This window comes from Astyanax mexicanus, chromosome 3 (assembly GCF_023375975.1).
Source record: "Astyanax mexicanus isolate ESR-SI-001 chromosome 3, AstMex3_surface, whole genome shotgun sequence".
In the NCBI taxonomy this organism is placed as follows: Eukaryota; Metazoa; Chordata; class Actinopteri; order Characiformes; family Acestrorhamphidae; genus Astyanax; species Astyanax mexicanus.
Genome location: NC_064410.1, coordinates 21,553,280 through 21,625,368, shown reverse-complemented (window position 1 = coordinate 21,625,368; position 72,089 = coordinate 21,553,280). Strand labels below are relative to the sequence as shown.

The 72,089-nt window shown below is 37.2% G+C and overlaps 4 protein-coding genes across 5 annotated transcripts; all 4 read right to left on the bottom strand.

Annotated features, from left to right (window-relative positions):
- Nucleotides 1-23,522: 23,522 nt before the first annotated feature.
- Nucleotides 23,523-33,939, bottom strand: stx12 (syntaxin 12). The gene is made up of 10 exons (XM_007253043.4): nucleotides 33,821-33,939; nucleotides 31,576-31,764; nucleotides 29,739-29,808; nucleotides 29,496-29,595; nucleotides 29,048-29,185; nucleotides 28,911-28,954; nucleotides 28,702-28,807; nucleotides 28,250-28,322; nucleotides 27,847-27,929; nucleotides 23,523-25,449 (listed from the first exon to the last, which is right to left on the bottom strand). The coding sequence occupies exons 2-10, from the start codon at nucleotides 31,670-31,672 to the stop codon at nucleotides 25,357-25,359; spliced, it is 804 nt and encodes a 267-aa protein (XP_007253105.2). The 5' UTR covers nucleotides 31,673-31,764; nucleotides 33,821-33,939; the 3' UTR covers nucleotides 23,523-25,356.
- A 923-nt stretch (nucleotides 33,940-34,862) lies between these two features.
- Nucleotides 34,863-43,387, bottom strand: trnau1apa (tRNA selenocysteine 1 associated protein 1a). Of its 2 annotated transcripts, none has more exons than XM_022682966.2 (9): nucleotides 43,154-43,387; nucleotides 39,366-39,463; nucleotides 38,940-39,039; nucleotides 37,814-37,866; nucleotides 37,273-37,404; nucleotides 36,980-37,099; nucleotides 35,838-36,006; nucleotides 35,665-35,698; nucleotides 34,863-35,281 (listed from the first exon to the last, which is right to left on the bottom strand). In XM_022682966.2, the coding sequence occupies exons 2-9, from the start codon at nucleotides 39,449-39,451 to the stop codon at nucleotides 35,097-35,099; spliced, it is 879 nt and encodes a 292-aa protein (XP_022538687.2). In that variant the 5' UTR covers nucleotides 39,452-39,463; nucleotides 43,154-43,387; the 3' UTR covers nucleotides 34,863-35,096. The 2 variants fall into 2 exon arrangements, with proteins under 2 accessions (XP_022538687.2, XP_007253168.3); XM_007253106.3 differs by lacking the exon at nucleotides 43,154-43,387 and adding an exon at nucleotides 42,585-42,944.
- A 3,766-nt stretch (nucleotides 43,388-47,153) lies between these two features.
- Nucleotides 47,154-54,024, bottom strand: sh3bgrl3 (SH3 domain binding glutamate-rich protein like 3). The gene is made up of 3 exons (XM_007253044.4): nucleotides 53,881-54,024; nucleotides 50,746-50,913; nucleotides 47,154-49,629 (listed from the first exon to the last, which is right to left on the bottom strand). Exons 1-3 carry the CDS (start codon nucleotides 53,923-53,925, stop codon nucleotides 49,564-49,566), a joined length of 279 nt encoding a protein of 92 aa, XP_007253106.2. The 5' UTR covers nucleotides 53,926-54,024; the 3' UTR covers nucleotides 47,154-49,563.
- A 6,658-nt stretch (nucleotides 54,025-60,682) lies between these two features.
- paqr7a (progestin and adipoQ receptor family member VII, a) lies at nucleotides 60,683-69,301 on the bottom strand. The gene is made up of 2 exons (XM_007253045.4): nucleotides 69,136-69,301; nucleotides 60,683-64,194 (listed from the first exon to the last, which is right to left on the bottom strand). The coding sequence occupies exon 2, from the start codon at nucleotides 64,158-64,160 to the stop codon at nucleotides 63,078-63,080; it is 1,083 nt and encodes a 360-aa protein (XP_007253107.2). The 5' UTR covers nucleotides 64,161-64,194; nucleotides 69,136-69,301; the 3' UTR covers nucleotides 60,683-63,077.
- Nucleotides 69,302-72,089: the final 2,788 nt, after the last annotated feature.

Below are 72,089 nucleotides of genomic sequence, written 5' to 3'. Positions count from 1 at the left end.
TAGAATTTGTTTACATCTCAAGTATTGTGGTAATGTATTATAATGTAATGTAATGTATTATTTAGAAGGGGTAGAAGAGATGGTTGAGCTGGAGAGAGAGAGAAAATGTGGAGAGGGCTGAAATTAACTGAACTGATCAGGAGTGGACTGAACGATAGAAAGAAGTATTAATGAAAGATTATTAATTGTGTAGGCCCCTTAGGACTATTATTTACTTATGGAATATATCTGATCCATGTCCTTTTTGTAAATTTGTGCACCCTTCAATTTCAATTTTAAATCTATTAAATAAAAAAATATATATATATATATAAAATAAAAAATATATATATTTATACTTTATACTTAAAAAAATGTTTCCCCTCGTTTGGGCTGTTGGGGCGGCGGAAAAAATCCCTTATTTTTAAGTCCAAAACTTGACAGGTATGCTTGTATATAATGAAGTGAGTCTGACTGGGCTATAAATAGTCCCTGCTGTTAGAGAGTTTTGCTATACACAGGTTCACAGGATTTGTTAAAGCCTCTGGTACATTCCTCACACACTTGGCCAGCCTGCATCAAAGATTCTCGTTGCTTCTTCTTTCTTTCTCTTTCCTGCTTCATTCTCTTCTCCGGTCTCACTCTGGAGAGATCAAATGAGGCGCTCTGTGTCCCATACCTGTGGTTTAGTGGTGTTCTGGTGAATCGTCCAGTAATGTTATGAATTCGGTATAGTTTAGACAGCTGACTCTCCACCACACTGAATAACTTTCTATTTTCTCTCCATTCTCAATAATATTTCTGTTCTCCCTGCTGGCACAGAAACAGAATAAAGCAGCCGAGTGAATGAGGCAATTAATAAGTACATTTTAAAGAAAATAAAACTCTGATTTTAGAAATATTTTAGTTGGCACTGCAGCTCATAATACCTTACATAAGGCCTTACATAAGAAAAATGTTTAAATTTAAATATATAGCACAGAAAAACGAATTTCTGTGTTAAGATGTAGTGGAGCAAATGTGTCTTGAACAGACAATGAAGTCACACATCCTCTGTTTGTGTTGTGGTCTGTGGTCTCTCCAAAAGAAAAGACAGTGACCAACCACATGGCATTGTGCATGCAAGATGGTAGAGTGCAGTTCAATACGTTCAAGTGAAAGCAAACATACAAAATAATTTCTCTACCAACAAAAACTGCAATTTTTTTTATCTACAAATATGCTGAAACAATACACAGTTAGGAAGTATATAGCAGGATAGCTGTGATGCTACAAGGGACACCAACCAAGATCTGCAGTTGAGTTGAGTTGGAGGAGGTTAGTCACAGTACTAACAGTCGATTTTGACCAGATTGTATTTGCAACGCTAACAGAAACAGAAGCGGACAGACGCAGCTGTGATCGGTCTACTGGGCCTCGCATTCCTGCCTATACATTCCAGCCTTCGCAGTTTAAACTGCACTGAGTGATGCAGAGCCACTGATATGCGCACACAGTAGTATAAGCGCGCTTTGCTGCGTAGCGCACTCTCGCTGGATGCGCATAGGCTACTGCATAGGTTTGACACACAAGTATAAATTGGGATTTAAAAGGGATAGAGGCATGATGCTAATAGCTGGGTTTAAAGGCTTTGGAGCATGTTACGGGGTGGTTTGTGTCTTTGTTACATTGTGTACATTTGGTCCAGTTAGTTTTGGTTTCATACAGTAGTTTAGTGAGTGGACTAAAGAACTTTTCTACATCCTGTTGTCATCAGCTACGTGGGCTGCATCTCTCTATACTTCATATTAATTGGTTTGCAGAATGTAAGTAATAAGTTTGGCGAGTTTCTACTTTTTTCACTGATTCTTTTTTCGTCTAGTTTATTTAAAGACTGTCTTAGCTTCCTGTTAGTGGTCTAAACCATCTAGAAGGGCATCTAAGTGCTTTTACATTGCAGACAAACTTGACCATGATTCAGTAGATTTGGTCAAAGACCACCTCTTTTGGTCGGACCAAACTCTGGTCCTTTGGTCCAGACTGTGGTTCGCAGCCCATTTACACCTACTTTGGTTCGAACCAAACTAAAAAGTACAGGAGTTAGAGCCACGATACTAACAGCCGGCCTTGGCATAGTTGGAGCTGCAATGCTAACAGACACAGAAGCTAGGCTAGGCAGGTTTGGAGCAAACAAAAGGAAGGATCTACTGATGGAAATGGCATAGTGTTCCTATAATGGTGTCTCAGTGAAACAACAAAACAGAAGATTTTAAATGTCTGACAAGAAAATTACAGAAAAAATGCAGTCTTGCCATGATTTAATCCTAATTCTAATACCTGTACAAATATAGTCAGTTTTCAGATATTTAACTTGTTTCCTGCTATCACCATATGTATGTGTGTGTCTATACATACAAACATCCACAGATGTCAAAAATGTCATTGTACATGTAACCAAACATTCCTCAAAGCATCTGGAATTCACACCATAGTTCCTGACTGCAGTGGCCCATATCACGGTTTTACCGCCTATTCCAGGCACCCTGCTTCCAAAACATGATGTCTGTTCTATAAATAGCCTTGAGTTGTACCAAGCTTAGTGACCCATAGCCAGGAATGTACAGACACGTAAAAGCCAGTAAGCATACATTCTCCCAAATGTAAAATGATGATGACTATAGCAGGCCATATGAGCAGTTACTTTGGCTGCACACTTTAATCATAGGAAAAGTAGCATCTATCTATCTGTCTTTCCATCTCTACCGACCTCCCAATCTTCCTGCATGAACTTCTGTGCAGTTACAATAACAGAATTTAATATGAGAGGTGTTCTCTTGAGAATAAGTTATGCAACGTGATCCTTCCCTGAGTGATTAACGATGGGTGTTCACACACGCACTTTTAAATCAGCCACATATGCTTATTGCAAAACTTAATTTGATATCATAAATAAATGTTATGCAGCTACTCTTCCCCATTTGGACTGAATACAGTTTTACTGCCGTTTTCAGGCTTTTGTCTATGTGGGAGGTGATGGGAAGGCCTGTAACACTACGATTTCAGATGATACAGTCAGTGATTTATGGAGCAGGAGCTTCATGGTCCTGTCCAAGGAAGGCGCCCCACCAGTTTTTCAGGGTGGTCTGTGATCTAATACCAAACATATTCTCAGAGCCTAGAAATGTGACGTTAGTATCATAACTATCCTATTGTGGTTCACATATTTGGTTTTATTGCCTCATTGTTGTAGTAAGCATTCATGAATACATTAATTCTGATCTTCCTAAAACCTGCATAATTTGTGAAGGTAATAATTTCATCTACAATGTACATGAAGGTGGATCTGCAGGAGTAAGACTGGTGACAGCACAAGCAAAAATATAAACAAAGGCTGAAAGAGGAGGTTCTAGTTCAAGAAGACATTGAACACTGGATGTACCAATCGATGGCCACCCTGTAGGACATTCTGAACATCACAGATGGGGACATGAAAATTTTGTTCTAGTGATGTCAAGTCATGATTACGTTCTTTGAAAAGATGATCAGAGGCTTCTTCAGTGCCAGACTTTTTTGCACTCATTGTCCCACCCATTCTGATGCTAGTCAGCTGTATATTTCCCATTACTAGTGATGCCACAACACAAGGAGGATGAAGACTAGCACATGCCTCCTCCAACACATATGAAGTCAGCCACCGCCTCTTTTTGAACTGATACATTGTCGAACTCGGAGAAAAGCGCAGCGACTCGGTTCCAATACATCAGCTCACAGACGCCTTTTGCTGTTTGACATCACCCTAAGAGTGATGAGCGAAAATAGCATGGCCAAATGTACTCTCTCAGGGCTCTGGCAGCTGATGGAAAGCCTTATGACTGGGATTCTAACCTGCGATCCCCCGATCATAGTGGCCTTCTCCGACACATGTAAAGTCAGCCACCACATCTTTTCGAACATTGCTGAGTAGCATCTCAGCGCACTCGGAGGAAAGTGCAGTGACTCGGTTCCAATACATCAGCTCACAGACGCCTTGTGCTGATTGACATCACCCTAGGAGTGATGAGAGGAAAGAGCACCATCTACCCACCCAGAAAGAGCATGGCCAAATGTGCTCTCTCAGGGCTCTGGCAGCTGATGGCAAGCTGCATGACCGGGATTCGAACCAGCAATCTCCCAATCATAGTGGCAGTGCTTAGCCCACTGGACCACTCCGTGCCCTCAGTGCCAGTTCAACTACAAATGCTCTGTCATCACTCAGTTTAACACTGGAGTCCCCCAGGGCTGTATCCTGAGCCCCCTGTACCCCCACTGTACAGACTTATGACTTAGTGGCCATTTCCAGCCTTACCACCCTTGTTAAGTTTGCTGGTAAATTAAATATATGCAGAATTGATGTCAGTATGACCTCCATGATTTAATCAGGACAAGAGACATGATAGTGGAGGCCAGAAAGAAGCAGGTGATGAGCTACCACCTCCCCCGTGTTGCTGTGGAACCTTTACCTGCACCATTGAGACCATCCTCACAGGGTACATCACAGTCTGGTTTATAAACACCACCAAGGCTGGCTCTACAGAGGATGGTATGATCATCTAAGAGAATATTTCTGCCAAGCTCCTTGACCTGCAATCCTTTACAGAAATGGTGCCAAACCAAAGCCAATGTTTGGCACATATTTTCCTTGATATGCTTTTGGTCCATATTCTAACATGTTAAATCAAACCAATCGTACATGACAAAATTTTGCAACTCATTTCAAAGTACCCTAAAGTTTGGGACATAGCAATATATGTTGCATGCAGTGGTTGCATGATGTCTGTGATTCATAGACATTACTAGATGAGCCAAGTTCTTTTTCCTGGTTTACCAAGCCTCTAATGCAGGGGCCTTGTTTCAGGGGCCTTGATCCCTTATGTGTTTCCTCTTCAGCATATGGAACGCATGTTCACTTGAAATTAAATCAGGTGGCTGGCACAAACTTTCCATTCATTATTCAATTTTCACTTTGGAAAACACCTGCGTTGCCTTAGCAGTATGTTTGAGATGACTATCTTGCTGTAGCATAAGGTGCCACCCAGTGAGTTTGGAAGTATTTACTGGAAATTGTGCAGATAAGATGTTCCCGTAAACCTCAGAATTCATTGTGCTACTGCCTTTAGCAGTTACTTCATCGGTGATGACAAGTGTGCAAGAACCTGTGGCAGCCATACATACCCAAACCATGACCTCCAACCTCCATGATTAACAGGTGAGGTAATATGCTTTGGATTGTGGGTAGGCCACACTTGGCTCTTGACATCACTCTGATACTCAGACTATTTTTCAGATTTCTGCAATGTTTTTTTAACACAACTTTCAATATTACTTCTAAAGTTTTCTGCAGATACATATAATTGATAATCATTAATTATTAATTAATATTAATTACTTTTTCTAAAGATTAGTAAGGATTGTCCTACCAACTTCCTTGTCCTACCAGTCCCTTTATGATTTATGAGCTCACCAGTGTATTTTTTCTTCTTAATGATATTTGACTACAAAGCTTAAAAAGAGTAGCGAAATGTGGCTCTACTAAGTATTGATAGGAATGCTGAATACTTTTGCACGTCACATTTTTCAAAATTTTATTTGATTAAAAAAAAAAAAAGTATTATTTTCATTACACTTCACACTTATGTGCTACTCTGTGTTGGTCTATGACTTATAAGGAGAACTCCGGTGTAAAATGGACTTTTGGTGTAGTAAAATATGATAAAAATTACTTACCTTTGATTCATAGCAAACCTCCGTTTTCCCACAGCTTTCTGTGATCCAGAAATTTTAACAGTTTGTCCAAACACCCTTCAGACTGGGTGACACATAAATCGTTTTTCCACCGTTATCCAGGCTCAAAGTAGCTCCACACCTCCTTGTTAGAATCCGGAGAGCCCTGACATTAAAAACGAGGCATTGATAACTTAAAAAGTGCACAAAAAGTTTATTAAAAATGTTGTTTACATCCCGGAACGCGAGCTTCAGCGCCGCCTTGGACTCTACATAGCTGCTATGCTATGCGAGCTCTATATAGGCTCTACATAAATAAAAAAAAAAAAAATTATCGGGGAAAACTATGCCCCGTGTCACCCAGTCTGAAGTGGGTTTGGACAAACTTTTAAAATTTCTGAATCTCTGAACGCTCTTCAGGTTGTAAGTACTTTTGCTAGCCACTGTATGCACTGCCCTGCTGCTCACAGTCCTGCTCAGGGTGAAGACGTTAATTTGTTCACAGCAGGATAATGTTGCATAATGGTTCATGTGACTGTTTAGTGTGCATGAACTTTACACAGTGGACTTCCATTTCCTCCACATTAATACTGAGCATGTGTCCTACACTAACTCCCACACCCATAACCTATGACTTACTGTACAGTAAGTGTACTCTAACAGATCTGAAGAAACAAGGGTTTAGTGATTAGGGCCGGAGGAGACATGGCCAGGCGTGCCACTCAGCATGCAACAGGATGAGTGCCAAATTTGAATCTGCACTACCTCGTCTCCACTCTCTTCCTCACCTAGCACCTCTCTGGACCACCACTGTGCCTGCTCAGCCATAAAAGCAGAAATGAAAAGTTATATGCGCCCGTGAAGATAAACATGTAAAAGGCAGTGAATACCAGAGGATCAGATGCCGTTGCTGGCTGACCTTCTTCTCTGTGTGAAATGACCCATTCATGAAGCTAGAATAACAGACGCAGGCAGGTGGAGCTTTTTAGGTAGTCAGGGCCATTTTTACTGGAAATAGCGCTCTTTCATATTTTTTTCTTTTTGTCTGGATATTATTACAGGACGTTATTTGTCACTGAAGTATTAAAAGGGAAAAGCATGACTTGTCCTACTGAATGCTTTTCCATCTTAAACAAATAAAAGAGATTGGTATAACTTTCCCTAGAATATTTTTTAATGTAGAAAATGTATAATTATAGCAACCTTTACATCAACGCAGAGCTGCCACCATTCATATACTATTTCTGCTAACACCTATAGACCTTTAGTAGCTATTTTGTAGTCAATAAATATGAGCAGGTCTGCGTGGAAAAGGTAAAATGAAATGGTCCACTTCCAATACCACTGCCCTGTGTATTGCTTCATCCGTGCTACAAGCAAACTAACCCCTTCTGTGCATTAAAATAGTGTCACATGAACATATTTTACATAAACCACACCAGCTAAATAAACTGTAGTCCAGATACTTTGATAACACATTTTGCAAATCTGTGTGGGATTTGTCAAAGTTTGCCAGTCTTAAAATTGAATACACAGCAGTGTAGCTTGAGTGTAGCAATATTTGTGTTATATCTATATAACCTTGTACTTCAAGTAGAAAACATGGATGCTTGATTCAATTTCCTTCTTTTCTGTAGAAATGAAGCCAAAGGGCAAAATTGCCCTTTATGTTGTCAAATTTGCTAACAGAACCTGTGCAGTAGATACTAGAGGCAGAGCCATAGTCTCGCCCTCTCATTTGGTAGCATCTCAGACTGCTTTAATTGAGCTTACAGAGCAGTCTAAAGGATCAGAAACGAAGCCAAAGTTTTCCCTGGATACCCAGTTTCTCCAGTAAGTGTAATGATTCAACGGTAAAAATGCAGTTCAGTTCAGTTTGTGCTTTCAGCCTCCATAAAACATGCATTTCTGGACAAGCTGAGAGAAACAGAACCGATATTTGAAACCGAAAGAATTATGTGGGCTGCTGCAGTAGCATAATATTGCAGTAGCATAATACACAAATACAGTATGTCTCACCAAAGTTACATAGTGCCGTTTCTGGCATACTTTTAAAATAACAACAGTAACTGTGCTGAAACTCCTATTACAGGTGAGTGGAGCATTTAAAACAGTATATGTACTTGTTTCAGACCACAAAATACAATTTGAACAAGTACAATTATTATAGACTGCAGCATGTCTAGCAACACTAATGTTTGCTAACTAGCTAACAGCTTAATTTGTCATGTTTGCCATTGTATGCTAACATCAGCATACTGCAAAATACAGACACTGTGTTATTGCAGCTAATAGTTCTACAAACCATGATCAACATTCGCTTGACACCTTAACTACAGCTCAGCTACTCCATGTAATGAACAGAAAGGACCTGCAGATGATCTGTTTCAGTCAATCACTTTATTACTAAGTGTAAATGTGCTCTCACACTGAATGTGGTAGGCGCGTACGCGGACCCCAACTGGATTCAACTGTTTTTCCAACAGCAGAGCAGTGAAACAAGAGACGTGAACTCGCGTGACCTGGGAAAAACTGTAACCAACCAACAAAACACATGGACGAGCGACTAATATTAATGATTAGTAAAAATCCTTAGTTGTACAACACTTCCTTACACTCATATAGAGATAACAGGAGGAAGAAAAGAATCAGCTGTAGCTGACTCAAAAAGCACCAGTAGTATTTCCCTGCTTCATTATTTACTTCTCTCCTTGTCTTCTCATCATGATGCCTTAACTGAGTTAAACACAGTGCTGTAGCAAACTATATTTCAGTTAGTCTGTTTTAGTGGTTATCATTTTTTTAGCACATGTTAATGCATTTAGTTTATATTTATAGAACATAAAAAGAAGGTAAAAAGTATAAAGCGCCTTAAAAGTTTGAAACCCCTAATAAGTCAAAGCTTATTCAATGCTTGCTGTAGCATTGAGCATTGGATGGCTCTCCCTCTCCCCGTCAGTCAGCACGACACTGGCCAGCGTGGACATTTATTAGCTGATGTAAGAAAACTGGCATGGAGTGTTCTTCTCAAAACGTGTTGAGCTGTCCAAAATACAAAAAATAAAAAATGCAGTTGGCTCATTTATTAGGGCTTGCAGGAAGTATGTGCTAGCCTTCACTTGGGGGAACAATTCGGAAAAAGTCCAAAAAGACGCAAGAATTTTGCTGCTATGCAGAGTAAAACAGGTGGTTACACTTTATACTAGCATTCTTTTCATTTTAAAGTTACGTAAGTTACATCATTTCCCTAAAATGGGTATCCTGTGTATTGAATTTTGTTGACTGTGTCTAATTCTGTGGCTAAAATTGCTGATACCATAAATGCTCTAAATTTAGCAGCTTTGCAAGGCTTTTACAAGAATGGGATCCAGAGAACGGCACAGCTGCTAGGCCCATTTCAACATGCACACACAGCTGTACGAGTTCATTGCACATCAAGAATGCTTGCACTGGAACACCAAGACCAGGCCGCCGCAGGAAAATAAGATTTAATGGGTTGTCCGCAAATGATGCAGCTACATGGTCCACAGCAATGTGGATATGTAATAGACCAACATATTACATAATATGAGACGATTAATCTTCACTGCTTAAGGAGGCTGCTTAAAGTGTCTGGTTTCCTGTTGATTAAATATATTGTTAGTATATGACCTGCTGCATATGGATACCCAACTTACAGCCTTGCCACCCAGAGCATAATGCTGTGCAGCTGCATATATTATCAGTGTTGACAAGGGAGGACTGCCAAGGCATCAGAGTCAACAGGCCCTGAGTACTGCTGCCCTACTGCTAGAGTTTAGATTGACTGCCTGCGCCAGAGCCCAAACCGATACCCAACCTGTACTTGGGCTGGGTCGGATTGGGTCAAGATTTTCCACCACTTTCCTCGGGCCCTGTCGAGTCAGGTGCAAGAAAATTCCCCAGTTTACAAGGTCAATTACCCAACCCACTCATTAGGACTCCCTCCACCACTAGTGATGCCCCAACACCAGGAGAGTGAAAACTAGCACATGCCTCCTCTGATACATGTGAAGTCAGCCACCACCTTCTGGTGTAACATCGCAGAGCAGCCAGTGCACTCGTAGGAAAGAACATACGAGCATGTTACGATACATCAGCTCACAGACGCCTTGTGCTGATCAACATCACCCTAGGAGTGTTGAGGAGAAAGAGCACCATCTACCCCCCCAGAGAGAGTAAGGCCAATTGTGCTCTCTCAGGACTCTGGCAGCCAATGGCAAGCTACATAAATGGGATTCAAACTAGCGATCTCCCAATCATAGTGGCAGCACTTAGCCCGGTGGACCAACGGGAGCCTCTTAATTTGATTTGATTTCAAATGGCCAAATTTACAAATTGTAGTTTAACCCTAGATGAGGCCAAGCCAATTACTTTGCACATGCTCAGTACACCCACTACATAATTTGAAAAACATGGATGCGGTTGTTCAGTTCACTTCTTTTTTGTAGAAAAAATTGCCCTCTATGTTTTTACTACTAAGCCTACTCATTTGGTAGCATCTCAGACTGCCTTCAATGAGTCCAGTTACAGTCTAGACTAAAGGATCAGAAACAAAGCTAATGTTTTCCCCATATACCCAGTGTTATGTTTCAAAAGTAAAAATGCAATTCAGTTCATGCTTTCAGCCTCCATTAAACATGCTAAGAAGGCCCTGACATTAAACAAGCTAAGAGAAACAGAACCGATATTTGAAATATTGTTTGACATATTCTGGCTTCTATCACCCTGTTCAAATTTTAATATCCACTCCTGACATTTAAACTCTATATGTTTATGTTTCTGACGTTTTGGAGAGACAACATTAATTGTGAAAAGTGCTAAATCTAAATTAATTGGAATAGACTTTGCACACCTAACATGGAAGCAAGTCATATGTTGGCTTATAGACGAGAAACAATAACATTTTACACACATTGTTTACAAGGCACACACTGCACATTTCCCTATTGGACATCATGTGCTCTATTTAATTGTTAATAAAATTTACTGTCACAGATGGCAAGGAGGCTGGATGTAAATGCAAGCTCTTTATTTTATAGAACTTAAAACAAACAAACCAACAAACAAGAACATGGGTAGTCATAAAATTGTAAACTAAAAATAAAACAAGTAACATTAAGTGCACCTTATTCTCCCTCCGCACCCATGTTAAAAGGAAAGTGAGGCTAAGTCAGAAGTTCCAAAGCCGTGAAAGAGCCGGCAGAATATGCACTAGTTTAAATGGTAGCAACTGTGTGGACAACCAACCTTACACACCTCCATGATTAAGTGCAAGATTCCCCCAGCGGATTTCTAAAAGGCTACAGCAAATGGTTTGAGGGTTAACGTGCATGATGGTAGGAAGGTAGCTAGGTAATTGCCTTGTTTGCTGTATTGAATATTCACATGTTAGCCAGCTTGCTAGCTAGTTAGTTACTAAGTGACTGTAGAAAAATACTGTGTAGTAATACAAAAATATCTACAGTCTTACAGGCTTCACTGTCCAGACAAATAACATGGGCACAGCATCCTACTTTAACTTTCGCCAACCAGTGTCTTAAAGAAACACTCTTTTGTTAAGTGTTACTTTACTGTAACTGTTACTTTTGTTAATCTGTAATTTCAAATCGGACATAAAATTAATGTTAACACAACCATTAAATGCCAAATACAGACCAGTTAAGGATACAAGTCACGGTAGGATATTAACTAGCTAACTAGCTAAGCAGGCTACTATAAAGAGCAGAGGTGGAAAAAGTACAGAAAAAATTTAATTAAGTAAAAGTACCTTTACTTTGCTTAAATTCTACTCAAGTAAAAGTAAAAGTACCCATCTAAAAATCTACTCGAGTAAAAGTAAAAAAGTACTTAATTTAAAATGTACTTTGAGTAAAAGTTACACAATTACTTTTAATTGTTTGATGTAAAAAAGTACAACAAATCATACATTAAATTGTTTTTAATGAACTATTATTTCACATAATAATTTGGACCTTTCAGGCAGTATCCGTGCGCCGGCGCATCCGCGCCAGTTATTATTTTTTTTAATTCAGACAATTGTTTTTTTCCCAGCATTTTATTTTTTACTCATCAATGGAGAGTTTTCCAATGTAGCAAAGTAAATTACTTGTGTCAATATGTACTTGAGTAAAAGTAAAATTACCTATTTTAAAAACTACTTTAAAAATTACAAATTACTCATAAAATCTACTCAATTACAGTAACTTGAGTAAGTGTAATTCATTACTTTCCACCTCTGATAAAGAGCTGTGGCTTGACTAACATTAAATAACCAGTTTCGTGTAAATTAAGTCATAGCTGGAGAACCGGGTTTAGCTAGCTTGCTAACGATTATCTTGGTAGATTTGCTGGATGGGTAATATTCATATGGCTAGCACAGTAACATACATCTTAAATTGAAATGGTGATCTTTACTGATTTTGTGAATCCATTCCAGGATATTTGGGGAAACACATAGTGTTTCAAGGAAGTAAAGCAGCTGGCATAAATCAAGGTGAAAACACATTTTCTTTAATTTTATCAAATTGAAAACCTCTGGAATATAATCAAGAGGAAGATGGATGATCACAAGCCATCAAACCAAGCTAAACTGCTTGAATGTTTGCACCAGGAGTGGCATAAAGTTATCCAAAAGCAGTGTGTAAGGATAATTAAAAACCAGGGTTATTCCACCGAATATAAATTTCTGAAATCTTAAAACTTTATAACTATGAACTTGTTTTCTTTGCATTATTTGAGGTCTGAAAGTTCTGTATCTTTTTTGTTATTTCAGACATTTCTCATTTTCTACAAATAAATGCTCTAAATGACAATATTTTTACTTGAAATTTGGGAGAAATGTTGTCCGTACTGATTCAGAAACTGAAGTGGTCTCTTAGTTTTTTTTTTTCCAGAGCTGTAGTTGAGTATCTCAGGAGTGAGTGGCATGAGTGACTGTCTCCTATTTAATTGCATAAATAAAGGCAAATAAAAGTACGTAACTATAAAAAAAAAATCACAAGAACCTAAATCCAGATTCCAACCACGGATATGACATTGCTGCTTAACAAGTACATAAAACTGTCCCCTGGAGTTTGAAGAATGGGATCACACCCAGATCGGATTACGTTCTGTGTGAATTATTGGGTTTTTTTGGCACATAAAAGCAGGAGAACAGCTTAAGGGCGGGACACAAAAAAGGAAATTTAAAAACTATTTATTAACTGCATCATATATCCAGTGAGAGAATGTGCTTTAGATGAAAGATTTTTTGAGTTTGGGTGTGGGAGTATACTTACGTGCAATGTGTGTTTACTTAACAAAACTGTACAAAGCTTTAAAGGGCAGCACAGAGGAGAACACAATGACAGCTATATAGGACGGTGAGTATAGTCACACTGATAACAAAGGAAAGCAAAAACATCCTATATGGATCCAGGAGAAGAGCCTGAGGGGATGCATGGGCTTTGTGCACCCGACAAAGACAAACTGAAGTAATAAAAAAAAGATAGAGAGGAAAAAACAAAAAGGCTAAAGAGCTTAAGGAATGTTCTTCACTGCAGCCGCATTTCTCGCTCACGGTGGGAAGAGCCAGTCAAACCACAGGAATGCGAAGCACTACAGCAGACATGGTTTTCCATCTGTGTCTGAGTATGTGTATGTGTCTAAGACGGAGAGTGAGAGAGAGAATATGTGATTTTTTTTTTATTATTGAGCTAAATATAGTTGAGTTTCGACGATACAGTTCCATATCACTGTGTTTTGTTACAATAATGATAATAACCTGAAATAGTAGAGTGTGTAATAGTGCAAAAACAGCCTGACAGACTGATGTTATGCCCATGCAACCGGTTTTCAATGGATTTGTTACAGTTACAGCAAAGTAAAAAAAAAAAAATCATGAGAATTCTCTAATAACAATCACAATAAAGTTGTTAATAATATGATGTTATTTAACTTGTATGTATGAATTATCCATGTGAAACCTGCATATAATGGATGGAGGTTTTCTGCACATTATTTATTTTGACTATTGCACTACTTGGAGTCCTTTTTTACATCTCTGGACAAAATTAAGAGACTACTTCAGTTTCTGAATCAGTTTCTCTGATTTTGCTATTTATAGGTATATGTTTGAGTAAAATGAAGATTGTGTTTTATTCTATTAACTACGGACAACATTTCTCCCAAATTCCAAATAAAAATAATTTCAAAATCTTCATTTAGAGCATTTATTAGCAGAAAATGAGAAATGGCTGAAAATAACCTAAAAGATGCAGAGCTTTCAGACCTCAAATGATGCAAAGAAAACAAGTTCATATTCATAAAGTTTTATAAGTTACGAAATCAATATTTGGTGGAATATTCCTGGTTTTAATCACAGTCTTCATGCATCTTGGCATGTTCTCCTCCACCAGTCTTACACACTGCTTTTGTATAACTTTAATGTCACTCCTGGTGCAAAAATTCAAGCAGTTCAGCTTGGTTTGATGGCTTGTGATCATCCTTCTTCCCAATTTTTTTCAATTTGGTAAAATAAAAAAAATCATAATTTTTATGTGGTCTCTTATTTTTTTTCCAGAGGTGTATATGCTGGTGTGGCCAGCAGAAATTAACATTCTTCGATTCTTGCGTTGTGTATTAGGTGAATCAACTGTTATGTAACAGGGTTGTCACAGGTGTTTACTAACATAAAAGTAGTCAAGATCAAAATCTAAACAACAACAACAACAAGCGTGTTCTCATTCATTACAGATGCAGTTCCTCTTAACAGAGTAATAATTTGGCCAGGGTTTAGTAGCTGCACCACATGGTCTTTGGTTAAAGCTGAGGCTTGTTTTGACTGCTCGGCTCTGGCTGGGACTATTTAGTCCCCGCAGGTTTACGTTGGAGCAGATCTTGTGGAAATAGCTCTGGCACAGTGGAGGCAGTCGTAGGGGTGGGTCGCCATTGAGTGGGCCGGGTGAAGCCTTGCAGCAGGGGCTGGAGGCCATGGGGAAGGAGCGAGTAAAAAAGAGGCTGGGGTAAAAAGAGTCGGAGAGCACAGAGTCTACACTGAGCTGGCAGCCCCTCAAGGACAAAAGCAAAAAGGGGATATTTATCCTCTAAACAAAATCTCACAGGTGGAGACTAGGTGGCAGATTATGTTGCTGCGCTAATCTCCAGTGCCCAATAAGCCCTCTCACCGTTCCCCCCCCCCAAAAAAGTGTGTTCACACATCCCAGACAGGAGAGGCCCTTGAGGATCTTCCAGCTTCAACATTGTGCCTGTCTGGAAAGAATTAAAAGGGCTGGGAGGGGGTGAAGGTGGATGAAGTGGTCGGACCCATTTTTTCCCAGAGTCAGGGGGACACACCCAAACAGTGAATGTGAATGTGCCACTGCCCAATATTCTTTCCATCTCCAACTATGTACACTGTGTTCTTCACGGTCTTGTTTTCTTCCTGCTTTCATGCCTTTGCGGCATATCCCCCTTCCACTTAACTGATATATCTTTCCAATAAGAAAAGCATAAAATGCCATTCCACAGAATTGGTACCATTTCTGTCCTCAGGAAATTACATGCATTAATAAATAACTTTAAAATACTTACTATTTTTAAGCATAGTGTCTTTTACATTAACCTAATTGCAAAAGTAAAAAAAAAAAAAAAAAAAAAAACATAGCCGCCATTTAATTATTTTTCATGTTTTTATGCTAAAAACTCATTCCTGTTACTCAAAACATAAAAAGTAACAAGAATGAGTGCCAGTAACAGGAGTGAGTTCCAGTAACAGGAATGAGTGGCATGAACATGAGTGATTTTTTTTGTCATAAATATCAATTATTTGACTATGCAATTTAAAATAAAGACTATCTTGAGAAAAAAAAAATCAAACGAATTAGTGGACTTGTTTTTAAACATGTTTTTTAAATGTGACTGAGTTTTGGTAACAGGACTGAGAAAAAAAATTACCTTCTTCAGCTTAGAAACCTTATAATAAAAAAAAGAAGTAAAGCTGCCTCAGATTGACCAGTACATGTTTTGAATAGTTAAATATATGTGTTATTAGATTCAGTGTTGGAAAAATATTTTTAAAAAATTAAGTTTAATTTGGAAGAGTTACAACAAGTCAATGACCACCCATTATGACTATCCTGTACTGTGGGGTGGATGCTGATTCTCTGGTGGAAAACTTCACACCTAACAAAAAAGTAAAGTCTGAAATCCGTTTAAAAAAAAAAAAAAAAAAAAAAAAAAATCTTTTAAATAAAATTCTGCTGTGTGGGCCTGACATACCGTTTTTTTCAAACTGTAAGGCAGTGCACTATCAATAAACATCTATTTTCTGGTCGATTTTCATACAGAAAGCGCACCAGATTATAAGGCACATTTTATGAGACACTAGTTACTAGTAGTAGGAACAGGGATGTTAAGACTTGTATAGGGATGTTAAGCTAAGTAAACAAGTCAGATGAGTCAGACAAGTGAAACGAGTGCTGGATGTTAATCTACACAGATTTCTCCCCTGAAAACCGTTTATTTGGGTGAGAAAAGCACTTCTGTTTATTTCCGATAGATAGATAGATAGATAGATAGATAGATAGATAGATAGATAGATAGATAGATAGATAGATAGATAGATAGATAGATTGATTGATTGATTGATTGATTGATTGATTGATTGATTGATTGATAGATAGATAGATAGATAGATAGATAGATAGATAGATAGATAGATAGATACTTTATTTATCCCGAAGGAAATTTAGGCATCCAGCAGCAACGACACAATACAATAAGAAACATACTCAGACAAATCAAAACACAGAAGAATAGAAAATATATAAGGCTATAAAAAACCTAACTATACAAGGTAAGGATCTATCTGTAAATGGAGCAGTGCAGTAGATGTTGCTAATGGTCATAAATAATTAAATAATTAACAGAGTAAAGTGCAATGTGCAATGACATCGATTACGAAAGTGACTGATGTGACATAGAAATATAATATAAATATGCATACGTTAGAAGACAGTTCTAAAAAGAGATTGTGAATATGTGAATACCCAATCATGAGTAAAGTGTACTTGAATGTAAGTGAGGTTGGGGAAGTGTTAATATAAATAATTAAGTGGTTGAATAATGTCCATGTGGTGTGACTGGATTAAACTCAGTCAGCAGCAGCATCCTGTCCCCGATGGGAGGAGTTAAAAAGTCTGTTGGCTCTCGGAATTAAAGATTTTCTGAGTCTGTCTGTTGTGCAGCTCTTGACAGCAGTCTGCCGCTGAACACACTCCTCTGCTTCATGATGGTGGTGTGAAGTGGGTGACTATCATTGTTCATGATAGAAAGCAGTTTATCCAAAGTCCTTCTCTCAGCTATTGTAACCAGAGAGTCCAGCTAAAGCTGGAGCATTAGCATTAGCAGCTAACCGCTAGCGCTAGGTTAATGTCTTCTGACAGCGCCACACTAAGTAACCCTAAGTGTTTTGGTAAGTGCGCAGGCTACAATCCGATATACTCACCTCTAAACATCAAAGAAGCTAGTTTTGAGGGGGCTACATTTTTCCTGCACAGGTAAGCACTGAGCTTCTGTGTTACCAATCTTTGGAAGTTGTTAAAATTCTTAAAATGCTGCTAGGTCCTGCACTCATCTTGTAAGTCAGTTTAAATGAAAACAACATCCTTTGGATAAAAAGAAACTGTTTAGATGCTTCACAAAACAATCTAGATGTGGTGCTTCAGGTGGGCTGTGCTATTATGGTTGGGCGTAGCTATAGGTGTAGCTATAGTAACAAATAATATAGAACCCAACCTACCATTGTGCACTGTGCAATCGACTGGTTTATCGCGATCAAGGTATTTGGGCACCCCTGAGATAGAAAATTCAAGTACTCGCTTCGTACTAAGTGGTCTGTGTGCAGCAAGTGTTTGAGATGGGTAAAGTGATCCAGACTAGTGTTTGCTAATGCAGTCATACTTCAACATGCTAACACACTTTGTAATCAGTCACAACAGAGAAGCAGACGACCTACAGCCATTTACTACCTCAGCAGCAACTAGCATGACAGAAATATGACAGAAAATTTGTGTCTATATTTACCTATGAATGTGATTATTCTTTACAGAAAGTTATTTTTCCTGTCTTGCACTCATTTATAGTTTCAGGTTCGGGACAGACAACTCTGTACAGTGTCTCGAAATTGGACTGTGGTCGGCATTTTACATGCTTGCTGTCATTTAGTACATATTGATCCTTTAAAAATGATCTCATCACAACCAACAGAATAATTAGAGTGGACGCATTATCCTTGTTGATTAAATTGCATGTCTACTGCACTCCTGAACATTTGATGCACTTATTGCCAGTTCTTATATAGAGCATTATACATATATTTTTGCAACATTTGAGCATAAAGCTTTCTCCAAAACCAGTACAGTACCCAAAGCCACAGTTCCAGACATTCCTGTTCAGCTTTGTATCCAGGCCAAAGTATAGGGGAAGTGATTAGTTAGTGATTTTTGATTACACTTAAATCAAGGACTACTCTACCCCTTTCTCCATTACAGGAAATGTCTGCACGTCTCCACCAGCAGGCAGGAGCTGGATTTCACGTGACCAGGCCAACTGGCCCATGATCAATCACTCTGCTTGCCAAATAAGATCAAGAACATTTTATGCATTTCAGGGAGAAAAAAAAATCTTTGTTCCTCCCTCGTTTTCCTCAGTCATTTTTTATTCCTGCGTTTCTTCTTGCCAAAGATTAATGGGCATGTTTTATTTCGTTAGAGGTCCAGCTCTCACTCAGTTTTCCAGCAGGACTGTAGTCATTTCTAGGGGAGGCCACCAAAACACTTGACACAAGTAACGAGAGATCAGGGCACCTCACAGATGCAACCTTGGCTTCAAAAGTCTGTAAGATCTTTGTACGATCTCCAAATGTCTGAGTCAGGTCCTGAGTCTCAAGGGTGTGTGTCCACCCTCGAGCATTCGGCATAGAGAATTTCTTTTTGATGGTAGACACAGGCATTTCTTTATCAAAAAGTAGTATAAAAACTGTTTAAGTTCAGCACAGCTTCAAGTAGCAAACTTGTATTATTGAAAAAGCTTTAGAAATGTGGTGTTTCCAATAAAGGGACAAAACAAATGGAAGTTAGAAAGTTTAGTTTGTAAGTATACTTACCATGTAGTGTAAAACAAGAGGCGTGGACCTGTTTTTCCCTGTAAAGCTGCTTTGTAACAACTTCTTTTGTAAAAAGCGCAATATAAATAAAATTTAAATGAACTGTAATAGGTTATCTGTTCCTGTTTAAACTCATGAGTTTAAGTTAAAGCCAATTAATTAAAAATGTTTGAAGTAATATTGATAAAAATGACTAAACAACAAAGAAGTTCTTTGGAAGTTGTTAAAATTCTTGGTAAGTTTTAGAATTCTTGCTGCTAGGTCCTGCACTCATCTTGTAAGTCAATTTAAATGAAGAAACTTCCTAGATGTTTCACGAAGCAATCTAGATGTGGTGCTTCAGGCGGGCTGTGCTATTATGGTTGGGCATAGCTATAGGTGTAGCTATGGTAACAAATACTATAGAAAGCCAATTAATTAAAAATGTTTGTTGTTTAGTCATTTTTATCAATATTACTTCAAAGAGGTTGTTGTTTCCTTTTTAATGTTATTTCTGATTGAATGTTGCTATAAGGATCTTGTAGGATTTGTTCAACTAGAAATTAACTATTATTTGCATTACCCAAAATGTATTAGGGCCTACACATTATTGCAATCATACCCTATCATACCCTATTGCACAGGCCCTGTCCAAAACAGTCAAACGGGGCATACCGATTCTTTAAGCAGATTCTTACTGACCACTGTAGGAGGGCTCCTGCTTACAGGTGGGGAAACAGGTACTGTTACAGAAACAGTAGAAGAAAAGAAAATTTGTCTGATTTTTAATTGGTGCAAACCATATACTCAGCTTTGCTGCTCATCCGCATTTTCCTTGTGGCACCACTTAAAAGGGAAATAAACAGGCTTTCCAACAGTAACATTTATTTATTGCCTGTTACTACAAATAAATAATCTACCAATCACAGATTTCTGATGTTCCAAGCACCGAAACAGCCTAGTTCAGATAACAAACGACCTGCTTCTTGCTTCCGATAATGGGTGTGTATCTCTGCTGGTGTTACTGGAACTAGATGCAGCTTTTGATACAATAGATCACACTATCATCTTGGAAAGATTAGAAAACCTGGTTGGAATTACAGGAATCTAACCAAAGGTTACCAGTTTCTTAAAGTAAACAATAAATCATATCTTTTGATGGCTACATAAGTTATGTTACTAGGACATTTTGTTTTTATGCCTTATTTCTGCATGATCCAGAAACAATTACTATAATTTTCTTCAGGACTGGACTATTGCAATGCAGTATTGTCAGGGTGTTCTAGAAAGAACTCAAGGACACTTCAACTAGTTTAAAATATTTGGCTTCTAAAGCTAGAAAATATGATCAGAAAACACTAGTTTTATCAGTAATGCACTGTTTTACGGTTGAATTACATATTGATTAGAATTCATTAGAATAAACCCAAATTAATTACAGTACACATTATAACAGAAATATGGTGGATATGGTAAGTAATCTGATGTCTCCTCTTTACGAGGAGAAAAGGCTTTCCCATTTAAAACAGTCACCATTCACTTAGACTCATTAAAACATTATGAATGTTTTAAGAGTTTTGTACAGGAAAAAGGTGCCCTCTATCTGTGCATACATAAGAAATATATATATATATATATATATATATATATATATATATATATATATATATATATATATATATATATATATATATATATAATGTAACAAATACAGGAAAATGTGGAGAGAGAGAGAGAGAGCACAGAATTAAACGTGTGTTCAATTTATTAAGATAAATCATTTCTTGGCTTTTATCATGCATTGTTCTCAGGGTTCATACACATTTTAACCAATACATTTCAATTATTTGTTTCATGACTTTTCCACGCCTTTAAGCCAAATTTGTATGACCACATGGTTTTAAAACATCAGTGCAGACATAGACAATAAAACCAAATATCGACAAAAAAAAATAGTAATGTAAATTGATATTATATAGTAGGCCTAAAATGAAAATAATCAAAATGTTGACACACATTCTTTAATAATAAAATGTGAGTCAGATCCTAAGAGCTCCATTGTGTAGAGCTAAATTACTGAATGAACTCTTAGCTGTCGTATTTGTAAGCTCAAAATAGATTTTCTTCATCAATAACAAAAACGCAATTTTTTTTTGTAGACCAAACTTTTCCAAAACTTTGAGTATTTTTATTTTCCCAAAACTTATCTAGGCCTGAAATTGCGATTTTCAAATTCCATGACTTTTTCAGATTTTTCCTGACCGTGTGAACCCTGTGTTTTTAAATCAACACCAGCCCAGCAAAACAAGACCCACAGTAAACAGATTTGAAACTTGCTTTATAATAAACAATGGAACCTAAATTAATGCAAATGTTTTTGAACTCAAACTCATATTTAACATGTATTATTTTCACCTGTAAATTAAAAGACTGTTAAAAGTAAATTAAAAGGGAGAGGGGTCGGTAGTAAACTGCCAACATACAAACAGTCCATCCTTACTTTTAAAATAAGACAGCTTTTTTTTGTTCAAATGTTGTGTTAATATACTGTAGTCAATGCTGAAACAGACTTGGTTCTTTATTTTACTTAATATCATTGCTATTGATTTTTGGTTTGGGGCTTTTCAACCAACTCTAACATCCATCATACTCCACCCAAATAAATTACAGGGTCTTTTTTACGACTGGAATGACTTGACCATGGCAAAAAAAAAAAAAAAATCAGAAACGCAGAATTATTTATAGGATGTTTCTTTAATTACATTCTAACAGAAATCATATAAACCATTTGTATTTTTCTTTTAAAAAAAGAAAAGACATTTTAAGAGATCTGTTTTGAAACAAATACGGCATTTCTATACAGAATTATGCATTTGTTTACCTATTTGCAGAATCCTGACATGGTTCTTTACAGGGGAGTGTTCCCCAGTAATGATTCATTCATTTACAAACAACTTTAGGAAATCCAATTTTTTAAGTGTTTCCCAAAAGCCTCCTTAGTCTCCACAATTATGAATACGAAAAGTATTATTAGGCATACAATTATAAAATCTAATAACCAATAGGTATTTCCTATCAAATATTTTTGAAATGTTGAAAATGGCCAAAAAAGGTCTCTGTTACTCTGTTATAAATAAATATATATATATATATATATATATATATATATATATATATATATATATATATATATATATATATATATATATATATACACACATATACATACATACATACATACATACACATACATATATTGTTTATTGTGTATTTTTGTCCATTGGTCTGAACCTTCTATTTGCCATGTTAAATGTACATTTTCCAATACTTTAACATTGGCTACATATGTGTGTTTTATTTTTTCCCATATATTTTAAAATAATTTATTTATAGTCTATTATTATAGTCAAATTTTTTCTTGTATATTCAATATATTCTGAAATGCATTTTGTATTTTTTATAATAAATTTTACGGATTTGAAATGTATTAAAAACAGTTCATCTTTCAGGTGTTAATCCAGAAGTATGGCAAACCTGTTACTTATTTGTGTAAAAAAATTAATCAAGTAAGTTTGATTGGCTAAGTAACAACAAGCTTAGCGAAAGAATATTTTTAATAAATTTACTACTACTACTACTACTAGAAAAAGAAACGTAATAGAAAAAGAAACGTATATCTTTAAAATGTGTATATCATTAAATAACCCCTCCACTTCAATCAAGTTAAATTATTCGTTTTACATGAATGAAATGAAAATAAAATCAAATAAAATGAAACACTATTACATTTATGCTCTACGTTGCATGGAAATGAAGGACCATTCTGCACAAAGGTAAGTACATGAGTACATAGTTCTAGCTAGTAGATTCATTTTGTTGGCATTGGCTGCAATGTATGAAACTGCAATGTATGCAATGCAGTTTTAAAAAAGTAATTAATAATCATGTTATTATACGTGTTGAGCATAGAACCAGCCTGAATGTAATTGAGTTGTTTTTAAAGGAACATTAGCGGCCTCTATTGTTTTTGAGGTAGAATTGCATGTGAACTTTAAGAAGTACTCATTAAGTTACAATTGGGTCATTATCCTCTTAAATTTACAAACAAGTTAAAGTATGCAGGGTTTTGGGAAACACTCATAAAATTAAGAATATTGTCAGTACAATCATTCTGGGAAACCCACCCCTGATCTAGAACACTCAAACCATCAGCCAGGAGTTATTTACAGCACATTTACATCCATTACCACAACACTGTAGAGTCTTCACCATTTCCAAGAAAGAAAAAAAAAAACATTAAAAACCAACCCCGAATGCAGAACTCTAAAACCCTACTTCAGTCACCACTACCGGCAGCACAAGCACGTCATTATTGCTGACACTGCGGCTGTAAAACACTGCTGTTAATTGGGCACCACTGGTCAAACCACATGTCCAAACGTGTTGCATATTTACTGTATCACAATATGTACATTATATAGAGTCTGTGCAAAAGTAATAGCAAAGGAAATGTGTAAACAATTTTCCTTTAATATGTTACATTCAGAAAATATAAACTATGTCCAAATGTTTGTGGACACCCCTTCTATTGAATGCATTCAGCTACTTGAAACTGCACTGATTGCTGACACAGCTTACCTTTATTTTTTTCGCTATATATACTATAAGGTGCACTATCAATAAATTGTCTATTTTTTGGTCTATTTTCATACATAAGGCGCATTTCAAAACTATAGGACACTATAGGGATCTTCTAATTCAGCAGGTATCGCTGCTGGGTGGTGATGGGGGAGGTAACTAAGCTAAGCTCAGTAAAGAAAACTGTATATATATATATATATATATATATATATATATATATATATATATATATATATATATATATATATATATATATATATAAAAAAGACTTTCTTTTAAAGTCAAACGAGTGCTGGATGTAAATCTACACAGATTTCACTCCTTAAAACTGTTTATTTGGGTGAGTAAAGTGCCTTTGTTTATTTTCAGTAAGCTTAAATACCCAATTTTTTTCAGCACTAAAGCTGGAGCATTAGCATTAGCGGCTAACCGCTTGCAGTTAGCAGCTTATGCCGCTCGACAGTGCTACACTGAGGAACCCTAAGTGTTCCAGTAAGCCAGGGTGATATTAGGCTAGCGGTTCATCCAATGTAGCTTGTTTTAACACAGTAAAATGCGCAGACTACAGTCCGATATACACACCTCTGAATGGTGGAAGAGGGGTGATGCTAATGCTGCTCGAAAAGTGCTAGCCGGGGTTAGCAGCAGGCTACAGGTCGATAATACTCCCATTTGAACAGGGAAATAGCTGTTAGCGGCTAATGCTAGCGTTATTCTAGCCCCAGTGCTGGAGAACAAAATAACACATCTGTATAAAGCTGTACTTCAGTGGAGTGGCTTTACTGCTTCTTAAAACCTGACTGCTAAAATGTATACATAAGGTGCGCTCACGATTTTGGGGAAAATTTAATCATTTTAAGTGCACCTTATAGTGCGAAAAATAAGGTATCTGCTGGCTTATTGCCAGGCATTGGCTACAGGGATGTAAAGCCCCTCAGCTTTGAGCTGTGGAGCAATGGAAGAACTGTCTTGTCTGGAATGATGGTGCTCCATCCAATACTTCTGGGATAAGTTTCCTCAGAAAGTTAAGGTAGTGTTTATCCAACATCCTGACCTCACTGATGATTTTAGCCTTCCCTGGACAGTGGAGACAGTTACTCCAGCAAACGCTGGTTAAACTATTTTAATTACCCTAATAAATGAGCAGGTGTCCCAATACTTAGTTCCACATAGTTCACAAATGAATTTTGTTCTGAAATGTGCAGATATTTTTAACATTACAAGTCTGTATTGTGTAGAGGATTCACTTACTTATTTTGCACTTAGGAAATAAAAAATGCATGTAATTTGACCAGAGGTGCTTTCATAGATGGGTTTCATCTGAAAAGTTGCATCCATCTTTTTTGAGTGTAGCTTTGAAAACAAGTGCACATTTTACAGCACTTACAATTAAAAACTTAAAAGAGCTTTACAATGAGAAGCAACTGCATGGTTTACAGCTTTTTAAAAGAGGCTTCACTGACAGCATTGTTAGTGTCAGTGCAGTAAATATATAACAAGAAAAAGAGCAAAACATTGGAAGAATTAATTCAATCTTTTTACTGTGTCTGAAAGCACTCTTCACACTTTCATAGGAAAATTCAGAGAGCGAAAAGCTGACTTGAGTTTGGATGGGAATGTCAGAAATACGTACAGAAGAAGATGGAAAAAAAGACAACAAAAATTAAATCAGTGTTATTAGCACTCTTCCACAACCCATCTGTCCAGCACACTGTCCAACACACAGGAAGTGAGTCATTGTTTTTTTTTTTTTTAAGAGTGGTGGAAAGTGAGCAAATAAATTAAATAAAGAAATGTGTGAGATAGAGAGAAAGAGAAAGAGGAGTGTCAATGGGGGGTATAGAACCTTTTCCTCATTTGGTGGATGCCCAGATGATGACACCTAGAATAACAATCACTACAGAACACACCATGGCCAGGATGCACATCTTCTTACGTGACTTTTGCTGTGGAGAAAAAAAATAATATAAGGTGCACAAAAATAAACAATAATATCAAAACAATACTACAAATAACTACAAACTTGTACCATGCCTAAGCACAACTGCACTCTTTCCCAGACCCCAGTTGGCCTGCGCTTCAGTATCTTCAAGCTGATTAACCCACCCTCACATCGCACTTTTACATTCACCTTTGGCTAGAGCAGCACTTCCCAAAACTGGCCCTGGTTCACTGTTCAGCACATTATGGTGCTTCCCTGCTTCCCACAGAAATTGGATAACATAGAGAGACCCTGCTAATGGGAGCAATCTGGGAAACCTCCACCCCCTACACTGCTAATAGCTGTTAGCTGTTGTCATTTTAAATGGCTAATGTTTATGTGGTCATTAACAATTTATTACTGATGTAATGCAGTGCAGGTGCGACGGAAAGTGTATAAACCAATAGGGTGTCGGAATGGTACATGTTTATACTTCTTATCAAAAAATTAAAGTACAGATGACCAAAGTTTCTACTAGTAAGTACAGTTGTGGTCAAAAGTTTACATACACTTGTAAAAAAACATAATGTTATGGCTGTCTTGAGTTTTCAATAAGTTCTACAACTCTTATTTTTCTGTGATAGAGTGATCGGAACACATACATGTTTGTCACAAAAAACAGTCATAAAATTTGGTTCTTTCATAAATTTATAATGGGTCTGCTGAAAATGTCACCAAATCTGCTGGGTCAAAAATATACATACAGCAACATTAGTATTTGGTTACATGTCCCTTGGCCATTTTCACGGCAACTAGGCGCTTTTGGTAGCCATCCACAAGCTCCTGGCAAGCTTCAGGTCGAATGTTTGACCACTCTTCTTGACAGAATTGGTGCAGTTCAGCTAAATGTGATGGTTTTCTTGCATGAACCCGTTTCTTTAGCACTGTCCACATGTTCTCAATGGGGTTTAAGTCAGGACTTTGGGAAGGCCATTCTAAAACCTTAATTCTAGCCTGGTTTAGCCATTCCTTTACCACTTTTGATGTGTGTTTTGGGTCATTGTCTTGTTGGAACACCCAACTGCGCCCAAGACCCAACCTTCGGGCTGATGGTTTTAAGTTTTCCTGCAGAATTTGGAGGTAATCCTCCTTCTTCATTATCCCATTTACTTTCTGCAAAGAACCAGTTCCACTGGCAGCAAAACATCCCCAGAGCATAATACTACCACCACCATGCTTGACAGTAGGCATGGTGTTCCTGGGATTAAAGGCCTCACCTTTTCTCCTCCAAACATATTGCTGGGTGTTGTGGCCAAACAGCTCAATTTTTGTTTCGTCTGACCAGAGAACTTTCCTCCAGAAGGTTTTATCTTTGTCCATGTGATCAGCAGCAAACTTCAGCCGAGTCTTAAGGTGCCTTTTCTGGAGCAAGGGCTTCTTTCTTGCACGGCAGCCTCTCAGTCCATGGCGATGTAAAACACGCTTGACTGTGGAGACTGACACCTGTGTTCCATCAGCTTCCAAATCCTTGCAGACCTGCTTCTTGGTGATTCTTTGTTGACTCTTGACCATCCTGACCAATCTCCTCTCGGCAGCATGTGATAGCTTGCGTTTTCTTCCTGATCGTGGCAGTGACACAACTGTTCCATGCACTTTATACTTGCGTATAATTGTCTGCACAGTTGCTCTTGGGACCTGTAGCTGCTTTGAAATGGCTCCAAGTGACTTCCCTGACTTGTTCAAGTCAATAATTCGCTTTTTCAGATCCACACTGAGTTCCTTTGACTTTCCCATTGTAGCTTTTGTAGCTGAGTCTAATCACTGGGTCAAATGAGCCCTATTTAAATGGGCTCATGAGAAGTCAACAGCTGTAGTCAATCAGAATCACTTACAAGAAGTGAAGAGGCCATGACATGAAGCTAATTTGATTGACACAACTCGCTACATCACCAAAATTGAAATTTTGTTGCTGTATGTATATTTTTGACCCAGCAGATTTGGTGACATTTTCAGCAGACCCATAATAAATTTATGAAAGAACCAAATTTTATGACTGTTTTTTGTGACAAACATGTATGTGTTCCGATCACTCTATCACAGAAAAATAAGAGTTGTAGAACTTATTGAAAACTCAAGACAGCCATAACATTATGTTTTTTTACAAGTGTATGTAAACTTTTGACCACAACTGTAAGTTAATTATTTATTTGTACGTCATTACTTGACACCTTAAGTAGTAAGCCTTAAACATATTATGCTGTTGGGTAGCATCTTGCTGTAAAATGCCCCACCCATGACTACATCATGACAATCAGCATCTGTTCCTCCACAACCCCAAAGGAGCATGGAAAATAAGGCAGGGCTAAAGTCCACTGGAGTTACTCTTTAATATTAAACTACTGCATCCAAACTTCACTCTTACCTGATAATATGCTGCTCTCTGGAGCTGCTCAGCTCCTCTCTCTACGTGCACTTCCGCATTCTCCACATTTGCCTCGATGCTATCTGTAATAACAGCCATTTAAAAAATGTTCAATTAAAAGAAAACATGCAGAATTTAGTTTAGTGTTTAGGACTCTTGCACCGATCTGCATGATCATAATAATAAATAAAAAAACAATTTATATATTGTTTTAAAATATAAATATACAAAATTCCTATGGTTAATATATTTTTGTTACAGCCCTTTATCTAAAACTATAGGTCTACTAAATCAACCACATTTTAAAGGCTGCTTACAGACAAAAACTACAACAACTATATAGCATTGCATGCAAATCCAATCTGAAACAGCAGATTTAGCAAAGCACAGAGTCTGAACTCACCAATCATGTCTCCTTGGTCATGGATCATTACGGCAAGGTCCTTAAATATCTGATTTACATCCAAGATGTCTGACTGCAGTTAAAAGAAAGAGGAAACTTCAAAAACACAGCAATACACGTAATAAACATGCAAGCATACTGTAAGCATTAATACTATAGTAAACAAATCAGGACAGGATGTGGTGATGCTATTTTCTGATAGACCCAGTAGAGGCCTAGCACTTTTAATATCATGCACCTACCAGAAAACAAGTTCAAATTAGCAGATGCGCTGGTGATTAAAATTCATTGTGATATATATATATTTTTTTTTGTGACGAATATTATCTAATAAAGAAACACCTTTTTAAGTATTGTGATTCAACATTTGTGTCACATCACCCAGTTCTTTGGTAATGTAGGAATGTTTTTTTTGTTTGTGCGGAAAAGAACATGAACTAAGCAAGTCTCACCTCAAGTTGACGAATGTTGGTCTCTCTCTCTTTAATAAGCTCCAAATCCTCCTCTGTTATAGCTACTTCTTCCTTCTGTGCCATCGTCTGACCAAAATCATCGTTACTGCAGATACATAAACACAGCACTGTAAACTCCACTGCAGCATGCTTCCCACAGGCATGTTTACATACAACATCTTCTTAAGCAAATATGAGGCTTCACGTACTTATCAAACGAGACAAGCTGTTCATCATGAGCTCCATCTTCAAACTGGGGGGAAAAAAAGAAAAAAACAATACATTTCAGCATGGAGATTGTTGTAGAAGAACTTTTTCTAAACATTATTTATACTCAGCTCCTTACAGAAAGACGAGAGCCAGCTCTTGCTCTGGCCACGGACTCCTTCTCTTTATCTGCTGCACGGCGCTGTACTGCCTGGAAGTTGTTCAGAGCTGCAGAGAAATCATTCATCAACCGTTCTCTCTGGATCTTCTGCTGTCTCTGCGAAGAAGAAGCAATGAACTATAAGGATCTTGGAGCCTTATTGATAAACTAATGCAGAAATCGGAACATATAATTTAATGATAATACAATAAAACAATGACACCCTCTTTACTCTGCCAATACTTTATCACATGTATGCATCACAGGTACACAGTCCAGACCCTGTAGGTCATGTAATGCTCCAACACAGTTCAACACACACATATCTATTCACAAAAGAGCTCTAAATAGCTTGTGGGACTGGTAGCTTAAGACATACAGAACCCTGTTTCAAACTAGAACACATGGAGAAAGACATAAAAGATACCTGTTCAGAAGGTGAATGAGGCATAGGAAAGGAGCCAAGATCTTTTAGATGTTTGTTGGTTTCTTTGGCCAGCTGATTAGTGTAGTGCTGCAACTGCTGACTTAAAAAAAAAAAAAAAAAAAAAATGAAAATAACGATAATTTATTTGTTCAAGTTAAAAAGTAAACACAGACAGGTATCCAAACAGACAAATGCAATTCCTGCATATTGTAAAGGGAAAAAGACAATTTCAGAGACACTTACAGTTTATCCTGCAGTTCGCTAGTGTCCTGTTTCGTCCCAAGCTGGTTCACCATACTTTTGATCTGCGCCGCTAGAACAGAGACACACACAATTAGAAAGATAATAAAACTAATATAAAAAAAATAAATAAAAATTATAAATAAAAGAATTAAAGACCAATAATATAGTGTGCGACATTGTGTGAAGCATAATAAAGTACAGCAAATAAATCCAGGAAGATTCCCAATGGTTATTTTGGTTTAAATTTACAAGGCAAGAAACCAGGACCATAGAAATGAATGTGGCAATCTAAATGTTCTGTCTGTTTACATGATATTAAATAAAGTGATCAATGCCAAATATTGTGGTTCACTGGTTTATAAAAATTGTTACAGCTGACAAACTGCCCTTGTTATTTTTATAATACACTACACCAATCACTTTAGACACAATCAGACATTTGGATCTTTCTGGTTCTATAGCAATATACAAATAATGTATGAATCTTGTACAACATACAGCATAGGGATCAGTGGAAATTGTAATTGTAACTGAATGTAAAATACTCTAAATGTCCAAATGATTTATTAAACACTAAATGCATTAACTTAAGTTGTACACACTGCTGATAGAGAGTACAAATCTTTCATTGGAAAACACTGGCTCTTACTGAAATTGCATAAGTACCGACCGCAGTGTTGGGTCGTATCTCTGCTAGTGTAAATGCAGAGTTAGATTTATTTGCTAGCTGTGGATCATTTACACTTCAATGAATGTGGTTAGGCTTCGAAAAAAATAAAAATAAAATAAAACAAATTTAATTTACTGTCTGCAAAATAAGCACTGCACAGAGCACAAAGGCTTAAGTAGTCTACTATCCACAACATGCCTAAAACAGTCATGGAACCAGCACAAACTCACTGACACAGCAAATGTTGGCATAATCATTCTGAAAAAAATGCTTTAAAACAAGAAACACATTTATACACTGCAAATAATAAAAAATAAATCAAGGGCTACTATAGAACAGCCACATTGTATTGTGACCCAATAATTCATCACTGCTGGAACTCAGGGAAACAACCCAGGGAAATCTTGTGAAAAAGTACCTGTGAAACCGCACCCCAAGCAGCCCTTCTATGAAGGCTTTCAGTATCTGAGGAAATGTTACAATAAGCAACCATACACTGTTCTACAGCCAGATGCTGTGGAAGTGGTGTTTTTGTTACAAAACCCAGTTGATGACAGAATTCAGGCTGAAAATCCTGTCCATCCTGTTTTCAATAATACTGACACGTCAAAATATGATGGGCGTTCCCTCATAATGATCGTGACCAGTGGAGTCAGTCTAGAATTGTCCATGTGAAAAGACTGTGAAGTGACTCTGGCAGAAATCACATTCATATTTATTGCAAGAGACACCAAATACCTCACAGATGAGTGCAGTGTTTTCTTAGCTTTTTGGGGCATGATAATAGTTCCAGTTTCATGCCCTTAGATATGATTGTATTTAACAACTTTTAACTCAATTCCATTTTTATTTATTTATTTTAATATGAATTTAAATATGTATGTCAACTAAAATAATTTATGGTTAAATAGTTGGACAAAATGGTTTAAAATCTGATACAAAGGGAGAGAGTGAAAATGCTCACTGAAGAGTTAATGATTGGATTTCCCCTGAAGAAAGAAATTATTCATAAACGGTTGAGCAAGCATCCCCTTGAAGCCTCTTTCTACCAGTGGACACACCCATTACACTGACATGGAATTAGACAACTTTTAAGAACATCCTTGTAATTTGAAACACAATCTTGAGGAACAGATAATAATTCCACAGTGTGGGACCAGAACTTACTGTTCTGTGTGATCTTCTGGATGTTGGCACTGCATGTCTGAATGACACTGCTGAAGTCCTGTGGTGGGGAATAGGAGTCTGTCTTTCTGTACGACATGGCTTATGGTTTCCTTTCGATCCTGAGTGAAGTACTGAAGAGAAAGAGAGGGAGGAGGGCTGGAGCAGGAACTGTGATGATCTCTGCAAGAGCTGAAGAGACAGAAATTTGCTGTCACAAACACTGCAAACAGCTTACTGGACAGAGCTGAATTTTTGGACACAGATTGTGCCTAGTCATGACATTAACACCGCTAATATGACTCCGCCTATGGCAGAAGATTTAAATCTTTGTTTCCAAATGCAGTTCCAACAGTAAATTAAGTATAAGAAATTGTCATTTGATGTTTGTGGCAAACAGATGTGGTTTAAAATGTGTATATGAATAATTTTGATTGATTTTGAATTTAAATGTGTACAGAAAATCTACTAATATAAATTAGAGCTACATTGCTTTTACATTATTATTTTGTTTCATCATTAATGTACCAGCATTTTCCTTCAGGTCCCGTTTCTCTACTGAAATCTCAATTTTTTTTATTTTATTTTTATTTGTATTGTAAAACCATGCCTACACATACACTAGCGGCCAAAGATTTTAGAACACCCCCCTGTTTTCTCTTTATTATTATAGGTCCAGTCTATAGCTGGAAATGGTACAAAATACATTGTGTAAAATGTAACATTCAACTGCCAGGGCCTTTAAGGAAAACAAATACACTAAACACTGAAAAAGTAATTTTAGCATTGTAAAACATAGTATACTGTAAAAGTTACTTTTTTTCTTTAAATATTTTTTAAAAAAGGGAGTAGCAATGGATGGAGAAATGGATCTTAATAATGTACATTTCTAAAGCCTCTGTTTGTATTAACCCTTAACATGCCTTCATTTTTGTCAATTTCCTCCCTGACATTACTCTGAAATATCTTGAGGATTTCTCTTCAAGCATTACACATAAAGCTTTCACGTTTGACAAGAAACATTACAAAAAATCTAAATTGTAATTGTAATAAAAATGATGAAAAATAGTGTAGTAAATCTGCAACTGTCCAAATATAAGGAATAAAAATCATAAAATTGACACTTTCCTGAACTTTTCACATTTTCTAGTTTTTATGTCTGTTTTCAAGCATGCAGAATGTGTGGCTGATTCCTCTTAAACAGGCAGCTTATTCAAGTGTTATGTAGGAGTCTCCAAAGCTCTCAAACTTTTCAGAATGTAGATAACTCTTCATTTAGGGAAATTACAGATGAAACCAGAGAGCAGTTTTCTGTACATACAAAAGACTCTTGGAAACTGGTACAGGAAAATGGCTGGCTAAGCCATATGGCAACACCTTTATGTCAGTTTACCATTGGAGTAAGTCTCTGTTTCAGCAGTAAAGAGAGGAATTAGAGGTCTGACAGGTGAAATGAAGTAATAAAGTCATTAACTACTAAGATGAGAAATATAAAAGCAGCTTGTCTGGGCCATACAGCACTGCTACCTTACTGCACAGCTAAAATATACGTTCTAAAATTTTGACTGTTGGTGTAGGTAATTAACTAGATATGTTTTCACGCGAACCAGCGGATACTGTCAGGTCATTTTTGTGTTTGTTTTTTATCTGAAAGATAAGATCATTTTATTGCTGGCTGACCTGACATTTATCCAGCTATAGTTAGATATGAAGTTATACAGCCAGCTATAGTGTTAGCTAACATAGCTGAGATATGTAAAGTAAATTGTATATGGCGTTTCTGTTAATAAGTTAATAACACTAGTTAATACCTGCCCTAGATATAAACAAACCATAACGTAACTTTGCTAGCTTAGCTAGCTAACTATAGATAGCTTAGCTTAATGGCTAGCTAGCTAACCAAACCTTAGCTAGGTTAGATGACATCAAGCCAGCTAGCCACCCTATAGCTATAGCGAATTAACTGACAAAATAAGCGAAACTTCAGCCTGCTTCATGTTATATTATACACTTTAGTCATTATCTGGGTTCCAGTAGCAGTAAACGCTGAGACACACAGCTGTCTGAGTATTGTATCTGGCTGATATGCTAAACTGAGAACAGCTAAAGTAGCCCGTTAGCCAGCTTAGCTCACTGTTATATCCGGGCCTAAACTAACAGAGTAAACCCGCACACCCTTAACCGGTCCGAACTGAAATACATCAGATTAACAGCGTTTTAACGGAAAACACAGAGCGGGTGTTCTTACTTGTTGAAGATCCTCTCCGCTCGGGTTTTTCCGTCACCTGACTCCAAGCACCGCTACGCCAACGGCTGCGTCCCAACAGCTGAATGAAGCTTCCTGTCACAGATCGAGCACATATGCGGATTTACCTGCCTCCTCTTCTAACCATTATCTGAGTCACCGCGACCATGATTTACAGATCGGCACAAACCCAGAGACGCGGCTTTATACGCTCTCTGGAAGCTGCGCTATAACAGCGCGTCTCAGTTATATACTTTACTCCGTTTGAGTTCTATATGAAATACAACCACATAATAAACATCACATTTCATCCTAAAAAATACCCACTGTGTAATTCATATAAAATGTTAATGTGATTTCATTTTTTTTAAATACGTATTTTTTGAGTTAGTATTTTTTTAGTTTTTAAAACAATTTTCAAAAACATAACATTTTAAAAGATAGTTTAAAGCACGTTTCTAAATTATACTTTAGTAGTTTTTAGGAGTTAAAAAAGTAGTTCAAAATAGTACACACACACACACACATATATATATATATATATATATATATCAATTAAAAAAAAATTATCCAATTAATCACAGCAAAATTCTGTGATTAATTGAGATAAATCACATTTTTTCCAGACGCAATTTTTTATAGTGGATTTTTAAATGTAAATAAAAGTAAGAATGTAAGAAATGTAATATACAATTATATTTATATTAGTGGTGTCAAATAAAATAACAGTATATACATGTATGTTTGAGGGAAGATTAAATGTTCAAATTAATAGATTCAGTTCAAATCCAAGTTTCGAGTTTGACATCCCTATAATTTACAGATTGTAGTGATTTTGCATATATTAATATCCTGTTATTCTATGGTCAGAGCATGTGTTATTTGGATGGTGAGTCATTCCCAGCACTGCAGTGACACTGACATGGTGGGTGTGTTAAGGTTGTCATTCACTGGTATGAGTGTAACAGACACAGCAGTGCTTCTAGAGTTTTTAAACACTATTCTCTGTGCTGCATACCAAATAATAAATGAGAATACAGTTAACTGCGCAGAAATTAATATTTATTGCATCGATAGATTTAGAATGTGTTTCAAGTTTTATAAGTCATGCAGGTTTTCTACATAAGCACACAAATACACTACAGACACACCACACATAATATCCTGTTTAATAACAGTCAAACCACTAAATGGTAAAAAAAAAAAAACTTAGCTGCCCTTAAACAAACAAAACATCCTGCTCTGAGTCAAATTACTACAATAAAGAACAACTAGGAGTTTACTGCCACCCATTTAACTCATATTCAAAAACTGGCTCAGGTAGATAGCACATTACGCTGCAGGTGATTCCATCCCATGACTCTGGAGGCTGGCAGAAACAGCTGTTGAGGGCATCATACAGTTCTTCACTGTCTTCCATGAAACTCCTATTAGCCTCCATAACATTCGGCTGAAGGTTTGGGTCTGGAATGGCAAATTTGCATCAGTTTGCAGCAGTTTTTTGTTATAAAAAAAAGAATTTTATTTCATTGCATGCATATACAAGCATCAAATTAAGGAGTGAACTAAAATGGCACCAACAACTTTGAGACCCAAACAGGCTGGACTGGTACTGCTAAAATTATAACCCAACAGTTGGCCACAGAACTACAGTAGTCTGCATTATGAGTATGAGTATTTACTACAAAATTACTTTGATAGCTTGACTAATATACTTGAGAGGAAAAAAACACCAGTGGACTATAATTATATTTCTTAATTTGTTTAGCACACAGTTTCGCTACTTCATAAACAGCACTTTATCAGAAAGAAATGTGTAGCAACAATAAACATAAAATAGAACTTACCCTCCAAGTCACAATCCTCCATCTCCTCATAGCTCTGTTTTATGATTATCCATTAGTTACATTTGGCTTATCATTTTTCATTCAGAACTAATAAAATACATCAAACACAATTATGTAAGTGATAGCATACATATAACAGGCCAGCTGGAAATGGTCCAAGTAGGGGAGAGTACCTGTTCTGAGTCCTGAGGGAGGTCTGTGTAGGGATCATAGTCTGCTGCACTCTGATAATAACCAGAGTAATAGTTGGAATACTGATTGGCATAGAACTGGTAAAGACTGAAGTGTTGGTTAAGAGCATTTAGGGCTCCAGTCTGATCCTCCATCGGCTGTTTTTTATTCCTGGAGAGAAGAATAAACTTGAGACAAGTTTATGTTTTGTTGGCTTTAAGAGTTCAAAATCAGAATGATTAGAATGACTGCATTTAAAATCTGCAAGATATGGGGGCTTCAAGTGGTCCAGTGGGCTAAGTGGTGCCACTATGATCGGAAGATCGCTGGTTCGAAAGCTGTTCATGCAGCTACAGGAGCCCTGAGAGAGCACAATTGGCCTTGCTCTGGGTGGATAGATGGCGCTCTCTCCCCACATCACTCCAAAGGATTATGTCTATGTCTATGTTATGCTTTCTTCCGAGCACGCTGTGATGCTACTTGGCAATGCTGCATGCAGTTTGAAAAGAGGCGGAGTATGACTTCACATGTATCGGAGGAGACGTGCTAGTCTTCACCCTCCTGGTGTTGGGGCATCACTAGTGATAGGAGGAGTTCTAATGAGTGGGTTGGCTATTTGGCCTTTTAAAATGGGACAAAAATTTTAAAGATATTTCTGCAAGATATTGAATTAACTATATTTGTATATAAAAAAAAATCTTTCCACTAACACAGGACAAGAATAAATAAATTAAATCTATACATGGGGAGAGACCAAAATACTCAAAACTACAGGTCAAATTACCATAAACCTTTTAAATATCTGATTTCATTTCATCAACCATAACATTTTTTTATATATGTATCATTTGTAGTGATTTTCTTTTCTTGTTCTGACTCACTGCTGAGAGACCAAATGAACCAGAGTACACACAGGTACAGTGCACCAACCAATCGTTTCTTCTGTGCTCTGGCTTTAAGATTACATTCTTAAAAGCATTAACCAAACTCTCACCTCAACAGTGTTTGTAAGTATTAATTCTTATAATTTACTTTGCAAAAGAAATCCACAAAAATAGTTTTAGAACTGAAAACAGTCATGAAGAATGTTGAGTAAAGCATAAGCCATACAGTTACATATCAGGCTACAAGGAGAGAAACTTACGGTTTGCTAGTGGCCAAGTCTATGCGCAAGGGCTTCTTCCCGAGTCCAACAGCACCCTGAAACTCTGCCAAGGCCCTCATCTGCTCCCTCTGACTTGTAAAGCTCACAAAGCCGCAGCACCTAAAAACAATCACAACTGTGTCAGAACATGACATTAGAGCTTTATGGAACATTTAGTATACACCATTAACCACTGCTATCACTGGGAAGATGCCACTATAGAAATCCCAAATAATTAGATAAATTATCTCAAATGGTCTAAAGGGAAAAAAATATATATGTTTTGGTCTCACTTTGAATAACCTTCGGTGTCCAGTACTATTTTCCCTCCACAGCAGGAAGGAAAGTGATTGCAAAAAAACTCATACAGCATTCCATCATCTACATCCGGCGTGAGATCCGACACGAAGAGAGAGAAAGTTGGACTACAGAAAAGAAGCAAGAAAGTGAAATCAGTATTGGCAATAGGAAGCTGTACCGATCATTTTTAAGGTAAAAAAAATGTAACATCTGTGTTTTGCTTGCTTACACACACACACACACACACACACACAAACAATTCCTCACATAAATGTTGGGACATCGTGCAGATAGCGTATAAACCAATAGGGTGTAGAATGGTATATGTTTATACCTCTCATCCAACCACAATCACAATCAAACGGAAATATTTATGTGGGTGGGTTTTTTTAATGATGAGAAGAAGATTAAAAACAAGCTAATATTAAATAGGAGTGACAAAGCTTTCTTTAAAATGTACGGAGTAGAAAGTACAGATAATTGTGAGAGATTTTGAAGGTCAGAATCAACTTCTGCCAGAAACACAACTCTTACCTGTTCTCATCATGTCTTCCGTATGTGGCCCTATTTAACTTGAATCTTTTTGGCTGTAAAGAAAAAATATAAAAAATACTCAGACCTGTAAGATTCACATTATAGGTAAGGTTTGTATGTAATAATACATGTTTCAGAAAATATCTTCATTCTGCTTGTCACATTTTAAAATCACTTAATTCAGGATATGCTTTATCTTATGCTATTCTTTAAAATGTATACTTGTTTTTAGAGCTCTTTCAGAGGTCACTTGAGATAGGCCAGAATGAAAGTTGTACAACAGAATACAAGAAGTGGTAAGAGCATCAGCTGTGGAGAGCAGGAAACAATATTAAACCAGTTAATTACGGTGATGATTAATGTGATGATTTTTTGTTCAAAAGTACAGTCTCAAACATGTAAGTTAATGAAAACCTTTTCTGTATGTGTACTGGTGAATTTAACTAAAAGTACTCCCTAGACAGGGCCCAGCAGCCCATTGCATGGTACCACAGATATGCAGTCAATAACACGCACATCTAGATAGCCAACCCTCTACCGCGTGTGTTTTTGGAGAAGAAGGAAAACAGAGCAGCTGGAAAAAACACCAAACATCTCACAGACAGAAAATATGGTTTTATGTCTTCTAACATAGCTAACATTAATGTTGCATGCACAATGTACTGACAGTGGTAAACAAACCCAGTCACAGCAGCAAAAACAGGATAATCTGATTTGGGTGATCAACGATATGTTTTATTAAAATAACTTAATTAGTTCTAATTAACTGGAATAAGTGCAGTGTGAAAATAATTATAATTATCTTTTTGAAATGTTTAAACGCATCACCCCTGTTTTTTTTTGTTGATTTTATTTTTTTGTTTTCATATTTTAACATTTTATGACACAAACATGTCATGTTATGTCACAAACAGTGATGTTATACCATATTTCAGTCGTAGTGAGAAACTGATTAAAAATTACAACAGCAAAAATTTCCCTGATTAAGATGTGTGCGGAAAAGTTTCTAAATATGTTGCACTGTTATATACAGTATTTTAAAAGTATGCATTAGGTAATATATTTAAAACAGAGTATCCAGTATTCAGCTATCACTATGATACATATGCTATGTATGAGAATTTACCTTAGCAGCACCAGGTAGGGGTTTCCCATTCACCCTGCGGAGACATCTTTCAGCTGTGGCCTCATCAGCAAATTCCACAAAACAGTACCCAGCAGGATCTCTGCACAAATGTGTATATTAAACCCATCATTTTATTCAGTGACATCATTATCATAACAGGCAAATCACTATAAAACTAAAAAGGATTAATACAACTGTGATTTAGCACTTTTTGGGGCAGTTTTTCAGACAGGGATTAGACCTAGTCTTTGCATAGAGTGTTTTGGAGATTTTCCACTGAAAGAAAAATATAGTCTATGGCTAAGCTTAATCCCTGTACAGGAAACTGACCCTTTTGGGTTTGGGTCATGCAGCTGTTTTTCCATCAACTGTGTGGTCTACATTAGAGTTCATCTAAGAGAATAGGTGAAAATCGTGATTTCTTACCCAGTGATTTTATTGCGAATTATTCTGACCCTCACGACTGCTTCTCCCATTACAGCAAAGGCACGGCAGATGAAATCTTCATCCATGTGAGAATCCAGCTAGGATAACAGTGTGATAATTAGTTACTAAGCATCAAATAACCATTATAGTGCAATTTTATTTTATTACTCTTAATGAAATAAAACAACACATTCTGTACAATCAATATAATGAACTTTACAAATCTTAAAGTTCCTCTTTTTGTTTTTCATGCCAACCAAGGTGGTTGACCAGCAAGACCAGGGTGGTTGACAAGCAGACCAAATTGGTTGACTAGCAATACCAAACTGATTAACTAGCAATACCAAACTGATTGACCAGCAATACCAAATTGGTTGACTAGCAATACCAAACTGATTGACTAGCAATACCAAACTGATTGACTAGTATGACCAAGGTGGTTGACTAGCAAGACCAAACTGATTGACCAGCAATACCAAATTGGTTGACTAGCAATACCAAACTGAATGACTAGCAATACCAAACTGATTGACTACTATGACCAAGGTGGTTGACTATCAAGACCAAACTGGTTGACTATCAAGGCCAAACTGGTTGACCAGCAAGACCAAACTGGTTGACCAGCAAGACCAAGGTGGTTAACAAGCAGACCAAATTGGTTGACTAGCAATACCAAAATGGTTAACTAGCAATACCAAACTGGTTGACTAGCAATACCAAACTGGTTGACTAGCAATACCAAACTGGTTGACTAGCAATACCAAACTGGTTAATCAGCAATACCAAATTGGTTGACTAGCAATACCAAACTGGTTAACTAGCAATACCAAACTGGTTAACCAGCAATACCAAACTGATTGACCAGCAATACCAAACTGATTGACTAGCAAGGCCAATCTGGTTGACCAGCAAGACCAAACTGGTTGACTAGCATGACCAAACTGATTCACCAGCAATACCAGCAATGGTTGACTAGCATGAACAAGCTGGATGACCAGCAGTACCGAATCTGGTTGACCAGCAATACCAAATTGGTTGACTAGCAATACCAAACTGATTGACTAGCAAGACCAATCTGGTTGACCAGCATGACCAAACTGGTTGCCTAACAGGACCAAGGTGGTTGACCAGCAATACTAAACTGGGTGCCTAGCAAGATCAAACTGGTTTACTAGCAATAACAAAAAGGAAAACCAGCATGAACAAACTGGTTGAACAATATGGCCATAATGCAAATGCTACTCATACAATTCTGACCTGTTAGCCCACCAGCACAGGATGTGTTTTCATCTGGATGACCAGATTTACAACCACTTTCACCATAAAAGACCAGTTAAGACCACGTGAAACCAGCAACCAGTTAAAACTGGTCTCAATCCTAAATTTTCAGCTCAAGTGAAACTGGACTGTTTTCAGCAGTACAGCTTTTAATGATCTTCTGAATGAAGTCTACAGGTGCTGGTCAACGAATTAGAATAATTTGAAATAGTGCAATCATGAAATTCTTTGAATGCATTTTTTGTGCAGAAAGCAAATCAGGTGTTCACCGCACCTGTCCTACTCGTTAGACTAATCACAGAACTCGTTACCTGGAAAAAAATTTGCTCAGCTGAGCTTTCCAAAAGGCCCATTTAGGCCATTTAACTGTGACACTGTTGTTTTATTGAATTAGAATAATGGAGAAACCGTTTCATTGAATTAGAATAATTTTTATTATAATTACAATCATCACTTTCTCAGTATTTTGTGGCTGCCCCCTTGGCTTGTATGACTGCCTGAAGTCTCCGCGGCATCGATTTGACCAGCTTGTCGCAAGTTTCCGCACTCACAGCTTCCCAGGCAGTGGCGATGTTCTGCTTCAGTTGGTCCAGCGTAGTAGGCTTTCTGTCGCGAATTTTCCGCTTGACGATGGCCCAAAGGTTTTCAATGACATTGAGGTCAGGCGAGTTGGCCGGCCATGCCAAAACTTCAAGCTGTTTTTTAGTGAACCAATCTTTGGTCGACTTTGCCGCATGAGCCGGTGCAAGATCCTGTTGAAATATGAAGTCTTCTTCGCCGAACTGTTCCTCAACAGTCGTAATCAGGAACGTTTCCAGAACATCTTGATATACGGCAGCATTGACAGTCTTCTTGAGGAAGCAGAGTTTCCCTACACCTCGAGTGGACATGCATCCCCAGACCATAACACTCTGGGGAAACTTGACGGATCTTTTCACGCACTCGTGGTTGTAGGTTTCGCCACCACGACGCCTGACACGAGGACCTTGGTCACCGAAGGAGATGCAGAAGCGTGATTCGTCACTGAAGACCACTTTCTGCCAGTCTTCAGCAGTCCACTCGCCGTGTTCTTTGGCCCACTTCAGCCGTTTCTCCATTTGTTTCTTGTTCAGCATCGGTTTTACTGCTGGAACGCGAGATTTGAAGCAGAGTTCGCGCAGATGACGGTAAGTGGTTGATCTGGAGACGTCAGCGCCGGTCTGCTTGTTCCACAAGTCAATGAGCTCGGAAGTGGACTTGAACCGGTTGCTGACTGCGATCTTTCTCAGCTGCTTGTTGTCGCGAGCAGAAGTTTTTCGGACGCCGGAACAGTTGGTGCGCTTGCTGCAGTTTTTCTTGAGAGCTTTGCAGACGGAAGACTGGCTGATGCCGAGCTGCTCAGCAATTTTAGTTTGGGTCAAGCCTTGTTGGCGAAGGGCTTGAATTTGAGCCACTATTCCGGTTGAGAGGTCGCGCTGCTTACCCATGATTGATTTTACAACTTAGAAATTCTACTCAACCCTGACTTTATACTGCACAGTGAACACTCTTCACAGAAAACAAAAATTCCAGCATTTATTCTAATTCAATGAAACGGTTTCTCCATTATTCTAATTCAATAAAACAACAGTGTCACAGTTAAATGGCCTAAATGGGCCTTTTGGAAAGCTCAGCTGAGCAAATTTTTTTCCAGGTAACGAGTTCTGTGATTAGTCTAACGAGTAGGACAGGTGCGGTGAACACCTGATTTGCTTTCTGCACAAAAAATGCATTCAAAGAATTTCATGATTGCACTATTTCAAATTATTCTAATTCGTTGACCAGCACCTGTAAACTGAGAGAAAGGCGGTAAAACGCAGCTGCTGCACTTTAAACTGTGGAAATGAGAATTTAGAGAGGAAATATACTTTAAATTAGTAAATAACACACAGCTATACAGTGGGAACGATATGAAAAACTTACATTTCCCATCCAAAGACTGGTCATTGCGTGTTTGTTGGTTTGTGAACTGTTTCTAAACTGAAATCGGTAACTCACAGGCTCTGATAAATCTCTCAGTGATCAGTGCTCTGAGGCGCTAGAGTTCTGAGGCGCGGCGCCTCTAGTGGACACTTCCTGAATTACCTGTGAACTGTTTACTTCAGTCACTCCTGTGTTCAGTGCTGAACTCTATTCTGAGGTCAGTCACAGCTGGACCACCCGAGAACAGCTTAAGAGATAAATTAATGAACTGAACCAGATAAATTGAGTTGAGCTGTTTCACACTAAATTAAATGTGTAATACAGGACTAAACCAGGAACACAGACAGCCACACACACATGTACAGACACCTATAATGTCTGTGAGGCAGCTACGATCCAAAGTGTTTAATTTAACGCGTTAAATTTTACTGGAACAGCTAAAAACAAGTGGCTTATATTTAAAATAGCTGTACTGACACACTGCCTTTATAGCATTGATGTTACAGACTGAAATCACGCTTTATAAAATCGCTGTTAACTTCTGTAAAGGCACACAGTAATGACAGTACCACTATATGGCCGTAGGATGTCGCTCTAGTTCCAACAGTCACTATGGCTGTGTCTCAATTCAGGGGCTGCATCCTTCGAAGGACGCGGTCTACGAAGGAGTGTCCTTTGAAGGATGGGTAGGCTGCGGCGGCTCTACTGAAATGGGACAGTCCACCCTACGGAGTATTTCCTGTTTCATGTTTGAGATCCTACCCGCCACAACCAAAATCAGAGCTGAGAAATGAGCCAGAGATTTTGATTCTCGTTTTGCATCAGACCACAAATTACCAAATTTATTAAGTACAGGTTTATTAACTGTGCAAATACTTAAATGTTTTAAATGTGAACGGGTGGAACTGAACATAAACAAATAAAAGGGCGTTTGCAATGAAGTTGGAAAAAAGAGAATAAATTAGAATAAAGTATATAAATATACAAACTAAACAATACTCATAAATAAACTAAATAATACATTAAGACATGCACAGATATATATATATATAATTTAGTTTATGTAAATAAATATATGTATTTATATATCTATAAACTAAAAACATATAACAACATAAACATGATACTACATAGATAATCTAAATAATACTTATTTAGATAGTTTTTTAGTATATATATATATATATATATATATATATATATATATATATATATATATATATATACTAAATAATATAAATTATATAATATATAAATAATATTTATATTTATATATATATAATATCTATAAGTATTTATATATCTAAAAACTACATAATACAGCCGAGTCCTCTGCTGACTCCGCCCTTTTCGCGCTGAAATAAGCCGGCGCGCAATGAATCTTTGGATAATGTAGGCTGTGAAGGATACACCCGGTGCATCCTTCGTTTCCGAGAAAAAGAAGGCTGCATTCGTCGGCCGCATTGGAAGGAGTCTTTGAAATGGGACAGCCTAGTCGCACTCCGGTGACGTAATCGGCTTTCAAATTAGTCCTTCGAAGGATGCAGCCCCTGAATTGAGACACAGCCACTATAAGTCAGGCCTATGTGTTCTAACCTTACTGTCATATTTTGGTTTTTATAGCGTTTTAGGGTTTTCCCTGCTACCAATACAGCTGATCCAACTAAGGGGTGAGATAGTATTTTTATTCTTATATACAGCTTTTAAGGATTTAAAGACCAAATTGAAAAACTCGGAATATAATCAAGAGGTAGATGGATCATCACAAGCCATGAAACCAAGCTGAACTGCATGAATTTTTGCACCAGGAGTGGCATAAATTTATCCAAAAGCAGTGTGTAAGAATGGTGGAGGAGAAAAAACAGGGTTATTCCACCAAATAATTATTTCTGAACACATATCAACATTAACAATGGACTACTACTTCAAGAAGTGAAAGCTGAAAGCTGTGGTCACAAACAGATGGCCGGACATTCTCCTTCAGGATTGTCAGGTAAACAGCAGAAGCCCTATAGCAAGTTGTCCAGGCCCTGAAGCAGCGAAGCAGCCCCAGACCACCACACTACCACCACCATGTTTTATGTTTAGTAAGAAAGTTCGTTAGTTAGTTTTATGCCAGATGTAATGGGATACAGCTTCCAAAAAGTTCCACTTTTGTCACCTCAGTCCACCTCAAAGTCCTGGAGATCATCAAGATGTTTTTGGTAAATGTGAGATTGGCCGTTGTGTTGAGTAGTGTTTTTTGCCTTGGACCTTTCCCATGGAGACCATTTTCTCTTTCGTATTATTGAATCAGTAACACTGACCTTAACTGAGGCAAGTGAGACCTTCAGTTCTTTAAATGTTGTTCTGTTTTTTTTTGTGACCTCCTGAATGAGTTGTCCATGTCCTTTTGGAGTAATTTCGGTTGGCTTGTCACTCCTGGAAAGGTTTACCAGTGTTCCATTTTTCTCCATTTGTTTCCATTTAGCTCTCATTGTCTTTTTCATGCCACTGTATATATATATATATATATATATATATATATATATATATATATATATATATATATATATATATATATATATATATATATATATATATATATATATACACACTATGAAGTTGTTCTTTTAATGAGTACTGGGTAACATTAATTTTTGTTTCATTTTAAGGTTTGGTTCATGTAAGTGTACCTTTGGAGCTTTGGAGGCCCTGTGAAGAAGGTGCTGGCAGGTGGAAAGGAAGACAGGACACAAGAATATGCATGAATAATTAACCATTACTCTCACTGCTGCACACTCAGCCTTATCAGATTACATCACATGCAAATTACAAGCAGCTGCTCTGCGTATTTCAGTTATATATTACACTATATTGTATAATATAAACAGATGATTTTATGATTAATACTGATAAATGTGTACAGAATTTCTCCTTCACAGCAATCTACAGATTAATCAATTCAGTCAATTCAATCTTCAGATTAATAAATTAAAACATTAATAAAACATATTTAAAGCATGATTGCCTGCACCAGTCTATAGACGTTACCCTAAAATCTAGGAATTAAAATTCTTTAGAAATATAATTGTTGCTCTGTTTGGATTAATTTAACACCTTGTGTAAAGGGTCAGAATATCTAAGGGTGCATTTAAAAAAATACGAATATCATTGAAAAGTTATTTTATTTCAGTAATTCAGTTCAAAATGTGAAACTCATATATTATATAGATGCATTACAAACAGAGTAATTTATTTTAAGCATTTGTTTATTTTATTGTTGATGATTATGGCTTACAGCCCAAAAATCAGTGTATCATAAAATTTAAATATTATATACGACCAATTGGTACTTTTAGCAGTGTGGGCAGTGTGCCAAGAGGGAAACATCAAGTGCTGCACTGACTTTGGACTTGATATAACACAGTGAACCAACACCAGCAGATGACATGTCTCTCTAAACCATCATTGATTGTAGAAACTTCACACTAGACCTCAAGCAGCTTGGACTGTGTGCCTGTTCCCTCTTCCTTCAGACTCTGCTCCCTTGATTTACAAATGAAATGTAAAAAATAATTACTGATGGTCAATAATGGGTTGGAAAGTCATGTCATTTGCTGGTGCTGGTATGAAGATACAGATTTTATTTTCCTCCAACTCCCTTGAACAGTTACGACTTTGTGCATGATGATTCGCCATGAGCTTTAAAAGGAAGGTGGAACTCTTTGGGTCAGTATGAAAAGGGAAGGGGACAGCCACAAGGTGGTTGTCCACAGGGCTAAAATCTGTGGGTACAGTTTATAAATCCATCGGCAGTTCCAAAAACGATTCTGAATTCTTTGTTGAAGATGACAGACGGCAGCCTATTTGGCAGATCACCCATCAACCCAACCTCCTGGCTTTGCTCATCCCAGTGATGGACGGTTGCCGGTTGAAAAACTTTTAAGAGAGTTCAAAGTTTGTCAGCTACATGTCTTTGATGACATTAGAGGCATGTCTAGCAGTTAGTAGTTACACTTTCTAAATGTAGCCTTTTGAGCAGACCAGTCTAGTAAAGCCATAACTGCATACATAGGTTTTTAGCAATCTGGGTTGTGTTAATTATTTTGTATCATCAAATATAAATGTACAGGCCTTTCCTTTATCAACCATAAATCATTACATGACACCCTTTACCCTGACTTATCTTTACACAAGGATGACACATTGATGACCTGTCTGTAATTTCTGTTCCTCCCTCATCACGGTCAGAATGAAATTAACAGAGAGCTGGAAGAATGACTGAAAAGGTGTTAATTAAAATTGACACTACTTAATCTGACCAAATATAGCACAGGAATGACACATTCTCCAGCACCCACACTCTTATTCCTCCACTCTGAGCCTGAGCTCCACTGCATCAAGATTCAACTCAAGTCCTGGGAATTCTCAGCAAAGTATCTGGAACTGCTTCCTTCACTTGATATATGTGAAGACAGACTGTCAGGAACTAAAAGCTTAACAGTAACTCACACTGTATTTGTGCTCCAGATGAATCAGAATTCTTCTTTTCTCTTTCTGTTTTGAAGAAATACACGACACAACACAGACGTTTTTCTTTTTTTATTGACCCATACTTCACCAACTCACAATCTTCTTGGAAGACAACATGGTTTCTTTCTGTAGTAATTCCTGTTTTGGCCTAAAAGGGGTACTGGTCCAAAAGCCAAGCAGTACAGAAACCACAGCACAGAGACCACAAGAAAGGTTCACAAACATGCTGATAATCAAACATACATACATGATTTAAAAGGGAAATCCACCATGTTTTGTAATAACTTATTTTGACTTAGTTTAATATTCGATTTATATTCCTGTCACCACCACTGTGATGAGAAATAAGTAAGTTTGTTTGGAGAAGTGTAAACTAAACCACTCTTAATAACTAATTTAATAATGCTGAAATTCCAAAAGATCAGTGGATTTCCCCTTTAATTACACATCATAGGGTATAGCGTTAGTACCCCATATCAATACTTTTCCAGATTTCATTACTGCTATGAATCATTATATTTAGTAGCCTGTTGATTTCTTTCAGAGCATGATTAAATGTAGGAATACTAGAATAGTCATTAGTTGGGAAGCCATTACACTTAATAAACAGTGAGATGAAGAATTTTATCAAGCTCAGCACATGTTCTTTCTCAAAACTTTTCATCAAGTCTAGCAGATTTCTTCAGCAAAATCAAGCTCTCATAATTACAATACAAGTAGGCCCTTCAGCTGTGCCGTCTGTCCATTTTCAGCGCTGAACCAAAACCTTGCAGTTCTAACAGAGCATGTGAACTAGTCAGGATAGTGGACACAATTGATAATGGACATGCCAGCAATCAGTGCATTATCAGAATCATATGAGATGCTAATCTGTATTATGTTGGACGCTGTCGGGAATGTAATGGTGAAGAGTAATTTACCACAGGAAGACCAACTCCCACAAGACCAAAAAACTCCTTTTGGGGCAAACTAAATTATATAGTGGAAACCACAGTAAACGGTTAAGAAAAAGAAAATAAAAAAATAGCACATTAGCATTAAATACTGTTGTTTGTTAATTTATGTTGTTCTGGATTAAGGGTGTCCGATCTTATCTGCAAAGGTTTGGTGTGGCTGCAGGTTTTCATTCCAGCCAAGCAGAAGTACATGTAATCAGTTATTTAAGAAACTAATTTTTTAATTCCAACAAATTTTGATTAAATCAGCATAAATCAACAATTTGTCCCCTTTGGGAAAAAATGAGTTATTTTCTTTACCAATAGATGCTAAATATACATCTAAACAAAGAATTTCACAGGGTCAGTTCCCAAGACAGATTATTCCAAGTCCTGGACTAAAGATTATTCTGAATTGAGATGAAAAATGTAGTCCAGGGCTAGGCTTAATCCCTGCCAAAGAAAACCCTTTTTTCAATAACTGAAAAATAATAGATTTTTCCCACAAGGGAGAAAATGGTTGATATATGGATATTTTATTAGAAGTTGAATCAGGTTTGTCTTCAATTTGTTACAATGAAAATCTGCTGGCACACCAGCCCATTACTTATATGATTGGGTACTCCATTCAGTATTATTGGCAACTTTGTATATTTTTCTGAAAACCATTTCTTAAAAACACAGCTTTGCATTTGCCCCAGATAGCAGAAGAGTGTGATTATGTGGAAAACACACTTTTATAGAAATGCATTGGCACTATACAACACAATGGAATGCTCCAGTTTCCACTACACTGACTGACTGTGAACGTGGCTGTCGATACGCATGCAGAGATTCAGTACTACTTAACAACACAGTACAGTACTAACATATTTCTGGACAGATGATGACAGTTTCTGAAGTGACATAAATTGTGGCCAGCATGAAGCAGTTTTTAATGCCTGGGTTTTAAAATATTGGCATACAGTTAGTGTCAGCATGCTGATCTATGTGATCTGTAATGGATTCATCAATGTAAAAACAAACACAGGTCAGAGTTAAAGCTGGCTGAAAGAAAAATACTTATATTTTTACTATTTCTCTCTGTTTTGATCCACAGGAGATTTAAATGACTTTTAAGTGTGTGGATTATAATAAGATTAAGAGTAATTAGTTTGTAGCAGTCAGGATTAGCTGAGCTTACTGCAACACATCCAGTTCCAACAAATTAAGAGACATTTACACACTGGAAGCTAAAGAACCAGCAAGAACAACCAATAAACACAAACATAAATTCACATAAAATATAAGCAGCCACATTAAACGTGATTGAGATTAATCCAACCGAAAGGCCAAATTACACAGTGGGTTTGTGCTTTCCGAGGTGAGAGGTGGGAGGGTACTCTATATGTTTTTGGCATGTCAACATGGCATTGAGAGAAGGGGAGGTGGGCCCTTCCAGCAGGCAGAGGAGAGGATACAGACGATCCTCTCAGGGTGTGGGGTAGGACAATGAAGGGCAAGGAACTGAATTTGACCAGTTGAGGTGCTCACGCCAGCTTCAGAAACTCTGCCACTGTGTCTGCCTCTACTGCCTCTGAAAACATCTCATAGTTCTGTTGAGAAGAACACACACAAGTAGAAATCATGAGGCCTTATAGAAAGAATGAAAAAGCATCAAAAATAATATGTTTGCAATAAACCAATTTTTCCTGTATGTTATGTCATCCATCTGCAGCAATTTCAGGCCAGCAGCTCAAAGAACTACCAGCGACAAGTTATTTTTCCTTTCCTTTCAGTTACTAAAGCCTGCTAGACCTGGTAAAGCTGTCGTCTCAGTAAATGTATGGTTTACTATTAGCAAACAAGTTAGCATTTTCCCTGAGTTTTTTGTTCCACCTTAAATGTGGCACCACTAGGCCAACATTTTCAAAACATGTCGAAGTTGTAAAAAAGCAAATTAAATTCTTGGTCTGTCTTGCATACACTGCTCATTTGAAGTCTAACCATAGATTTATAACGATGATTAGGGTAGGGCACTGTGTGGTCACAACAATACTGCTTGTGTAAGTGTGTCTTCCTTACATATACTCTAATGGGAAGTTCTGCCTAATTATTTTTTTTGCCTGCTGGATTTTGTAAATATTGTTGGTCTGTGATATACATTGCAATATAAAAAAAAGGCCTCAGTTCATTTTTAATAACTGGTCTCGAGTATGAATGAAGGCCCTGTGCGTCGGTTTTCGTAAAGAAAGTTCCTGTTTCTGTCTGTTTTAGTTCAGTGGAGTAGTGGGTGGGGAAGAACAGAGAATTTTAGCTCTTGCTTAGTAATATTCATGACATGCATATCTTGCATGTGACTGGTTAACAGCACTGTGATGCCCTCTCTATGGCTTTGCAGTGGGAGGTCACAAGGCAAGGCAGGCGAGGCTGTGAATCATAATTTACAGGTTGATGTCAGTCTGGGGGCTTTTCCGGATTCACCTGTTTTTCTGTCTATTTTCTTTTATTTGCTTATGCAGTCAATGGGGGTATAAGAACAGTTTCATATGCAGCATAAATATAAAACTCAGTGTGACCTATTTTATTTCAAAAAGAGCAAGTATTTAATGGTTTCTAGCAAAATACTGTTTGGAGTAGCTAAGTTTGGAGGAACAGGACATAAAAAAAAATGTTAAGCGTGCTCCAGTAAAAAAAACATTGACAACCCAATCCTGTGTATGTGTACTCACCCCACAGTACTGATCATCATTGAAAATTTGTGGAGGGACTGCTGTGGGGTTGCTGGATTTGGCCCTCATCTCATCACGAAGATTAATTCCCACTGAAATATCAATCAGTTCAAATTGAATGTTCTTACTCTCCAGGATGCGCATTACTTCCGCCTGCTGTGACTTCACCTGGGAAAAAGCATAACAATAAGATGTCATGAGTTTTGTATACACAACTGCATTACAGGTGAACATAACACCTTTTTTGGAAAGGTGTTTGTAAGTGTGTTAGTTAATTTTGCTGGTAGGAATATCAGTATACGTGGGTATTTGTATTTGGCAAACAGCCCCTACGTAAAGGTAAATTCTGAATAATATAATGGTAGTGGAAAAAAAGAAGGTACTTAAATGAATCTGAAATAGGTCACAGTCACTTTTGAATACCATCCTAAGTTTAGCATTTCACTTACAAATAGCTAAGTTTTATGATAAGTTGTTTTTAAAGTCTGTATCAGCCAATGCTTCAATTTTCAATATCTTAAAAATAAGTATTGCATAGTCAGGCACAAGGCTGTTATGGTGTCACAATTACAAAATACAGAGCAAAAGCCCATTTTTACTAAATTGTTCTACTTTGATCTACAAGTTACTAATGTTTTATGAAACACTAGTGGTCTCCTTTTTTAAACAGTTAAAAGACTAAACCATAGCAGCCCTTTGTCAGTTATGTTTAATAACTGAAAAAAGACACAGAAAATTATTACCTGTATACACAAACATTTTACCCAAAAGGTCACTTACATATTAGTCAGCCATCTTACACTGGTGCTCTGTGTCTTTAATAAGTCAGTGCTTTTTCCCCTTTTCCTAGCTATAAAAAGCTAAGTTGATGATTAACTGTGAAACACTCTCTGACAGAGAGCAGATTGAGGAAGTTAAAGGACACATCTGCACAATGACCACGCCTGAGGTTAAACCATAAATCAGACCAAATCAGTCAGTCTAGCATTGCTTAAACATGCATTGTGGAAATATTAGAAACATTTCAGGCAAAAATCCATGTGCACACTTTTGACAAACTGATTCAGTGCGTCAGCCACATGCATTAGAGACCTGTTAAGATACATTTTTGGGTTGAGGAGCAGCCCTGCCTCACACCTCACCCCCCATAAAAAACACACACACCAACACACACTATCAAAACTATAGGTTAAGTTAAACACATGTGAGGCATATGCATACGGGCCCAGTTCATTAAATGAAATGCTTGTAAAAAAAAAAAAAAAAAAGAACGAAAACAAGACACCCGTTACCGTTCTTTCAGCATGGTCCCTAAGAACACGGTAAAAAGAGGAAGTTGGTCAGTTTCACAGGGTGTATCTCAAATGGCTCGGTTAATTCCTAACTGTAACAGTACAAACCCACATTACAAATCGCTGTAATGCAGTTTTTAGTAGTACAAACTCATTTCAGGTATAAGCCACAAAATTTTTGTTACTAATAATATCAGACCTACAGATGAATAAAGCCAATTTATCTCACATATTACATTATATATGTAAATTTGACTAGTCATGCAGGGTTGCAAAAAAATTCAGAACTGAATTGAGAATGACCCCTAAATTCAGATTCAATTAGATTTCCATGAAATCCAAAGTAAGTTGCATGTAACTATGAAGATTTACAGTCTATATTCAAGATTCAAGAGATTCAAGATTTTTTTTTTTTTTTTATTGTCACGTCACAGAGTACAGGTGTACATGTGAGTGAAAAACTTGGGTGCAGATTCCCACCAATGCGCAAAGAATAATATTATATTACATATAATTACAACATGATAAGTTGTAATATGAATAAATTCCTTTCTTGAACTGAAGTAAAAGCTGAAATCAGAATTTTGCACACCCTATTTGTCACATGCTATAATCGATTACATGGAACTTTCTGATTTGTGACAAAGAGTTTCTATTACACTAAAATGTGTAAGGGCTAGTCAAACAAAGAAAACAATTTCATATACATAAAGTATTAAGAGTTCAGAAAACAATTATTGGTGAAATAACCCTGGTTTTTAATCACAGTTTTCATACATCATGGCATGTTCTCCTCCACCACTTCTACACACTGCTTTTGGATAACTTTATGCCACTCCTGGTGCAAAAATTCAAGCAGTTTAGCTTGGTTTGATGGCTTGTGATCATCCATCTTCCTCTTGATTATATTCCAGAGGATATCAATTTGGTAAAATCAAAGAAACTCACCATTTTTAAGTGGTCTTTTATTTATTTCCAGAACATATATATTTTTGTTTTGTCAATTCGTTAAACATATAACCTAGTTATCATAAACACACTGTGAAATATCGTGATATTGGACCATATCGCCCACCCCTATTAGATAGCTAGTTAGTTAGCTTAGCTAGAATAACTAGCTACCCTAATGCACCATAGGGGTGTAGAAGATGAAATGTCAAACGTTTTATGACTTCAAGAACATTACCTAACGTCGCATTAGCTTGTATCGTGTTTGTCTATTCGAGATCCAGTTAAAATGCTAAAATACACTCTTGCCAAATAGTTAGCTCTTATATTGACAGGTGGACAGTTGTATTTAAATAGTTAACATTGGGTTAGCTAGCTTGGCTAATTAGCATCTAGCCCTCCTTCCTTCCTAAAACTACGGTACCTTGGCCACTGACACAAACCACCTAAAAGATCAGCAGTAACGCTATCGTTGCCAGCCATGAAGGACACACAATAAACAGGGGGGTCTTTTTTTTTTAAACAATGTACTGCCTGTTAGAGGAACAGAGACAGAGAGATGCAGGACCCATCATTACTTCCGTTCTCAATATGGATGAGTGTGCATTTACTAGGCTGTCTCTGCTCCTGCTTAAATAACGTTAATCACTAATTATCTCTGTCGCATATTTTAGATTTATAGTGGATTTTAAAGCTCAGTTTGTAGGAGTCAGCACATGTGTGCACTATGAGCTCATAGATAGAGATGTATCACTACTACTACTATCAGCACTGGGTGTGTCTACCGTTAATCTCTCCTCTTATTTATCTAGATACAGCTACTTTAAAAGGAATAATACAGCAGCCTATTTTTTCACACGAAACCCCCAGTTTACCGTATAATCGCCCCCCTCACCTCTCTCGAAGCAGTGACGGTTGTGTAGTATAGTTTGATGCCCATGTTGACTGTTATCCGTCTCTCTGTCGCTCTGTCTCTCTCTTTCTGTGTGTGAATGTGTGTGTATCGCTACGCGCTCAGTTTTCCAGCCCCACAGCCATAGACATTCAAACATAGATGCCGCCTAGCCTGCCTCCTGGCGTGTTGGCGTGGCCGCCATATTGGAGGAGTCAACCATGCGCCCCCAGTGCACTTATTAGTACTGAGAAAGGTGTTTTATACACCTATAATAATCACAACTCTACCAATTTTTACACGGTTTGGTTTGAGACAAACGACAGATATGTAGTAATGATACAGGATATGCCATACCATATGGCTATGTCTTTATTACAAAGAATAGTACAAAGTTTTTCAGCATGAAAACACTTATTTGTAATGTGTGACAGCGTCCTGTATCATTATTACAGCTCTGCCGTTTGTATTAAACCAAACCATGTGACAATCTGGTAAAAAAAAAAAAAAAAAAAAAAAGGTAGATTTGTGATTATTATAAACACCTTTCTCAGTACAAACAAATGCACTGGGGGGAGCACGGTTGACTCCTCCAATATGGCGACCACGCTGACACGCTAGCTCCAATGGACGGCGTTAGTCGATGCGGCATCTATGTATATATGTCTATGCCCACAGCCTCCTCTCCCCGCCATGATTGCCCCGCTATTCGCTGCAGGGTTTAAAGACATAGCAGCACATTTTTCACACAGCGAAACAAACCCTCCTTTGTAGCCTAAAGCAAGTGTGAGGCTGTCTGAAAATACTATTAGATCTATAAGCACTATTTAAGATTACTTGTTTAGTTTATTAGCTAAATTAGCGTTTAAACAATCTTTTTCACCTGTGTGGACAAGCTCCCTCCTTATGTTTACCTCCCCTGGTGTAAAATGGCAAAGAGAGGCAAAGATTGGTCCACTAAGAAAGCAGTTTCCAGGCCTTTATGGTTGGCCCCCCTCGGAGAGGCTGAGATTAGCTGCCTTAATAACACAATTTTAACCATTTCTAGTTTGGCAGTGCCCAACAATATCGTGTTTTAACCTCCTAATATCTTGCCAGCATCCCAAACCTCATGCTCATACAAAGATGTAAAAGTATTGGCATTCATTATTCAGTTAGACATATAGATACTAGGGTTTAAAATACTTCTGAAGAAGTTGTAGTGTCAGGTCAAGCTATTAACTCAAGTAAAAGTATAAAAGTACTGGTTTCAAAAGTTCTTAAGCGCCAATCCACCCAATGGGTGCAATTTTCTTGTTGTAACTCTTCTGAATCTATTAACACATATATTTAACTATTCAAAACCTATACTCATCAGTCCCAGGCAGCTTTACTCATTTTTTTACAAGGTTTCTAAGCCAAAAATGGTTCTTTTGATTTTCTCTCAAAAAAGTCATTATTTTAAAGAAATGGTTGATTGCATGTTCAAGTAATTGATATTTATCTAGGTCTGGAGATGATTTCAGTTGTGACATTTGCATTTGGAAGCTGTTGCTGTGAACCCACACATGCGTTCAAAGGCGCTTTTAATGGAAGTGAAAAAGATCATTAATAGGCTGAAAAAGTAGAAGAAATTCATCAGAGAGATAGCCGAGATGTTAGGAGTGGCCAGATCAACAGTTCAGTACATTCTGGTAAAAAAAAAAAAAAAGGCCTGGTTGTCCACAGAACACAATAGTGGGTAATGATCACAGATTCCTTTCCATGGTGAAGTAAAACCCCTTCACAACTTCCACCCAAATAAAGAACACTCTGCAGCAAGTGTATCAGTATCTCAATCTACCATAAAGACACGACTTCATGAGAGCAAATACAGAGGGTTAACAACAAGTGCAAATCATAAATAGAATGTCAGTTTATACTTTATCCAAAAACATCTAAAGAAGCCAGCCTAGTTCTGGAACAGTGTTCTTTGGACATCTGAAATTAAAATCAACCTCTACCGGAATAATGGAAAGAAGAAAGTATAGAGAAAACTTGGAACAACTCAACATCTTCTGTAAAAAATTATGATATGGGCATGCACGGCATTCAGTGGCACTAGAACACTAGGCGTTTATAGAAGATGTGACAAAAAACAGAAGTGTAGAGAGATTTTCTTTCTGCATAGATTCAACCAAATGCAGCAAAGTTAATTGGTCTTAGCTGGTCTTGAGCAGGATTTTTACGTAGGGTAGTCAAGCTATTTTGTAATGCTTGTCATCCTGGTTAACCTGCTTGGTGATGCTGTTGTGGCTGGTCATCAGCACAATCAAGCTTGGTTGGTAGGTTGTTTGGTTTGGACATTTTGACTTGCTTTTTAAACCAGCTAAATCATCAAACTAAAACAAAAACTTGCCCAATATTTCTCATGAGCTGATCAACCACCTGCTTGGCAAAGAATGTGTTAGAAGAATCATGGCATTGCAGACAGATTTGAAAGGTTTTCTATTTTACTACCAAATGTGCTAAAAGTTAACTATTTTGGTGTTTTAATGACTCCAGCTTGCCTGATGCACCTCTCTCTTCACTTAGATAAAATGTTGGAACTCAACATAGCTTTTTGTCTGGCTGGAGGCAAAATTGCTCACATTTCTTACACGGTCACCATGGTAGTTTCAGTGCTAGCACAGCTAATGTCTTTTCAGCTTGTACTTAGCACCCAAATCTGTGCAGCCTAGAAACTCTGATTAACATAGTTGTCCAGTTTTTGTTCAGAAATACTCTTAAAAATCCGTTCTTATGTTCTATTATGCATATCCATGGTTCTTTATGTACAAGAAAAACGTCATGTAAATTGTTATATAAGAAAGGGATCTACATATACAAGTAAAAAAAAAAAACCTTATTGTTAAACAACCATTTAAAAATGTTGAAATATTAAAATTGACATTCAGAAGCATAAGTATTGATACATAAAAATATAGATTATGAAGAGCTCAGTCTTAGTCTTAGGTTAATGCATATTGGTAGGTGGTAGAGGGAAACAGTGTGAGAAAGCTGAATGAAAGTAGGTCCTATCTTAAGCACACACCCAGAGTCATTTAATAACTGACATTTTGGCACTTGGTTCTGTAGGCCTGCTGGAGGAACTATAAACTGAACACAGTTATAATCTAACAGGCAAAAAACAAAAACATTTAGGTTTCTTTGCACAGGATAGAAAAGCAAATTTACATACCGGTATGTAAATCCACAAGAGGGCAGTAAAGCTTAAATTTAACCAGTAGCTTTCTCCTGAAGATGAGGTGCTGTACGAGAATCAATGGGAGACTGGGCGAGAGGCAAAGAGTCACAAGGAATACAAAACACAGTATAAACATGCTCAATAAAGGCAAATCTCAATAGTTAGGAGAGGCTGACCTTAAAATAGTGGAACGTTGGCTGGGTGGTTTGGTGTGAAATGAAAGGTTTTTCTTTTACATAAATGTTTACTGTTGTTTAGGTAGCACACCATAATTGAGCACTATAATCAAATTACAATATATATATATATATATATATATATATATATATATATTAATGATTGTGGGGGTTGGAATTTGTTTAATCACACCAAGGCCTCACAACTAGTTGGCAGGTTGTGAGTTAACCTGTTTTGGACTATTGTTGCCCTGTTTACACCTGATTCAACTAATCAGGTTGTTCGGCAGAAGATACTGGAGCATCCGAGCCTCCACTACCAGACACTGCAACAGCTTCTTCCACCAGGCAGTCAGACTCCTCATCACACAGAGACGGAGCTAAACCTCCCCTATGACCACACACTCACACAGATCTGAACTGAACCACCTCACCACTCTTCACACACACACACACACACACAGACAGTACTGAAACCCACTCATCACTGTACACACACTCTCATTTAGCACACAGAGATTAAGATGTCTCTACATCTATCAGCAATATTTGCTGCTTCATTCTATAAAATTATAAACTCTCTACCTCAGTAACTGCTTTGATAATGTAGGTTCAATAAGTTACAGTATGTTAACTATCTCTGCACCTTTTGTTCACTATACACATTTTAGTTTACTGTATCCGTCCTGCACTGTCCTGTCTGTTAAATTGTCTTGTCTTTTTTATTTGTTGTATTTATTGTAGTGTTATACTTTTATTTTGCACTTTTGCCTATTTGTTGAATGTATTGTTGTTCCATGTTGCACCATGGTTCTGGAGGAACGTAATTTTGTTAAACTGTGTACCTGTACTCAGATATAATGACAATAAAAGGCTCTTGACTTGACTTGATTAATAACTTCTGTGTTGAAAAGAGTGTGCAGGATATGAGACCACAGGGATCTTGTTAACTAGGACCGTTAAAGTACAAACATAACAGAATTCATACTACACAGTGTCTTATTCTTATCCACCACAACAAACATGTCTAGTCTGTCTTATCTCCACATTTTGGCTCACAAGGGTGGTTTCCCATTTAGCTCAACAATGGTTTTAAATATTGTGAGCTACTGGGCCAGTGAATATTTGCAGCATGCTTTGTTTTCAAAAAGACGAAAACGAAAGCAGTTTATCTGTTTGACTATTATATGATAATTAGGGCTCTCAACATTAGGGTGACCAAACGTCCGTTTTTCCCATATCCGTATTTTACGTCCTGACCCTACTCAACATTAAAGCGTTAACGCACAAGATTAATTAAAATCAATTGTGCGTTATTCATTTTTTAGCGCACTTAAATACGCCACCAAGTTTGACCCCAATTTACGCCATATTTAGCATAAGCAGTGCTACCCAGCCCTGGTTAGCAGCATAGCCAGCCCTGGTTAGCAGCACAAGCCAGATGTGGTTAGCAGCACTAGCCAGCCCCAGTTAGCAGCTTTACCCAGCCCTAGTTAGCAGCGCTACTCATGCGCAGTTAGCAGCATAGCCAGCCACAGTTAGCACCACTAACTCCCTTATACTTTGTAATTAATCAGAGTAGATTTACTGCTACATGATGGGTAGAAATCATACATACGGTGCATTTTTGGGAAGTTAAAGGATTTTTAGTGTGAGCCTTATAGTCCAAAAATTCGGTAAACAAACTCATCGACTTATCCAGATCAAAGAAACCAGCTACAGGTGTGAAAACATCTGTAAATTTTTCATGCATTATTTATTCCAGCACCACAGGTTGGCGTTATCTCCCCTCAAACATACAAGTATATACTAGTATTTTTACTGACACCACTAATATACAAATAATTGTATTTTACATGTCTTGTTTTATTAACATTTAAATATCCACTATAAAAACTTGCATCTTAAGAACGGGTGCGATTAATCACAGTTAATCTCAGAATATTGTTTGGATTAATTGGATTAATTTTTTTTAATCAATTGACACCACTAATTATAATTAGATATTCAGATACCAATTTGGATGAGGCATGTGAGCGCAAAGTGGCTCTTCCAGAGTGGAATATTAACTCCACTCATCGTCCATCGTAATTTCTTAGCTGTGGGCATGTCCTGATCAAGGCAGGTCATAATTAAGGTTATGTGTGAGGGTAATAAAGCATACCTGTCAAGTTTTAGATTTAAAAATAAGTCGTCCCACCAGCCCAACGAAGATTTAGTATTCCTTACATTTTAAGACAGGTTTACAAGAAATCTAAAATAACCACATGTGAACCACTTACACACTAAAATTAGATTATCAGAATCTGATATGCCTCTGCGCTCCGCGAAACCACCAAGCTGATTGGCTGTTTCTCCTGAAAGGCGGGACTTTCTCCTTGAACCGGCACCACGATTGGTTAAGAGACACAGATCGGTCAGTGCCCTGTCTCCTTAAAAATAAAAGTTTTTTAAATTTTAATATAATACGGGAAATTTACGGGAAAATACTAATACGGGAGGACGGCGGGAAAGAGGAGAAAAATACGGTAGTTTCCCGGCCAAAATAGGTATGTAATAAAGTCTCACTCATTATTCTTAGAATGCAGTCATTAAAATAAATTTCCAGGTTAAAGGTTTTAGGGTTCTCCACCAAAAAAGTGCCCTTGGAATAGCTAGACCTAAAATGTCTGAAATGCCATATTAACCTTATAAATTTATAATGTGTGATAGAAGGAAAATTGCTGACAAGTCTGTCCGGAATCCCCAGTCCACCTCATGTAATGTGGGAAGTTCAGACTTAGTTTAGATATTTAGGATATTTAGAAACTTTATTTAGGATATTTTAAGTATTTTTATATCTAAAGTTTAGACTTTATATCCTAAATAAAACTATTTTTGTTATTAAATATATCTTTTTTTGGCAACAAACTTTCATATACCGTTTATGCAAGTCAGGGTTGTGGTGTGTCTGGAGCCTACTGAAAATGATTAGTCACAAGGCAGGAATACCTCTGGACAGGGAGTTAGTCCATCACATGGGTAAATCAAAGAACATATCTTAAAAAATTGGATTAACATTTCTAATATCCGACCAAGCAGATTTCCTATTAAGAACTACTACATCTGACTTTGGGAAGTCATACTTTTCATGGTAGGCTTTATTAGAAATGTATTAATAATCATATTGATTACAATTGATAATAATAATAATAATAATCAAAAATCATCAGTTACTTACATCCACACACACTTACAAACACACAGCGGTGGTGTGTTAACAGTGTTTGCTGTGCTATCACACCATCACCATGTCAGCGTCACTGCAGAGCTAATAAGGACCCACCGGTCCTACTTGTGTTAATGTTTGACAACCTGGTTCACGTGTAATTAGCAACAGTGTAAGAGTGAACATGCAGTTAAGAAAGAAACACACACACAGATGTAGATATACAGCATCTTTTGTGATGTTTTTAATTATATAGAAGTAACATTCTTGGACTGTGCAAATTACACACTGACAACTGGCAATAATTCTGACAGAACTCTCTGACAACACCAAGAACACAATATTGCACATATTTAATCATAATTAAAACAAGAGATTTTTTGTACATTCTCAGAGCAACATTCTTATTTATTCTCCCTGTACTTTATCTGCTTGAATACTCACAGATACCTGTGGATTGTCCCTAGGATTGGCTTTAAGAATCACTGTCATCACAATACAAATACAGCTCACCTAAAGTAAAATTAGTCAAGCAAATAAAATCATTCAAAGGAAATATCCCAAAAACATATACAATCAGTATTGCAATTATTCTCATTATTGTGCAGAGGGTTTTACTCAGCTGCAGATTCGTCCACAACAAAGATTGTCCCTTTACTGATACTCCTTAACTAAACCAGATAAGGCACAGATCATTCACTGTCTACAATTACTGTTAATAGATAAAACTAAGGCCCAAGCAGAGTTTTCATGAAACATCTTAACATTTCCAGTCCTGTAAAAGCCAGCATTTAAGGTTGCATTAATTGTTTTTACACTAAAACTTTTCAACTATTTCAAAGTTTAAAAACACAGTAAAAAAGGCAGTTAGTTAGTTTCCCACATACTGAAATACTGGTTATTAGGAATGCTAAATATGTATGGTATGATACTTTATGGTGTACAAAGAGCATAAGATTAATCAGTGAAAACACTATTTTATATTTATATTTTAACATATTTTAAATCATACTGAAACTGTTCATGGTCATGGCTATTAGCTTCTTAGAGTGTATGAAACCAGGGCATGATTGTTTACCTATATGAGATTTTAAATATTAATACTGCAATATTTTACACAGTTCTTGAGAGCACTGTCATGCCTGCTCTGTGATGCCTGTTTTACCAATTGTGAACTTCATAATGAATTTAAAGCGGCTATTTTGAAATAATAATGTTACATGCTACTTTTTAAATATAAAGCATTTGTGCATATTTTAGAGACATAATAAACTAAATGAAAAAAATATGTGAAACACATTATATCTAGTGACTCATAACAATTACTTGCTTATATTTGCAAAACTTGTCTGCTCCATTTTATTTCTGTGTCGGTTGCTTACAATGCATTAACATTCAGCTCCTGGTGTGAGCTATACTGTTCATTAACCATTATGAGTGCACTGTTGGAGTTAACGGTGCCCTGAAAATCCCTTTCAAACTCCACTTTAAGGTTTGAAAACACAAGAGAAAATCTGCAACATACTCAATAGTGGCATAAAACATAATAACAATAATAGCAATTTGGTTAAAATCTAGCTCTATCTAAATAAGCAGAAATATGAAATGTAGTTGAGTTATAAATACAGTACAAAAAATACAATCTAGAGGTATAAAAATACATTGCAGAAGACAGGCACTGTATTATATCTGATACATTTGCTTTGCTGGATGTTTTATGCAAACAGCATCAAAATACAACATTTTAGAACTGTATTTATGTGCCATTCTCCTCTTATTATTCTCATGACTACACTGTAAAAACTAACTGCACTACTTACTGACTGAGCCAAACTCAAAAATTCATTGTTGAGTTATACACTTAATTCATTTGTGTAAGAACAACGTTTTGTCATTTTTTGGGTTATGAGTTAAGCTGTTCATATTCAGTTTTGTTTTACTGACTGAGTGTCCTTTTTTCAGCGAAATACTGTAACCTGCAGGTTGAGCCTACAGCTTTTTTGGATCCTGTCACCATCTGAGCATGTCTTCCCAATACCCACCCCTTAATCACCACACCCACACATTCATTATCAGTGTGTAGTCATTCCCCCAAGGTACGTATGCCCAAATTTAGACAATGATTGATGGCATCAGTGTTGAAGGCAGCAGGAGCAAATTGCCGTTATTCTGACTACATGCTGGCTAAATACTGCTGTTTACTCAAATGTTACCACAAGATTATATTGTCAGTGTTACGGCAGATTAATAATAGGCAATTAAGTAATGAAAAACTAAACAATATTTGAAAAAAATATAGTTATGTTAGGTTAACTCACAAGATTCAATTAAAGTATTTGCTTAATGTATTTAAGTCTAAAATACAGTGTTTAGTATCGTAAGTGCATTCAACTTAAAACTTTTTAATCAGTTAAAATGTTATATGGATTGCCTTACTAGTTTTAAAGTTAGGTACTGGGCTTACAGTACAAATGATGCAACAACATGGAGATGTTAATCATTTACATTCATTTGAATAATACATCCAATAATGTATTGTCAAATAATTGTGCATTACTATGATTAAAAAAGGTATGGACATATGTGCATGTGTTTTTAGAATATCTAGATCTTATTTGGCCTTTTCCTTGTCTGACAGCATTCGGCTTACTTTCTTAATCATGTAGGCAACTATTTGAGTGCAGATGAGTGTTGTCACCAAATATAACAACACAAAAACATGTGCATCACCATCACCATGAAGACTGGTGTAAAGCTCGCGGCGGTTGAGGTAGTCCAAGTGAGAGGCGTTGATTTGGGAGAGAGTACAAAACACCAGAAGAACATGGAACAACTGGTGACCCTGACCCAGGAAGTCACAGTGTCCAGGGAACAGACACTCAGGAAGAGGGTAGGTGAAGAAGAAAGCACTGGAGAGAAAAAAAGCAATTTGGCCACAATGGAAGAGCATAGCTTGGTCATTTGTGGAATTATGTTCTCCACTGGAGAGGTACCAGAGGAAGATCCTATGGAAAACCGGGCTTGTATCCCAAGTGTAGGCCAGTGACGAAGGCACCACCTGACAGACTTTACGAACCCAAATAGGTAGGGTGTAGTTCTGGTACTTTCCAAAAGAGCATCCCCAACATGACAGGCAGCAAAGAAAGCTGGAGACAGGCATGAAGATTCCCCACACCTTTGTGTACCAGCTCTTCTCTATAGCATAATAGAAATGCACCACAGCACTCCCATACTGGTACTGTGCCACCCCTACATAATCGAGAAAGTAAAAGGCATAATTGTAGAATTCAGATTTAGCTGAAAGCAGATGAGCCACAGCGCTGAATGTCATGTAGGTCATCGATGACACAATGAGAACAAGCAACGGCCAGCTGTGGGGATCACCAAGGAACTCTACAGTCTCTGCCAGCTGAGCTGCTTTGGTAAGGACCACCAGAGCCCCAAGCAGGTGTGTCCACACATTTATTGTCTCGTTGTGGCGCTGGAACATCGACAGGACGTAGTAGCGCCAGCCTTCGTGAAGGGGACGGTAACCAGCATGGATGAAGCGCTCGCGGAAGAAGCGGGGCACTTCCACATCTCTCACTGGGGCCGGAATTGATGGCACCGCCTCCTTCAGCAGCTGGGGCACCTGCCTCACCTGCTGCAGGTTAATGAATAGGCGACCAATCTTTTCCATGACGATGGTTGCCATAGTAGTATGTAAAAATACACCAACAGATCAGAAACTGTTAGAGGAGACAAAAATAACAAATATGCAATTAGGAACACTATAAATGTTGTATTTTTAGATTAATTTATTAAGGGAGATGACAAAGATAAAATTCTGGTTGGCAAAAAAGTTAAGGCAGTACAAGTGATTATCTGACTCTATTATCCGACTTAATCTTGGCATCATATGGTCAAATGGTTATGCTATTTTCAAAACATCTGCACTCAAAAAGTATCATATCAATTTTTTTAAAGAAGAATATATCACATCTCAGTATTAAAACACACAAAACAGACAAAATTAATCAATAACAGTGAATTACCCCCCAGCAGATGAACAGTGTAGTGTTGCAAACCTAATTTCTCACTCCATTAACTTATGAATAAATCATACATAAACACTGTTTACTTTATACTTAAATAATAATATTATTATTATTCAAACTGGTATAAAACAAATAGGGCATTTATCTTACAAATCAAATGGGATTTTTCTATGTGACACTTCATAAATCAGAACAATCAGAACTTTTTAACAAATTCCAAAAGTGTTTGTTTCATCATATTCCTATACAAAATGGAAAGTAGCCAATCAAATTACATTAAATTTGTTTTATGTAGGGAGCAAAACATATGTTTGCCACATTTAGATATTCTGGACAGTTTTTTGTCTTTTTTAATGAGCAACACAGAGTAATTCTTTCAATTAGCTTTGTGCAAACTGCATGCTTGAATCAATGTTTTCTAACCCAGTAATCAGAGACTAAAGCCCTGCTAGAAGAATGCTGGAGGAAAGCAGAAATGTCAACCATTCAGGGTTCTCAGATTAGAAACAAGTGGCCTCAATTACCACCACTTAACACAAACTTAAAACACACTATGTTCTGGCACGGTATGACACATTACTATTGACAAGGAAAATCTTTGCAGCGCTTTCATGAAGAGCCACAATTCTTAACAATAGGAAACGTTACTGCTAAAACGTGTACAATTAAATTATATGATACTACTCCAATTCAGAAAAAAATAGGACAGTATGGAAAATGCATAAAAAAATAAAGCAAGTAAAGTAAGTAAACTACAGTAATTCATTTGCTATTTCTTTTATTGAAGTATGACAGAATGAACCCATGTTTTTTATGTTTAGTCTGATAAACTTAATTTCAGTTGTTAATATACATCCATTCCTGTATTTCATAATACTAATAATGCACTGCATATAATTAATTTTGGCCAATTTATCTGTGTCTGGTAGACATTTAATGGTAGCTCATTTTGTTATAAACAGTAAAAAAAGTTGTAGCCTGATGTGTTTTATTTTTGCCTTACATGATAATTGCACATCCTATGTCAAGAGGATATCAAGTGATTAAGTATTTCAGATGTACTTTGGTTCTATTTTTTATGCAAATACAATATGCATTTGAAATACAAAGTTTTTCACATTTTGTCTGCTGTAATGCTGCTTCTGTTAAAAAATACGGTTGGGTATCGTTTTAAAATACTGAAATTGGTACCAATACCCAAACAATACTTTTTTCAATACCTTTTTCTAAATTGTAACCAAACAATTCAAAAACGATAATCATTCTTACACAACGTATTTATTTATTAGCCGACATGAGTAATCTCATTCTCATACTGTTACCATGAGTGGATCTTGTTGGAATAAACAGTGAGCATGTTTGTGGTGCTTTATTAAGAACAAAAATCATCTCTTGTGCTTAAAGAGAGGGAAAGATAGCGCGAGTTAGCAAGTTAGAGCAAGTGCCAGAGACTTAAGCACGCTAGCTCACCGTGACTCCTCGTTTGGCACATTTATGGGCAGGCACCAGAAAACAGGCACCGGATGTTTTTTTTTTTTTTACCTTTCGATACTCTTTAGTACCAAGACATTTTAGTAGGTGCCATTTTGGTAACGAATTTTGATACCCAGCCCAAATAATGATCAATTATTCAACAGCTTTTTCTACATATACACCAGAAGCAAGATGCAAAATAATCTTAAAAGAATATAGACGCAGTCTTGTAAAATTAGACCCAATTTGAAGCTGCAAGATATTCTGTCTTTGCCAGCTAATGATAAATTGTAGATGTGTTAAAATTGCCTAGTCAGAGTCTTATAGGGCCGTGGTCCGCAACCAGCGGACCTCGGTCCGGATACGGACCCATATGCCATCCCATCCGGACCCGGAATAAATTGTTAAAATATTTTTTTATTATTTTATTAAAATATTATTTTAATTTTGACGGGAGAATTAATTTTAAACCGGAGCGTTTATTTTTCCCTATCTGACTCAAGTGCTTTTACCAGCACTGCACTGAGCAAGGATTGGAAGCTACAAACCAATCGCGTGCGAGTCATACTAACCACGTGGTTCAACTAGCGAATCAAATCGTCAGCTTGAACTCAGAGCGAGTTGTATGAGCAAACCGAAGCCGAGGTTTGTAGCGAGGCACAGACATCCACGCAGTGTGATATAAGGAAGAGAAGGTGAAAGACGAGCGAAAAGCGATTAAAGCGAGAAACGCAGGGAGATGATACAGATGACAGGACGTGAATTACAGTCAGAAGAGGTGCAAACACTATGGCGATTTCAAAAAAGTGAAAAGTAGATGCCGAAAATCGGAATGGACTGATGCATACATGTTCATTCTTCCACCCGCGAGCACGAAACCGAAGAACCGAATGTTGACAGGGCAAGCCAAAGCTCAGTTCTCACACTGAGCAGGGGAAATTGGGGGAAGACAGATGTAAGAGAAATCTGTAAGAGAAATAGTTCAGGTGTTTTGAGAGTTGTTTTGTTGAGGAGAAATATTGAGATTGTTCAATCAAAAGGAAACTGAAGCTACTATTTTTTCTTAAGCACTTTCTTTGTTTTTGAATACATAAAATAGTTAAGGTGTTAGGAGAATGTTTTGTTGAGGAGCAATGTTGAGATTGTTCAATCAAAAGGAAACTGAAGCTGCTATTTTTCCTTAAGCACTTTTTGTTTTTGAATACATAATTTAGTTTTTAACTGCAGCCACAAAATGTTATCCTGTGTTTCAGTGCTAATAAACTTCTTTCAAATGATTTTAACCTGTATTATTATTTTTTTAACACAATTTATTCAGATATCGTCATACTGCAAATAGACGATGTTGTGGACTTTTGCTTGAGGAAATTTATTTGAACTGGACCTCCTCACAGTTTTCTTGAATACCCCTGTTATAGGGTATGGTTGGCATTGCGCAATGCATATTATTAGGATGTCCACGTTTTTTGTGCAAAACTCAAGATTTTGCTTGCCAAAGAGAATAAAACTTTAATGTATTAACTGATAAGTGTACATAACTCCTACTTCCTACTTACATTGTGACTTCCTGGGTCAGGGTCACCAGTTGTTACATAAGTGTCCTGTTTAACTGCTACATATACATTTTATTCTGAAACTAACATCATATAATAAGAAGATGCTGTTGTTTCTTTGTATCCAATGTTGTAAAAGCCTTTACCATATTTTATGCAGCACACCTCCTGACTATGCTGAGGAAGTGATTTCAGAAAACAGATAAACACACAGGAAACCTCAGATACAGCAATATTTCCTCCTCTCTTCTTATTTCTGTTTTTCTAACTGAAATCCTGCTTCAAGAACTAGCTAATGCCAACACCAATTGATTTCAATCGATTTCACTGCCGCAGACAAATTTCCAGATTTGCGATAAAATCACGAGAGTCTTGCTTGAGTCGAGCTGAAGTCGAGATGCGGTGGTGTCATCTCAATCGTTCAGTGTAAGGCAGTTCTTTTTCACGTCCTGGCGTTCAGATAAAATCAACCATGTTCAATATTATCATAAGTCTTGACACTTACAGCAAATAGTGACGTGAACACTGCCAACAACCAATAAGGGAGCTACAGGAAGAGGCATGGCAAGAATATTTTACGTGACTGTTTACAAATTTGAAAAAGAACACATTTTGCAGTTAATACCCCTCAAATGTTTTTTACTTTAATATGTAGTGTATTTTAAACACTTTAAAGTCATCATATTTAAAGTTATTTTTGAAAAATATTAAATTTTTATTTTATGTCTTATTGTGTAGCGTTTTTTTGATACAAACAAGTTTAATATAGACTACTTTACTATAGACAAGAATAATGTTCTTTATTGCAATAATTCGAATCTAAAACAAAGGCAAATGTATAGCAGCGAAGGTGTGATTCTTTGCTATACAAGGTTGTAACAAAAAAAAAGGGGGGGGGGGGGGTTATAGGCAGAGTTGAACACAAAATGTATTCTATTAAAAAATATCAAAAACTAACAGAGTGGCAGAAAAATAAACTGTTGATGGGGACAAAAGTTGTGAGTCTCTGATAAATTATTATCATTATTTGTAACTTAATATGTAATATGTACAAACTCTACCAGAAGCATGATGGAAAATAATCTCAGGAAGAATCTAGGTGCAGTCCGGTTAATAGTCATCCCCAGTCTTTGCAAAATCTGAGCCTGTGAGTAAAAAGACTGTGAGTAAAAAGGCTGTGGGTAAAAAGTCTGTCTTGTCTTTAGATGTGAGAGTGTCAGACTGTATAGTCTGTTAAAAGTCTTTTCAAAGTTGTGTAGTGTATAGACAGCCTAAAAAATGTAAACACACAGAGACTTCCTCTCCTCAGGGACTTGTAAAGTAATACTGTTGCTGTTAAGAGTCACATTTAGGAAAAACTGTGTTTTTAGAAAACTACAGTGCTATGTGAAGGCAAATAAAAGGCTATGATTTAAATATAAAATATACTAATGCTGATAGGTTAATTTAGCTATGTAAAGTCTCTCTAACATACACGAAGATAGTTAGCTGTAAGATAACTGTAAGTTACATGTTTAATGGACCTGTTGATATCTAAAAGTGAACTGCTATCTTCTCCTCCTTTGTTTTTGGGCTGTAAACAGACTGTTTGAGGGTGTCTCGGTACCTCCGTGTTCCTTCACCTCCACCTCCTCCTCCTCCTCCTCCTTCTTCAGCTCGGTCCTGTCTTCTCTCTCTCCTGCGGGCTGCGCCTCTCAGCCTCCTCTCCCCGCTGTGTGTTTAGCAGAGTTTACATGGCTGAAGATCTGCGGCCCTGCCAAACTCTTCCTTCCCCACCCAGATTCGAATAAGCCCCGCCTCCCGCTGTTTTACCATTGGCTACGCTGTGATTTTCTGTGCAATGATTGGCTTATAGAATTGGCTCATCGTGGGCGGGTCTGTTTATCGTGTGCCTGTGTGAGGGCGGTGGGCGTGGCGGTCACTGAGAGCGGACTCTGGTGAGGAGGCTGCAGCATGGTGGAGGTCAGCAGTGGACGAAGTACACATCACAGCACCGACTAAAGTTAAAGAGGTGCTAAACCATAAACTACATTTTTCATATTAATTGCTGAAATCTATTCCTGTGAAATAATAAAACATACCATTCCTGCTTAAAATTTTCTAAAATCCAAAAAAAAAAAAAAAACGCTTTTATTGCGATAATTTTAGCCTCTGCAGTGCCGTCACAGGTTCAACTGTGCTTTGCAGACATCCCAAGTCTCCCGGAAGTGGCGGGAGTCTACCACATATCAATAACGGCTCCCTAATGCCCACAAGTATCTACAATATAGAAAGAGTGGCAAAACACAAACGTGTACCCAGGGGTCACATACTTTTTTCTCCAATCACGTGAGAGAAAGAGAGGGAGAGAAAGGTGTGTGCATATTCATGAAGCGCATGCAAAACAGAGAGAGTTCTTAATGGTCTGTTTTCTGCAAAAGTCTGTGAGTCAGGCAATCAGCTTTTAGTGTGGGTGGGCAGTGTTTTTTCCCTCCTGGACAGGATGCATTTAAATGACTGCAAGAGTCATGATATCATATAGACAGAGAATGGGGGTGATTCAAGTCCAGGTCCGGAGGGTTGTCTGGGATGTCTGGCTTTGATACGTAGACACTGTATAATATACAAATCAGTCAATCAATAATACCAATCCCCCTGGTGGCGTCCAACCATCTGCATCTCACCGCTATCAGAGGCACACTGCTCAGCTTAATCAACTCTCCCCGCCTCTAAACCCATACATCACCCAGTGCCTCTCCCAAAGTTCTATAGCAGTTTTATAGCAGCTTTTGAACTAAGGGTGGAGTCAGCAAAAATCAGAGCGTTTAGTGCCCCTTCACAGTATAAAAACCCAAGTAATTTTATCACTCCAGTAAAAGCAGAAGTTCTCCCTTTACAACCTCATTTTAATAAAATGACAAAATTATTTGCTTTTAAATGTAGGGGAGAATATTTTGGGCCCTATTTTAGTTTGATTTAGGGTGTGTCAGTGTGTTCTTACAGTCATAGCAACGGAAAAGTACACCTTGCGCTGCTCACATACACAGGAGTGGACTACACAAAGGCTAATTTATTAAAACCACGGACCATGCAAAGCCAGGTTACACGGCTGCTACTCATTCTATTTATACACAAAAGAACAAAAGTACAGCATAAAGCTTCTTATCAGCATTACCTGGAGTAATAGCAAGTCTATCAAAATGGAGGGGCGGCATAAAGCTGCTGTCAGAGCTTACCCTCCTCACCCTGGGGTCACTCTAGTACTAGCTTTCATGGGAAAAACCCTTGTATACATACAAACATAAAAAGAGTTATCATCTTTTAAAGGCACAGCATAGCTGTTAACGTTACACTGTGTAGCCAGGATAGCAATGAACGTTTGACGGGTGACTGTTTTAAGGATTTCTTTAGTCAATGGTGCACCTTTGTTTTCTGCCGCCAAAATAGCAATACGACATAAATGTACCCATGCACACCTTACTTACAGACCACCAAACCCGTTAGTGCAGATATGTTTGTAAGCTCGCAATTTAAATGCCGCTGATTCAAGTCATGAAAACAAAATGTTTGCAGGGTGTAAGATAGCAGTGTGCATCAACACACCTTGTGCATGGTGTAAGATAGGGCCCATTGACTTCCTTAAATTAGAAACAAGCTAGAGTGATTACATTCCCTCTGAACATGCTCAGTCTTCTTGCCAGGCATGTGTTAAGTACTAGAGCCCCAGTGCTCTTTCAAAAAAAACTTGAGTGAAGTTAAAGTGTTTTTTAAGCGCCACACTAAAGAAGAAGTACTAACGTTTTTAACATTTTTGTACTTTAAGTAGTTTATTGCAAAATTTACTTCTCAAGTACAGTACTGTATTATGTAGTTATTACAAAAAGCAGTGAAAACTTCGTAGAGCAAAAGGCAGAACAGAAGTATCTTAGTCTTCTTATAAGATCAGCTTGATTGCTTAATTCACTCAATGATGAGGAGCTACATTAAACCAACTACTAGCTTTGATACGGCAGTGATAATATGGGATTGGAATGGTTTGAAATATTTTAATAATTGTAACGAGTATAGATGCATCACATAAAAAAAATCATCAATATAAAAATTAAACTTATGGAAAATATGTACTGAAGCAAAAGTGAAAATTATACTCCAGTAGATAGAGATTCAGCTTTTCAGTACTAAAATACAGTAATGAAAAATACAAATACAAAATAGACTTTTCTATCTTTTGAATTCTTTCCTGAGATCAAAATGTCTAAGAATCCAAACACGTATTATAAGAATAACTATTGTATTATACTAATAATAAACAAATCAGGGTTTCCTGTAGCTGTATGTAAGCTTCTTTGGTTACCTGAGTGTACCGAGTGTTGCTGATACAAGAGCAACTGCGAACACACAGATATCAGAATCTTCTTATTGACACAATGTTAAACCAAAGGACTGCAGAATTAAAACTGAAGAAAGCAGGCAATCTAAAAGACAGAGCTAAAATCACCAGATTCATCCACTTTGATTATATGTTAAATCAATATTGATTAAACATTATGGTTTTATACTGTATGCATGATTTGTATTTTA

Excerpts from the sequence above, each read along its gene's own strand:
- stx12 (XM_007253043.4), bottom strand. The coding sequence starts at position 31,672 with ATGTCGTACAGAAAGACAGACTCCTATTCCCCACCACAGGACTTCAGC. Across the intron at positions 28,323-28,701 it reads CCAACATTCGTCAACTTGAG|TCAGACATCTTGGATGTAAA; the intron begins GTGAGACTTGCT and ends TTTTAACTGCAG. Across the intron at positions 27,930-28,249 it reads TGACCAAGGAGACATGATTG|ATAGCATCGAGGCAAATGTG; the intron begins GTGAGTTCAGAC and ends CTGTTATTACAG.
- trnau1apa (XM_007253106.3), bottom strand. The coding sequence starts at position 42,608 with ATGACCAGTCTTTGGATGGGAAAT. Across the intron at positions 37,867-38,939 it reads CCCTACCTGGTGCTGCTAAG|CCAAAAAGATTCAAGTTAAA; the intron begins GTAAATTCTCAT and ends TTTTCTTTACAG. Across the intron at positions 36,007-36,979 it reads GACTTGGCCACTAGCAAACC|GAATAAAAAACAGCCGATGG; the intron begins GTAAGTTTCTCT and ends TCTTCTCTCCAG.
- sh3bgrl3 (XM_007253044.4), bottom strand. The coding sequence starts at position 53,925 with ATGGGCATCAAACTATACTACACAACCGTCACTGCTTCGAGAGAG. Across the intron at positions 50,914-53,880 it reads CCGTCACTGCTTCGAGAGAG|GTGAAGTCACAGCAGGCGGA; the intron begins GTGAGGGGGGCG and ends GCTTTTTCCCAG. Across the intron at positions 49,630-50,745 it reads ATGATGATCAGTACTGTGGG|AACTATGAGATGTTTTCAGA; the intron begins GTGAGTACACAT and ends TCTTCTCAACAG.
- paqr7a (XM_007253045.4), bottom strand. The coding sequence starts at position 64,160 with ATGGCAACCATCGTCATGGAAAAGATTGGTCGCCTATTCATTAACCTG.